Source organism: Panicum hallii, chromosome 8, assembly GCF_002211085.1.
Source record: "Panicum hallii strain FIL2 chromosome 8, PHallii_v3.1, whole genome shotgun sequence".
NCBI lineage: Eukaryota > Viridiplantae > Streptophyta > Magnoliopsida > Poales > Poaceae > Panicum > Panicum hallii.
The window spans coordinates 14,189,202-14,261,290 of record NC_038049.1 but is presented as its reverse complement, the minus strand read 5'-3'; the positions used below and the strand labels follow the sequence as shown (position 1 = coordinate 14,261,290).

Here is a 72,089-nt window from a genome sequence, read left to right as displayed (position 1 = left end):
CACCACCACCACCGCTAGAGAGATGGACTGTGAGGGTTTGCCAGACTCGAGGACTCTGCTACTTCACTAGGGTGCTTCGCATGCTGTTCCACCGCCTTCACATGGTAGTGGAGATTGAGTACGTGGGAGCACACAGGACTCACCCGAGGTACCCAGAGGAGTGGCTGGTGTTGGCACACATCCGTGCACCGGACTATGAGTATGGAGGAATAGTGGAGGTAGCAGTGCACTATGCCTTAGCAGCCAGAGCCACCTTCACCACTGGGATCAGTGATGTAGCTAGCCAGGCTCTTTCAGTGTTGTGCCACTACGGAGGAGCTGACTTGGATGAATCTCTATGGAGGTACTTCCCTCAACGTCTTGAAGGGGAGATGAGGAGCGTCATCATTGGAGTGCAGAACCTTCTAAACACTCGGTTGGTCGCTCAGGTTGGACTCACCACCGTGCTTCACACTTAGATGGAGCGCACTGCAGAGGAGCTACAGCTAGTCCGCAGTCAACTGGCGGCCACCAGAAGGGAGAATGAAGCACTCAAAGCTACACTTCGAGGAGTAGATCCAGCTTCTCATGCGCAAGAAACTGCAGATCATCGGATTGTGTACTCACCACCCCGCAAGAGGATAACTTCGGCCCTCAGCACCCCACCACCACTGTCTTGCCTTAGGAGGAATCCCCATGCTAGTAGTTACACGTTTAGCATCGCTTAGAGTCAGTCGAGTCATTTGAGAGTCGTGTGCGATGAATTTTTGCTTGGAGTGCTTGAGATGCTTGTTATTATGTCATTGGTGTGATTTTGTTCTTTGTAATGACTGTGATGTGTTGTGGGGTGATTGCCACAACGACATCGATTTGGTTATAATATTGATTAGTGTTGAGTCATATATCTTGGTTACCTTCAGCTTATTATCGCTTTTATTATATCTATCATATCATATCATCATTTTCTTAGTGCTCTCTTTTATATACCGCTTATATCTGTCATATTTATGCCATCTATGTCTTGATCATATCTATTTGTCTCTATCTGTTGGATATATTATTGCTCTTGCTCTTTAATTATTAGATTATTTATGTTAGAACTATTTTTAGTTCTTAACCGTTAATAACTCTTATCTTGGTAGGTTGCTGTTCTTCACTATATGCTTGCTATCTTTGCCTCTTGAATTAGCTCTCTATCTTTCTTAAATTCTCTCGTTATCTATCTTTTCCTAAGTAGATGGACGCTGGAGGCAGAGGCAGAGATAGGGGAAGAGGCCGAGGAAATCCGGAAGGTGACCCAATTCCTAATAGCAATCCTCCGCCGCCTCCGCCACCACCGCAGTTTGACTTGGCGTAGCTCATGGCCATGCAGACTCAGATTCTGCAAGGGATTGTAGCCAACTTGGCCAACATCCAGGCTCAGCAGAACCAGGCGCCACCACCACCTCTGCCTCCGCTGAGGGACAAGCATAGGGAATTCATGAGCCATAAGCCCCCTACATACTCCCACTCCGCTGATCCACTTCATGCTGATGACTGGCTCAAGGCAGTGGAGAAGATGCTGCATCTTGCTTAGTGCAATGATAGACAGAAGGTTCTGTACGCTTCAGGCAGGCTTGAAGGGTCTACAGCTGATTGGTGGGATTCATATGGTGGGATTCATACACTGGTGCTCACACTAATTCCGCCACTATCACCTGGTTAGAGTTCAAGAACCACTTTAGGTCTCATCACATTCCAGCTAGAGTGATCAAGCTCAAGAAAAAGGAGTTCCTCAGTTTGAAGCAGGGCAGCATGTCTGTGAGTGAGTATCGTGACAAGTTCATTCAGCTGTTGTAGTATGCTCCTGAGGATGTCGCTGATGATGAAAAGAAGCAGGAGCTGTTCTTGGAAGGTTTGGATGGAGGACCGCAGTATCAGCTGATAGCTCACACCTTCCCTACTTTCCAGTAGATGGTGGATAAGGCACTTATTGTTAAGCACAAGCGTCGTGAGCTGGAGGAGCGGAAGAGGAATTTCAACAGCTCAGGGCAGTCAAGTAGCAACACTCGCCCTCGCCTGCCCATGCCACAAGGACATCAGCAGCATCCTCGAATGCAGCAAGGGCAGAATCAATTCCAGCGCCCCAACAAGAACTAGACTCAGTACCAGAGCCCCAATTAGATGGTTCAATGCCCCAACTTCCCACAGAACCGCCAAAACCCACCTTCTTGTCCTCGGATGAAGACTAGCGCCCCTAGCACCCCGGTTGGGAAGGGATGCTTCCACTGTGGTGAGACAGGCCACTTCGCCAATGCTTGCCCCATGAAATCTGCACTGAACACCTCAGGCCAGTTCAACAACAATGGGCAGAGGCAGAACCAGCAGCAGCAAGTGTGCAACGGGAACTAGAATTAGCAGACCAACAGAGGACAACAGAATTATGCATGTGGAAGAGTGAACCATGTCTCTGCTGAGAGCGCTTAGGAAGCTCAAGATGTGGTGCTTGGTATGTTTCTTGTCAACTCAACCCCACTTCAGTTTTATTTGATTCTGGTGCATCACACTCTTTTATTACTGCTCAGTACGTAGCAACACATAGCATACCCATGAGTTCCATGTGAAACCCTATGATAGTTAGTTCACGTAGTGGAGGAATGCAAGCTGCTTACATATGTCCTAAAGTGAATCTAAAAATATTAGCAGTAATCTTTCTAGCTAACTTAATTGATCTGGACTCAAGTGGGATTTAAAGTGAATCTAAAAATATTAGCAGTAATCTTTCTAGCTAACTTAATTGATCTGGACTCAAGTGGGATTGATGTGATACTGGTATGAATTGGTTGAGCAAATGTGATGGGGTAATTCAGTGTGCCAAGAGATTAGTGCTTCTGATCAGCCCACATGGAGACATAATTGAATTTGTTGCAACATTACCATCAGCAGCAGAATGTGTGGTTGATCAGCTAGAAGGGTCAAGATTGGAGGGTATCAGAAATGTGTGTGAGTTTCGGATGTCTTTCTAGATGATCTGCTAGGTAGGCCACGTGATCGAAAAATTGAATTTGTTATTGAGCTTTTACCTAGAACTGCACCTATATCTAAGAGACCTTGTAGAATAGTTGTTAACGAACTAGAGGAACTTAAGAAACAAAAAATGAATTATTGGACAAGGATTTTATTTGTCCTAGCTCCTCACCCTGGGGTACACCTGTGATATTTGTCGAGAAGAAAGATGGTACTTAGAGGATGTGTGTGGACTATAGGTCACTTAATGAGGTAACAATTAAGAATAAATATCCCTTGCCTTGGATTGAAGATTTATTTGATCAGCTAAGAGGGGCTAGAATATTCTCTAAGATATACTTGAGATCAGGTTATCATTAGTTGAAAATCAGACCTTCTGACATTGAGAAAACAACTTTCACCACCACATATGGGCTATATGAGTATACAGTTATGTCTTTTGGATTGACTAATGCTCTAGCTTACTTTATGTATTTGTTGAACAATATCTTTATGGAATATCTTGATATGTTTGTAGTGGTATTCATTGATAATATTTTGGTATATTCCAAGAATGAGGAAGAACACCACGAGGAACACCTGAGACTAGAGTTGCAGAAGCTGAGGGAAAATAAGTTATATGCTAAGTTGAGCAAGTGTGAGTTCTGGTTAAATGAAATGTCTTTTCTTGGTCATGTTACCACTAATGAAGGCATTGCAGTGGATCTAGGGAAAGTCAGAGATGTGTTGAATTGGGAGCCACCTCAAACTGTGTCATAGATCCGAAGTTTCTTAGCACTTGCTGGATATTACCGCAAGTTCATAGAGAATTTCTCCAAGATTGATAAACCTCTTATAACACTTTTGGAGAAAGGAAAGGAATTCAAGTGGCCAGATGCTCTTCAGGATAGCTTTGAGGAATTAAAGAAGAGACTGACCACTGCACCAGTTCTAGCTATGCCAGATATTCACAAGAATTTTGATATATACTGTGATGCTTCCCGTCAGGGTCTGGGTTGTGTGCTGATGCAAGAAGGTAGAGTTATAGCTTATGCTTCGAGGCAGTTGAGGAAACATGAGCAGTATTATCCAACACATGATCTTGAACTGGCAGCTGTGGTACATGCGCTCAAGATCTGGATGCACTATGTTTTGGGAATCCGATGTGAGATTTACACTGGTCTTCAGAGTCTGAACTATATCTTCACCTAGAATGATCTTAATCTCCAGCAGCGCAGATGGTTGGAGCTGGTCAAAGGTTATGACTTGGGTATTAATTATCATCCAGGGAAGGCAAATATTGTAGCAGATGCTTTAAGCAAGAAGAGTCATGCTAATATGGTGCTAGCATATCCTCTAGAGTTGTGCAGAGAATTTTAATGACTCAATCTTGGGATTGTCTGCCATATTGAAGGGGTAACTCTAGAAATTGGGTCGACACTGGAGTAGGTTACTAAGAAGGGACAACTTGAGGATGAGAAAATTAAGGAGATCAGAGGAGCTCATGAAGGAAGACAAGGCCCCCGACTTTAAAGAAGATGCTCAAGGGACATTCTGGTTCTAGAAGAGGATTTGTGTGCCTGTCATAGAGACAATCAGAAAAACAATCTTGACGGAAGCCCATGATTCAGCTTATTTGACCCACCCAAGGAGTGCCAAGATGTACCAAGACTTGAAATAATTGTTCTGGTGGTATAGCATGAAGAGAGATGTGGCTGTGCACGTGGCTTTCTGTGACATCTATCAGAGAGTCAAGGCAGAACATGAGAGACTAGCCGGTCTACTTCAGCCGTTGCAGATTCATGTATGGAAGTGGGAAGAAATCAGTATGGATTTTATTGTGGGTTTGTCTCGTACTCAGAGTGGTTATGATTCTATATGGGTAATTGTGGATCGTCTGACTAAAGTAGCTCACTTTATTCCTGTGAAGACTACTTACTCCAGTGACAAGCTAGCAGAGTTGTATATGCCCAGAATTGTGTGTTTGCATGGTGTGCCTAAGAAGATAGTCTCAGATAGAGGTACCCAGTTTAGTTCTCGCTTTTCGCAGAAATTACATGAGAATATGGATACATGATTGAACTTCGGTTCAGCTTATCATCCTCAGACTGATGGTCAAACATAAAGAATTAATCAGATTTTGGAGGATATGTTGGGAGCTTGTGCCTTGTAAGTATGGAACTAGTTGGGACAAGAGTCTGCCGTATGTTGAAGCCTCAAGATGTCGCCATTTGAAGCTTTGTATGGTAGAAAATGCCGAACACCGTTGCATTGGCATGAAATGGGTGAAAGTCAAGTATTTGGGCTAGAAATCCTTAGAGATGCAGAGCAGCAAGTCTAGATTATCAGGGATAACTTGAGGACAACACAGTCTAGATAGAAGAGTTACGCAGACACTAGATGCAGAGAACTGGAATTTGAGGTTGGTGACTATGTCTATTTGAAAGTCTCGCCAATTTGAGGTCTTCGCAAGTTCAAAAGTCAAGGGAAAGTTATTTCCCTGGTATAACGGACCGTTTCAGGTGCTAGAAAGAAGAGGTGAAGTAGCATACAAGTTGGAGTTACCTGCTCGTCTCTCAGATGTGCATGATGTGTTCATATCTCTCAGCTGAAGCGGTGTTTGCGAGTGTCGAAAGAACAATTGCCCTTGGATGAACTCAATATGCAGAATGATCTGACTTGTATAGAGTATCCAAACAAAACCATGGAGACAGCAGAAAGAATCGCCAGGAACAAGGTCATCAAGATGTATAAGGTTCAGTGGAGTCATCATTCAGAAGCTGAGGCAACTTGGGAACGGGAGGATGAATTGAAGGCTGAATTTCCCCAACTCTTCTCAAATCCATCCGAATCTCGAAATGAGATTCATTTTAAGAGGGGTAGATTTGTAACACCCTAAAATTCACCTTTAGAAGTGTCTAACTTAGTTCTATAATTTTCAGACTTCAAAAGGTTTAGGTTTGCAATATTTAAAACTCACCATAGGCTCCAATTCGATTTGTTGCATTCATGCTGGTGCATATTTTATTTTTGTTTGCTTGTGTTTGAGTTCTAGAAGCTTTTTAGAATTTATCCTAAATTTTCTAGGATTTATTCTAATTTCTTTGATTTTATTTCATTTTCTGGGCAATTAAATACCTCTTTCTTATTTGTCTTTCTCGTGTTCCTTTCTTTTTCATCTTTTCTTCCCCACCTAGGCCGCCGGCCACCTTCTCCCTATCGGCCCAACTCTTTTCCCCCTTCTCCTCTATTTCCTTCTCCCGAGTCGGACCTCTCCTCTCTCACTCTTTTCCCTTCTCTTTCGGCCCAGTTCTAGCCCAACCCACTTCCTCTCTCCTTCCCTCTCCTTTCCCCTACTGACGGGCAGGCCCCACCCATTAGCTCCTTGCCCCACCTCAAGCCGACCTCGGTTCGGACAAGGCAGCCCCGGGCCCATGGTGTGCATGCCGAGACTAGCCCGGACTCGCCATGCACACGCGCCCCTTTTTCTCCCCTGTGTCTGCCGGCCCTAACCCCTCAAGCGTCGCCCTTTTTCCTCACCCTAGCACCACATGTGAAAGTTCCGCACCGCCGCCAAGCTTTGAGCTCGCCACGCCGCTGTTGATCCACCGTTGTAGGCTGTTTCCTGCCGCACTGTCGTCACCAGAAGCTCCGGGGTAAGCCTTGGATGCTCCTCCAACCTTTTTCCTTTCATTTTTCCACACCCCGTGGTCATCCCAATGCTCACCGGAGCTCCCCGCTATCCCACCTTGTCGTCGGCCTTCACCGGCACCCTCCCGATGCCCACGACCCCCACACCGACTCCCAGTGCTACGCCCTCGCTCCAGCGCCATGAGGTGCAATTTTTGGCGCATCGTAGCCGGTTGGGCGCTACTCCTCTGAGTATCCGCTGCCCGGCCGAGCGGCGCCGCCGCGTTGGCGTTTCCCCACCGTCGAAGCCCCTATCGGATCTCGATCCAATGATGCAGATCCGTTGCCCTTCGGTCAAACCAGTCAGCCACCGGTCAGCTTTGGTGTTTCTGCAGAAACACCACTGAGTTTTGCTGAAATCAATTGCCGTCCATACCTATTCAAAAATAATTCTATGTTAGTCCTGTTTCTTTCTGAAAACCCCTGCACCCTTTTGAAATTTAATCTGCCATCCTTAGTTGGTTTTTAGCATGTTAGTCCTCATGTTTTTTGCAAAATTATGTTTCAGGGCCTAGATTCTTTCTGTTTAGCACCTTTTATTCGTTTTTCTCACGTTTAAGCCCCAGTAGAGCTATTTTTAGTGTGTCTTTGGCGTTTTCATCCTGTTTTAAGCGTTCTTAGTACCGTTTTGATCTTTGTAACGTGCAGAACGAGTTTTTAAGCTTCTTATCTCTATTTTTCCATGATTGGTGTACTGTTTTAATTTGTTTCTATTTGTTTGCTTGTATGTACTTGTGTTGCTATTGTTTGAATATGTCGAGTTGATGAGGAGCCATTCAAGAACTTCCAAGAGCAAGAATTTGAAGAGACTGAGCAGCAGCAAGGGACTGAGGAAGGCAATTATATTTACGCTTATTTATTTTTATGCTTGCATGCATTAACTTGACGGGTTCCTACTTCATCCATACTCATGATCCATGTCCTTGAAGCCGGGTTGTTTTTACTTAAAGAATGGATAGTTTGCTTAGTTGCTAAACTTTGGTTATGGGTGGTTTATGAAAAAAATATTGATACATGTTTCACACCTTTTGGAACCACTAAGGTGAATTGATGTTTAATGAGTAAGTGAAAACCATGGAGCGACCACTCGGGAAAACAGTGCAACCACAAGGACTATATGGTTCTCATCATAGCTAAGTAATTAGATGACTCTAGCTGGTTAGTGGTCGTTTCAATGCAAGAGGAAGGACTGTGATGAGGTGTTCGCTACCTGACAAGGGTGTACGAATGGCTATGGTCACGCCTTGGAGAAGCTTCACTCACGCAGCGGCTGAAACCTTAGCGGGCTACTGACTTGTTGGAGAATCTTTGGAAAGGCTTCGTAGTGAATCCCTACCTCGAAAGTGTTTAAGGGTCTTGCAAACCCGAGCATCAAGGGAGACGCGACTTGTGGGTAAAGTAGAAAACCTCTGCAAAGTGTAAAATTGATGTATCAGCCGTGCTCACAGTCAAGATAGGCTCGGGCCCTCACATGACTTGTAAATGGAATTTGTGTTTTATTTAGTTGTTTAATGATTTCGAGCTTATTTATTACTCAGTTATCTTTGTTTTCCATAAATGTGGGCAATATTCGCTCATGGCTTAGTAAATGGGTTGTTCATGCTTAACTGCTTATTAAAATGCCTACTGCTTTATTCAGCCAACCTTTATCCTTGTTTAAACCTTGCATGTTATTTATTTTCTAATATACTTGCTGAGTACCAACCGTAAGTGTACTCACTCTTGCTAAACAACGCTGCTCAAAATAAGGCCAGTTTGAGGAGTTTCTAGAAAATATTCAGGAGTATTAGGTGTATGTTCCCCCAGTCAGCTGCCTGTGATGTTTGGTCATTCCGCTGCTAGAATAAATGCGACATTGAAGTGCTCATTTATTTATACTCATGAACTCTATTTGGATTATAATAAATGACTACGGTACTATGAGATTGCTTCTGGTATTCACTTTCGTCGTCATATGTGTGTAACTCACATGTAACTTATCACTCGATTTATTACTTCAAATTTGGTGTGACCCAAGTTGAGTGGATCTCAAACTATACGACATGATCTCTAAAGTAAACTTGATCCAATAATGTGGCAGAACCGTCCGAATTATTCCAGCTCAAGTGCGCTAATGATCGCTATACAGCTGGCATTAACTCAACGCACTTCAAACGGAACAACCCATTGGTCTGTCGGGTCTCCACCCGATACAACCACGGTTCAATAGGATCGGAGCAGGTTTACCTCGCACGAAGGCGAGCTTACAATCACAGAATAGCTCATCAACCTTTAATTTATAGATATTCAAGCATTATTTCAAACCAGGTTTAAACTTGGATAAAACTTATACAAACCGTGTTCAAACTGACAAGCAGAACAGCTTGTCCAAACTCACAGCGGAAAGAAAAGTTTACACGACTACACACGTCGCGAAAGCGGACACCATGCTCAGCCCAAGGCCTGGTGTCACTCAGGAGGGTCACTGCCGGCCGGGGACGGGTCCCACTCCACGGACCAGCCAAAAGGAACAGAAGTTGGCCATGCAGGGTTGTCCATGGAGTTCTCGAAATTTATACCTCAAACAGATATTGGCAAGGCTGAGTACTCTAATACTCAGCAAGGTTTACCCGAGTTTGGGTATACTTTAGCCCGTAACTAGACTCATGAAGGCATTGCAAGGGTTCCGGGTTATTTTTAGCTGAAAAGCAACTAAGAGTATAACCTACTTTCAAGTTTTAGCTTCCAGATTCTAGCTTGATTAGCCATCTAGGTGAGCACCTATACTAAACAAGCAAGATAGATATTATCAACCATCAAGATTATTTCATCAACAATTACACTTTTTACTCTCTGTGGTAAAAGGGATAAGCAGTCTCAATCTTCGTGAGAAGCGGACGATTCTGAATCGAATTCAAACCTTGCAAGGTAAACCTAACACATACGCTTGGAACATCCACAAGTTGTTCCGAAGCAACCGTTTGCCTTTCATTCCGGGTCGTGGAGCAGGCCACCACAAGCGACTTGCAGGACCGTACGCACACCAATTGTGCAGGACATACGTCTATAGCGTGACTACAAAACCCGTATTCCTGTCTGCCATGCAGAACATACTCCCACAGATCGGTGCGTGAGAAAAACCAAATTAGTCGAGTGGTGGGAGGTATGCCCACTTGCCGGGCCGATTGGTTACTAGACTTACCGCTTACCATATTTCGCGGCAAGTGGCTAGTACTTTCAAACGCTTAGCCACCACTACCACATGGTTCGACCTTAACCACTTTTAACAAAATAGACAGGGTAAACCTTCAGGTCATGATACAGCACATGACCCTGTCCATCATCCTTATAGTGATTGCAGAATTGTAAACATGCAACTCCTATATCGCGCGAGTGAGAGGAAATCACTCAACTTTTACCGGTCCTATTTAGTAGAGCATTTAAGCGATAAGGACTCGGGTACTATACATTGGATTCCTAAGATCTCATGCAACTAGGGTTTCATCTTATCTTCTAGACTTAATGCAAGATAGGATATATATAAGTATAAAATTGTAGTAAATTGAAATACTGGGTTATGCACCGGGGCTTGCCTTCTTGAGTGGGATTGGGGACATGAGTGTCAGAGACTTCCAAACTTTGGTTCGGGGCTTCAATTAGTTCCTCGACGGCTTGTGTTGGGTCTTCAGAAAACCCTTGGTCTTGTCCTAAGACCAACTCGTAATCTCCGTCGTCAAGCGTCGTTGATTCTATATGAGATGCAATAATTTAAGTAAGACAAGGTTTAAGTTTAAGATCTTATATTACAAGAGTTGCAATTCCCCAAGTCAACACACAAGAGTTTATGAAATAAAAAGGTTTTAGGTTTGAATCACCATTCATAAAGGAGTCATGAGGATATTACTGAATTTACTGCGAACAGGAACTAGAACATTTGAATTTGAATTCCAAATTTAAACTCAAAACTTTAAGTGAAAAGGATCATAAAGTTTTGGAAATTTAATTATACACTAAACATTGACACATTAGAGAATGACAAAAGATTTTAACTAAATAGGTTTACAGAACATGCTTAGCTAACATTTCAAATTTGAAAAGCCCAAATTCAAAAGAGGTTAAGCTACCAAACAAGGCTAGGTTTGAAATTTTAATACAAGGTTACACATAGCTTATAGAAGTTACATGTTAAAATTCATAAGCAACAAAACAAAAATGTAGAAGTTATGTACAAAATACTCTTTAATCTTAGATTTAAAATAGAGGTAAAAGTATTTTGTTTCGAACTAAACTTCATTAGCAAAAGTTGTAGCGTTTAAAATTTAGTTTCCAACAAAACTAATTTTGCAATTTTTGGATTTTTATGTGGTTTTCTACGAATTTTGCAAGACAGCAACATTACTCACATAAAATAACAACACATAGAGGGGGGGGGGATCTCGGTAAGTTTGCGTTGGGGCCCTTGGAAGAGACTTTCTATTTGCACAAAAGCCACTGCCGGGCCCGACGACGGCCGGCCACTCGGCCCCGACGCGTTCTCGCCGGCGGCGAGGTCGCCGGTGGGGGAGAGCGAGTCTGGCATGATCTACAGAGTCCAAGGAACAGTTTGGGAGGGGTGGTGCTCGACGGGCAACAGCGGGACATGGTCGGCGACGGAGAGGCGCGGCGGCCGTGGCGGCGCAAAGCCGTTCCCGGTGAAGGGCCGACGAACATAGGGGTCTAACACGCGCATGAGCATCAGTGGGATGTGGGGAGTCGATCTCCATACTTGGATCGGACGAAGAGGTGGCGGTGCGTGCTGTCGACGATGAGGCCGAGCTCGGGCGGCGCCGATGAGGGGCGGTTCGGGGTGAGGCGATTCCAGCGAGGGGGTTGGCCGGAGCTGGATTGGATCAGGCTAAGGAACAAGGGGAGGAGGTGAGGAAGCTCTGAGCCAGCGGAATCGGGGCGAGGTGGTGCGGTCGGGGAGGATTCCGGTGGAAGATGTGTGGCGGCGCTTTGGTGCTGGTGGTCGCAGGGAGGAGGATAGGGGGAGAAACAGCAGAAGGATGGAGCTCGGTTTGGTCTTATAAGGCAAGCATGATTTCACTGGAAGAAAGGAGAGGGAGAGGAGGAGAGAGTGGTCACGGGTTTGGACGCAAGACGGTGAGCGGCGCCGGCGAACCTCCTCGGTCTCGTGGCGGACGCTCGGCTCTGGTGGCCCTACGTGGCAAAGGGAGGAGAGGATAGCGGGAAAGGCACGGGCGGTGGAAGGGATGGCAAGGCGACGCGTGGACGAGGGAAGCAGGGCTGCAGGCGCTCGGGGGCGGCCGGCGGCAGAAGGCACGCGCGCGCAGTAGGGAAAACAGAGGAGCTCGGGGTCTCGAGGAGGAAGACAGAGGGCCCAAAAGCATAAAGCAGAAAACTCAGGGGCCTTACTGTAAAGCATGGACAACTTTCACACCACTGCTCAAATGAAGATGGACCCAAAAGCAAAAATGTATAGTTTTTCAAAATGCACAACTTTGCTTTAAGGCTCACCCACAGAAGAGCTAAGGTTTTGCAATCAAATTGAAAATTAGCAAGATCTCTAAACTTTGCATAAATCCTATTTTAAAATTACACCACATTTACATCCAAAAGGTAGTTTCACCTATTTTTGCGTTTTAAACATAAGTTTTTAACTTTTACAAAACAACCCTGATACTTTCAAAATCTACCCCCCATGCTCACCCATTTAGCACAAAAGGACCCTGATTTAAATACAATTATACAAACAATCATTTTTGCTTATCATTAACATTTTTAAACACATTTTTGCTACACTTTATGCATAACTACACACTAAAAACCTAGGGTGTGACCATACTATTTACTTGAGTGTCACAGACTTCCCCTCTAAAAAGAATCTCGTCCCGAGATTCCGGATCAGAAGAAATTGAACGATCAGTGTCGGAGATTGGTTCGGAAGAAGTCTGGGAAATTATGCTGAAGATAAGACTCAGTTTCCCATGTTGCTTCCTCTTCGGTATGATGGTTCCACTGAATCTTGTACATCCTAATGGTTTCCCTTCTAGAACTCCTTTCTTTGGTATCTAATACTCTGATGGGATGTTCTGTATAGGTTAGGTCGGTTTCGATTTCAATAGTCTGAGGATCGATAACTTCAGTAGGAACCTTGGCACACTTCCGAAGTTGAGATACATGAAAGATGTTATGGATGGCTGCGAGCTGAGGAGGAAGTTGAAGACGATAAGCTACGGGTCCACAGATTTCAAGGATTTCAAAGGGTCCGATGTATCGAGGAGCAAGTTTCCCTTTTACTCCGAACCTTTGAATGCCTCGGGTAGGAGATACTCGAAGATATACAAAGTCTCCGATGTGAAATCGTATTGGTCTTCTTCGTATATCAGCGTAGCTTTTCTGTCGAGATTGTGCTGTCTTCAGATTCGCTTGTATCATCCTTGCTTGCTCTTCTGCCTCACTGACAAGGTCTGGTCCAAAAATCTTACGCACGCCGATTTGTGACCAACTTAAAGGAGTTCTGCAACGGCGACCGTACAATGCTTCGAAGGGTGCCATTTTGAGACTGGTCTGATAACTATTGTTGTATGAGAATTCTGCTAGCGACAAGCATTTATCCCAATTCTTGTCGTATTGAAGGACACAGGCTCTGAGCTTATCTTCCAAAATTTGATTTACCCTCTCGGTCTGTCCAGCTGTCTGAGGATGATATGCCGAACTTCGAATTAACTTAGTTCCAAGAGCATTATGAAGTTGCTCCCAGAACCGAGCGACGAATTGTGCTCCACGATCAGAAATGATCATCTTAGGTATTCCATGCAGACGAACAATTTGATCCAAATAGATCTCGGCATACTTTTTAGCAACATACGTAGTATGCACATGAATGAAATGCGCAGTTTTGGTTAATCGATCTATGATTACCCAAATAGAGTCATGTCTTAGAGAAGTATGAGGTAGACCAATAATAAAATCCATACTGATATCCTCCCATTTCCATGAGGGAATGGTCAGAGGTTGAAGGATACCAGCAGTCTTCAGATGACTAGCTTTAACTCTTTGACAGATATCACATTCTGAGACATATTTGGCAATTTCTCGCCTCATACGAGTCCACCAAAAATTTTGTTTCAGATCTTGGTACATCTTTGTACTACCAGGGTGTATAGAAACTTTAGATAGGTGGGCTTCGTCCATTATCTGTTTACGGAGTTTATGATCCTTGGGTACAACAAGTCGTTTGTTGAACCACAAAACTCCTTTGGGATCCACTTGGAAACATTTATACTTTTTCTCTCCTTGTATTATCTTTTGCTTAATGATTCCAACTCCCTCACTGCGCTGCTGAGCTAGAACAATGTCATCCCTAAGCGTGGCTTCAACCGAGAGATGGTTTAAGTCACCTTGGGAAACGATTTCTAGATTAAGCTTTCTCATTTCCCAGCAAAGAGTCTCGTTGAAAGCTTTAACTGATAAGCAAGAACAATGTGCTTTGCAACTAAGCGCATCTGCAACGACATTGGCCTTGCCTGGATGATAATGTATCTCTAGATCATAATTCTTGATCAGTTCTAGCCAGCGTCTTTGCCTCATATTCAAGTCTACTTGGGTAAAGATATACTTGAGGCTTTTGTGGTCGGTATATATATGACACTTTGCACCCATTAGATGATGTCTCCAAATTTTTAAGGCATGGATGACAGCTGCGAGCTCAAGGTCATGAGTGGGATAGTTTTGTTCATGAACTCTGAGTGCCCGTGATGCATATGCAATCACTCGGTGGTCTTGCATAAGGACACAACCAAGTCCAGTTCCTGATGCATCACAATAGATGTCAAAAGGTTTTGACACATCTGGCTGCGCCAAGAAGGGAGCAGTAGTGAGATGATCTCTGAGAACGTGGAATGCATCATCGCATTTTCGATCCCAAGAGAATTTGACACCTTTCTTCAGTAGTTCGGTCATAGGTTTGGCTATTCTGGAAAAATCCGGAATGAATCGATGATAATAGCCAGCTAGACTAAGAAAGCTACGGATCTGATGGACTGTTGTGGGAGCTTTCCAATCCATCACTTCTTGTACTTTGCTGGGGTCAATGGATATACCGTCACCAGAGATAGTAAGACCCAGAAATTTTACTGTATCTAGCCAAAATTCACACTTGGAGAATTTGGCATACAGGTGGTGGTCTCTTAATCGCTGAAGGATGACATGAAGATGTTGGGCATGATCTATTGGGTTCTTGGAATAGATCAAGATGTCATCAATGAAGACTACAACAAATTTGTCGAGTTCTTGCATGAAGACAGAATTCATAAGATACATGAAATATGCTGGAGCATTGGTAAGACCAAACGACATGACTAGATATTTGTATAGACCATATCGAGTGGAGAAAGCTGTTTTTTGAATATCACTGGGCTGGATCTTAATTTGATGATAGCCGGAACGAAGATCAATCTTAGAGAATACCTTAGCTCCGGCTAGTTGATCGAAAAGGATGTCAATGCCGGGTAGGGGGTACTTATTTTTGATAGTCACCGCATTGAGAGGACGATAATCAACACACAGCCTTAAGCTATTGTCTTTCTTTTTCACAAACAAGGCTGGACAACCCCAGGGTGATGCACTTGGATGAATGAAACCTTTGTCCAAGAGGTCCTGGAGTTGGATTTTCAATTCAGCCAACTCGTTAGGAGGCATGCGATAGGATTTCTTAGAGATAGGGGCTGTGCCAGGTTGGAGTTCTATGATGAACTCGATATCTCTATCCGGGGGCATCCCAGGTAAATCCTCTGGAAAGACATCTGGATATTCACAGACAACTGGAATATCCTTTAGCTTGATCCCGGTGACAGCATAGGTACAAGAATTGGTGCACCCCTGTTGTGGGAGATACAGGATAGTAGGTTCTTGTTCAGGAAAATTTATTTCCACTATTCGGGAGGAGATATCTAGAGATACATGATTTTGGGTCATCCAATTCACACCTAAGAGAACATCCATTCCCTTTAGGTCCATTGCTAACAGGTCTGTTTTGATCAGGTGACTACCCAGCTGAAGGGGTACCATTCTACAGATTTGATTGGATAAAACCTTACCACCAGGAGTTATAATTCTATAAGCTTCATTTATAGAATAGATATCCAAGCCTACCTTAGTTCCACAATCCTTATTGATAAAACTATGGGTGGCACCAGAATCAAAAAGAATAATAACGGGTGATGATTGATAGAAAATGTACCCGTCATTATCGGTGTTCCTTCGGGAAGCTCGGAGAGTGTGGTGAGGTTCACCCTTCCTTGGCGGACCTGAACCACTTGCCTCTTGCCCTTTCCCTTGTTAATCGGACTGGATGTCTGCCCTTGGAAAGATTTCCAAGGTTGAGGGTAGTCCTTGATGAAATGGGATGGGCTCCCGCAATTGAAACAACGATAGTTGCTGTTTCCTGGAGTGGCTGGCGGAAAACTCGGCCGCGGACCTTGTCGAGGTTGCTGTTGAATTTGTGGTGGTGGTGGTCGGTTGAATTGTGCCTGTTGGGGAGGTCAGGCTACCCATCTGCCAGGCAAATTGCCTCGAGGCGGGGCTCGAGGGGTGCTACTCGGGACCAACCGATATCTTGATGATGGTGGAGTTGCAGGCCCTGTAGGTGCTTTCCGTTTCTTTTCTGCCCTGTGGGCTGAAATACAATCTTCTTGAGTAATGGCCATATTGACCAACTCATTAAAATTGTCGGCCTTTACCAAATTCAGCCATTCTTTAAGTTTGGTGTTTAGGCCTCGGCGAAAGCGATCACGTTTGCGGGCATCAGTGTCTGCATGAGATCCCGCATACTGGCACAGGTGATTGAAGACTTGTGCATACTGCGTAACGGTGCGGGTACCTTGGGTCAAATTCAAAAATTCATTGACCTTTCGCTCAATGAGTCCTTCCGGTATGTGATGTGCTCGAAACACAGTCCAAAACTCGTCCCAGGTGACGACATGATCGGCAGGTTGCATAGCATGAAACTGATCCCACCATAAACGGGCGGTGCCTCGGAGTTGCTGGGCTGCAAAGAGCGCCTGATTCTCCTCTGAACATGGAGCTGATAACAAGGCGAACTTGGACTCGATGGTTCGAAGCCAGGCGTCAGCGTCCAAAGGCTCATCTGCCTTATGGAATAGTGGAGGTTGAGTGCTGAGGAAGTCCTGGTAACTGGCTGATAGGGGTTCATCTCGGCCTCGGGGTTGCTGATGGAAGTGGCCCATTTGAGCTTGTACAAGTTGGTTAAGAAGCTCTGTCTGCCGGGCCATAACCTCGGCCAAATTTGGAGGTGGCGGTGGCGGTTGCTGGGAACCACCGGGCTGACCTGCCCGGAATCCTTCCGGGGTTCCTCGAGTAGCTCCAACCATCTGAAATAAAGGAGATATCCATTATCAACCATAGTCTTACTCCAATTTCAGATAACATGCAATTTCCAAATAGAAATGTAATTTCATATGTTCCATTCAATCCACTCAGAACAGATGCAAGGTCATTGAGCAAGATAACCAAACACACGATTTAGATTGTTATATAAACACTGATAATCCTTACATCTTATATCAACATACTCAAACTACTACAAACCTTTGCCTAAAAGCACCTGCCACATATACAACAAGTGGCTCTACATCTAGATAAACTACCCACTACCTATGTCACATCATTCTACACTAGTTACAACTAGACTACCACTCACTTAATTACAACTAAAAGTCATCAAAGTTGCCTACTGATGACTGACTACCCGAAGAGGAATGATGGGGGCTGATGACAGGGTCTCCATGCTCAGAGTCAATCTCGGAGACTCCCTCTATTTCCTCGGGATCTTCCTCTTCTTCTTCAGGTGCCGGTACTGCAGGAGGTACGGGCTGCTGTTGGAGCTCATTTATGTGCGCATTGGCATCATCCACTTCGAGGATAAGATCATGAATCTGCTCTTGAAGAAATTCAATGATTGTGTTGTGTTGGGTGATCGTCGCATCACTTTCATTGATTTGATCTTCCCTGTGATGAATAGTCTCATTTTGGGTAGCAATAATTCCATCTTTCTCAATTACCAAAGCTCGAAGTTGATCCACTTGGGTGATATGTCTAGTAGCTTCCCTATGGAGACTTCGCGCAGCATTGACCAATTGGCCTATCTCACGACGTAGCAACGATTGGTAATGATACTGCACATTCATGAAGCGCATCATTCCTCGAAGTGCTTCTTCCGGTGAACCTTCCAATCTGTGACTCTCAGGAATTACCCTGAGATTCCATTCTGACTCACTAGGATCTGTTGTAGCAAACAAACCAATGGGTTGTCCTGCGACTTCCCCGGAATGTTGACTACAGAAGACATAGATAGCTTCTAGTGCTGCCCCTTCAATGGTATCCACAATCCAATAACCCATCACTTCAATTTCAATGGGTTGCCATTGGGAATGATGCGGGTGTTGAGGGATAACCATTTTGACTCGGGCTCAATAGATGCCCTCTTCCTGGTACTCCATTGCATCATACTGTGGAGGGTCAGTATAGCCAAACGACCTTAGAGCTCCCCAAAGCAAACGAGGAAAACCCTCCCAGTGCAGGGCATTTGTATGGAGATGCTGGCCGGATCCCAAAAGATGTTAGGAGGGGCTGCCATCTGCAACAGAAATGCAAATGGTGAGACTTTTTATCTTGCTTGAGAAAGTACAAGATAAATAGAACGGGATAATCAATTCTGATAACAGCAGAGACTGAAAATCAGATGGAAGCCTAAGGTACTTTAAGATACCCAACTTAAAACTATCATCAGAATTCTATCAACCTATTCCAAAGACAAACCACACATCATTCATCTTTAGCAACATCAAACATATATTATTTTGATTATTAACAGGTTATGCATGCACGTACTACTCGTCCTCACAACCAAAACAACTGCCGAATATATTCGGACTTACGTGGTTAATTCCGGTGGCATACCCATACGTCTCTCACTATATAGCTGATTGATAAATTCTACTCGTCCTAACCTCGTAATCGTGGTTGGTATACCTGCAGAAGAACACAAATATATATATATATATCATGAACCTTTCATGGCAGCACGACATGAAAGCGTCCCCAAACAGTACTGTTCACTATAGAAATAGCATCTGTACAATTACCGCCGTACAGACAACGTTAGCATACGTTATCGAAACAACATATTCATGGGGGTACTGCAAAATGCGGGGGTATGAACAGCAATCGCCATACCCTGCGCCGAACCATATACTCCCAATATGATCAACCTAAGTTGGTATATTGGTAGCATCTCAAGTAAGCCACTGCTTGAGAAACAGCGTTCGGTTCGCATCACCGATGGGAAGGCTAACTCCCCAGTTAGCTGAGGATCCTTACCTTCTTACCTCACGATCGTAGGTGTCGTTACGAAAAGTAAGGTTAAATTGTGCAGGAATTTAAATTTGACAGAAGTAGTGCTGCAAGTCAGAACTATCTATACATATATAGATACTAATAGCCACCTGATATCCCATAAAACCCCTAGGGCTTTACATTCTAGGCATCAACCCAAACGGATCCAACGTATTTTGTAAACTCATTTGTTGGCAAATTTTTATCCTAAAAACACTTTTTAAGAACTTTTCCAGATGTAAGAGTAAACCTACAGCTCTGATACCAGCTGTGGCAGAACCGTCCGAATTATTCCGGCTCAAGTGCGCTAATGATCGCTATACAGCTGGCATTAACTCAACGCACTTCAAACGGAACAACCCATTGGTCTGTCGGGTCTCCGCCTGATACAACCACGGTTCAACAGGATCGAAGCAGGTTTACCTCGCACGAAGGCGAGTTTACAATCACAGAATAGCTCATCAACCTTTAATTTACAGATATTCAAGCATTATTTCAAACCAGGTTTAAACTTGGATAAAACTTATACAAACCATGTTCAAACTGACAAGCAGAACAGCTTGTCCAAACTCACAGCGGAAAGAAAAGTTTACGCGACTACACACGTCGCGAAAGTGGACACCATGCTCTGCCCAAGGCCTGGTGTCACTCAGGAGGGTCACTGCTGGCCGGGGACGGGTCCCACTCCACGGACCAGCCAAAAGGAACAGAAGTTGGCCATGCAGGGTTGTCCATGGAGTTCTCGAAAGTTATACCTGAAACAGATATTGGCAAGGCTGAGTATTCTAATACTCAGCAAGGCTTACCCGAGTTTGGATATACTTTAGCCCGTAACTAGACTCATGAAGGCATTGCAAGGGTTCCGGGTTATTTTTAGCTGAAAAGCAACTAAGAGTATAACCTACTTTCAAGTTTTAGCTTCCAGATTCTAGCTTGATTAGCCATCTAGGTGAGCACCTATACTAAACAAGCAAGATAGATATTATCAACCATCAAGATTATTTCATCAACAATTACACTTTTTACTCTCTGTGGTAAAAGGGATAAGCAGTCTCAATCTTCGTGAGAAGCGGACGATTCTGAATCGAATTCAAACCTTGCAAGGTAAACCTAACACACACGCTTGGAACATCCACAAGTTGTTCCGAAGCAATCATTTGCCTTTCATTCCAGGTCATGGAGCAGGCCACCACAAGCGACTTGCAGGACCGTACGCACACCAATTGTGCAGGACATACGTCTGTAGCGCGACTACAAAACCCGTATTCCTGTCTGCCATGCAGAACGTACTCCCACAGGTCGGTGCGTGAGAAAAACCAAATTAGTCGAGTGGTGGGAGGTATGCCCACTTGCCGGGCCGATTGGTTACTAGGCTTACCGCTTACCATATTTCGCGGCATATGGCTAGTACTTTCAAACGCTTAGCCACCACTACCACATGGTTTGACCTTAACCACTTTTAACAAAATAGACAGGGTAAACCTTCAGGTCATGATATAGCACATGACCCTGTCCATCATCCTTATAGTGATTGCAGAATTGTAAACATGCAACTCCTATATCGCGCGAGTGACAGGAAATCACTCGACTTTTACCGGTCCTATTTAGCAGAGCATTTAAGCAATAAGGACTCGGGTACCATACATTGGAGTCCTAAGATCTCATGCAACTAGGGTTTCATCTCAGCTTCTAGACTTAATGCAAGATAGGATATATATAAGTATAAAATTGTACTAAATTGAAATACTGGGTTATGAACCGGGGCTTGCCTTCTTGAGTGGGATTGGGGACAGGAGTGTCAGAGACTTCCGAACTTTGGTTCGGGGCTTCAATTAGTTCCTCGACGGCTTGTGTTGGGTCTTCAGAAAACCCTTGGTCTTATCCTAAGACCAATACGTAATCTCCGTCGTCAAGCGTCGTTGATTCTATATGAGATGCAATAATTTAAGTAAGACAAGGTTTAAGTTTAAGATCTTATATTACAAGAGTTCCAATTCCCCAAGTCAACACACAAGAGTTCATGAAATAAAAAGGGTTTAGGTTTGAATCACCATTCATAAAGGAGTCATGAGGATATCACTGGATTTACTGCGAACAGGAACTAGAACATTTGAATTTGAATTCCAAATTTAAACTCAAAACTTTAAGTGAAAAGGATCATAAAGTTTTGGAAATTTAATTATACACTAAACATTGACACATTAGAGAATGACAAAATATTTTAAATAAATAGGTTTACAGAACATGCTTAGCTAACATTTCAAATTTGAAAAGCCCAAATTCAAAAGAGGTTAAGCTACCAAACAAGTCTAGGTTTGAAATTTTAATACAAGGTTACACATAGCTTATAGAAGTTACATGTTAAAATTCATAAGCAACAAAACAAAAATGTAGAAGTTATGTACAAAATACTCTTTAACCTTAGATTTAAAATAGAAGTAAAAGTATTTTGTTTCAAACTAAACTTCATTAGCAAAAGTCGTAGGGTTTGAAATTTACTTTCCAACAAAACTAATTTTGCAATATTTGGATTTTTCTGTGGTTTTCTACGAATTTTGCAAGACAGCAACATTAGTCACATAAAATAACAATAAATAGAGGAGGGGGGATCTCGGTATGTTTGCGCTGGGGCCCTTGGAAGAGACTTTCTATTTGCACAAAAGCCCCTACCGGGCCCGACGACGGCCGGCCACTCGGCCCCGACGCGTTCTCGCCGGCGGCGATGTCGCCGGTGGGGGAGAGCGGGTCTGGCATGATCTATAGAGTCCAAGGAATAGTTTGGGAGGGGTGGTGCTCGACGGGCAACAGCGGGACATGGTCGGTGACGGAGAGGCGCGGCGGTGCGTGCTGTCGACGACGAGGCCGAGCTCGGGCGGCGCCGATGAGGGGCGGTTCGGGGTGAGGCGATTCCAGCGAGGGGGTTGGCCAGAGCTGGACTGGATCAAGCTAAGGAACAAGGGGAGGAGGTGAGGAAGTTCTGAGCCAGCGGAATCGGGGCGAGGTGGTGCGGTCGGGAAGGATTCCGGTGGAAGATGTGCGGCGGCGCTTTGGTGCTGGTGGTCGTAGGGAGGAGGATAGGGGGAGAAACAGCAGAAGGATTGAGCTCGGTTTGGTCTTATAAGGCAAGCACGATTTCACTGGAAGAAAGGAGAGGGAGAGGAGGAGAGAGTGGTCACGGGTTTGGATGCAAGACGGTGAGCGGCGCCGGCGAACCTCCTCGGTCTCGTGGCGGACGCTCGGCTCCGGTGGCCCTACGTGGCAAAGGGAGGAGAGGACAGCGGGAAAGGCACGGGCGGTGGAAGGGATGGCAAGGCGACGCGTGGACGAGGGAAGCAGGGCTGCAGGCGCTTGGGGGCGGCCGGCAGCAGAGGGCACACGCGCGCGGCAGGGAAAACAGAGGAGCTCGGGGTCTCCTGGAGGAAGACAGAGGGCCCAAAAGCAAAAAGCAGAAAACTCAGGGGCCTTACTGTAAAGCATGGACAACTTTCACACCACTGCTCAAATGAAGATGGACCCAAAAGCAAAAATGTGTAGTTTTTCAAAATGCACAACTTTTCTTTAAGGCTCACCCACAGAAGAGCTAAGGTTTTGCAATCAAATTGAAAATTAGCAAGATCTCTAAACTTTGCATAAATCCTATTTTAAAATTACACCACATTTACATCCAAAAGGTAGTTTCACCTATTTTTGCGTTTTAAACATAAGTTTTTAACTTTTACAAAACAACCCTGATACTTTCAAAATCTACCCCCCATGCTCACCCATTTAGCACAAAAGGACCCTGATTTAAATACAATTATACAAACAATCATTTTTGCTTATCATTAACATTTTTAAACACATTTTTGCTACACTTTATGCATAACTACACACTAAAAACCTAGGGTGTGACCATACTATTTACCTGAGTGTCACAAATAATTCCTTTGGAAACATAATTTTGAGAAAAATGGCAAGTAAATATTTTTAAGAATATTTTTCGTGGTGAATCTAGTAATATCTATGTTTCATTATAGTCTACTTTGTTGTTTTATCAATCAATTATTAATATTAGAAAACTTTTGATGAATATTAATCCTAAAACATATATTTGACACTATGTTAAAAATTAACATAGAAGACACCTAAATGAGTGACACGAAAACAAAACACGTCACTGATATGACATTAGTGACGGGTATAAATGTAACGCGTCACTAATATCTTGATCCTGACAAAATATACCCACTTATAGAATATATTAGTGATTAGTCTCAAAAAATCATGTCCCTGATGATAGGTACCAAAGTCATGAGTGACCAATTTTTACAGACCGCGTCACTAATATGTAGACTAATCGCTGATCCGTTCCTTTAACTACGTCTCCATTCACCTCGGCCAGACCCGAAGGTTTCATAAAACCAAATGAATATGTTTGATGTCCACCTCCTCCAATCCGCTTGTTCTCTCCCAGCGCCGCCCCTCCGAGCGCTGAACACTGCGGCCTCACTCCGAGTTCCACCCTTCTCCGCGCGCACTGCCCTTTTCGGCTGTGCGTCCCGCCGAGATGGATCCTCGTCTCTGTTCAGCTTTCCCTGACTCCGTCATGAATCTCTCCCCCAAACCCTAGCTACAGGGGGATGGCGCGCCTTCTGGGGAGGCCACCAGCCTTCGGTGACTCCTCCGAGCCAGATGGATTAGGGAGGACGGATCCATGGAGGCATAGGTGAGCTCATCCTCGCTCTCGCCTTCCCCTCTAGCCTCACCGGAATTGGGCGGCCGCAGCCGCGGGCCACGCTCCGCCTCTGGCCTCCCAGGTGGCCGGCATCGCATGGGGCCACGCTCCGCCTCCGACCTCCCAGGTGGGCGGACTGCCCGGACCTCATCGACGGCATCGCGCGGGGCCACGTGTCACCCCCTCCACGGAACACGTGGCCGGCACCGGCCTCCCAGGCAGGCCGCAAGCGCCGCCCCCGCAGGAGCCTCTCCGGTCGCTGCAAGCTGTGGGAGGGACTCCTATGCCGCCACCACGACAGCGCCCGACTCAAAGGACCTGCATCAGCAGAGCAAGGCGCTCGACAAGCTCACCGACCACGTCGAGGACCTGCAGCTCGACTCCTCCCAAGTGCAATCCATATGTAATCCCCAAAATCACCCAATCTCCCTGTTGATTCATTCTGTTCTCCATATCTTTGAGTAACAGATATTGGTTGTTAATTGGTTTGTTCATTAGTAAGAAATTTATCACACCCTAAAATATTTAATTTTAGGATGTGAATGTCTTTTAGAATGTGTTCATCCATTTTTAGGGTTTTTCGAGAATTTTTCAGATTTCTCCGAAAATTATTCTCTTTTTCCATAGAGCTAAATCCATTTATTGGAAAGCTCTAAAATCTTTTTCTTGGGCTCCGAGTATTTTATTTGGACTCGACGTGTCCTAGGTTTTTCCCTGAAATTTTTGGGATTCTTCAGGATATATTTTTCGTGGTTTAAAAGATTTATCTGTACTTTTCTAGATTTATTTTAAGCTTGAAAAATATCTTTTGGAAAATGAATTCGTTTTCTTTTGATCTCGAGCTGGATTCAACTCATTTTGGGTCTATTCCGCCTTAAACCCTACAAATGTGCCGCGTGCGAGCTTCAGCTCGGTCACCACCACTATCTCGTCGTGTGTCGCGTTTCATCGAGAAAATAGACCAGAAGCTTCTCTTTGAGGAACCCTAGGCGAACCCCCTCGTTTCCCTTTCTCTTTCTATCCCGAAGTTTGGTTGCTGGTTGAAGCTAGCGAACTGCCAGTTTCAATAACCAGAATTGCCGCTGCATGGTCCTGAACTGATCCGCCAATGACCCAGCCTGATCTCTCTCTCCCTTTTCTATTTCACGTTCTCGAATAGCCCGTTTGTGTTCAACTAGCACTGTCAGCATGTTTTCATGTTCAGCCTCCACTTGAACCTGTTTCGGCCCATAACCGAACTCGCTCGCCACTCAAGTCTCGACGCAAGATCGTTTCCTCCTTTCTTTACCTCTTCCTTCCTCTCTTTGCTCGCTAACTTGTGGGGCCCGCTAGTCAGCCCAATCTCATTTCTCCCGTGGGCAATCTGGACTGAAGGATGAGTCCCAGCTTGATGCGCCGCCTCGTCCCTGCTCGCTAAATCCTCAGCCCCTTGCGACCTCCCTTGCATTGTTGGCACTAGCCCCTGCATCGCGCCCTCCCCCGCGCAGCAGAGCGCCGCTGTCGCCCTCCCCTATGTCACCCCCTACGCTCCCCCCGTGGCCCGCCCATAGGCCCCGTGCTGCCGTGCGCCGCCCCCTTTAGCCGTAGTACCCTGCATCCCCTGAAGCACCCTCGGCCTTGCACTTCCTGCTACCGTGCCCGTGCCCGTGCCCGAGCCCTTGTGCGCCGCCACCAGCTGCGCTGTCCCTGCAGTGCGAGATAGCGTCACCGCCCCTGGCCCCCTGCGTACCTTGGCCCTAACCCCTTTGTAGCCACGCCCTCCCCCCTGCAGGCCGCCCCTGCCCAGCACCGCCGCTGGGAACAGAAGCGCTACCGCCCAGAGAAGAACCGCCGCTGCAACTTCTCCGGCGAAATCCGGCCACCACAATGCACCCCGCGGTCAGTAAGGTAAGGAATCGAATCCCCTCATCATCCTCTTTCTTTTGTCATCCTCTTTCTTTTGCCCCACTCCTCACTATCTCCCATGTTCTAGAACGACGGGAATTTAAAAAATAGTAGCCGCCGGCCACCATGGGAGCCTGTTGCCAAGCTTTTGCAATTTAGCCCCTGGAAATCTTGTAATTCCTGCAGCTTTCTCTATGTCTTGCAAACTTCGCAGAAAACCCCCTGGATTTATTGCATCTTTTCAACCCAGCCCCACCTATGGTCTTTTTTAGATCTAACCCTAAACTTTTCCTAATTTGTGAGCACTGTTTCTGTGTCATGCAATTCTTCCTTGCTAACCCCTGAAATCTATAGTTAACGATGTATAGGTCCTTGCAACCTTGTTTCATGCGTAGTTTCCACGTTTTAGATCCGTTTGATCCGTTCTTTTTGTGTTAGTCTTCTAAAATCCTAAACTATCATTTAGTAGTGATGTTGTACCATAATTCCTATTTTTAAAATTAAGAATAGATTTAATTTGATTAATGTCCTCTCATCTAGTTTTTCCAATTAAAATCCAATTAAGCCTTTACTCCGGTTTTCATAATTAATGTTAACTTCAATAATATCAAATTAAATATGTTTATAATTTAATTTTTTTAGTTCAACATGAATCATAAAGTTATACATTTAGATGCTCTCACAAGTTCTTTTCTAATTAATTATTTAATTAGTGTAATTTGTACAAAGACAATTATATATAACATTTGACTAAATTGTACCTCATCTTTATAAATACAAATATAATATAGTTAATTATAAAGGGATATTCTCTTGTGAATACCTTTTATATTATTTTTCTAAATTAAAATAAATGAAGCTTATAGTTTCTTTGTTCTCTTTTATAATATAAATCTTTTGATAATTGTTTCTTTTCAACCGTACCTCCGTTTTCTGCGTTTCTTGTGCTCTCGTGACCGTAGCAACGATGTCAGACCCGGGGCCACCGGGCTGGGCGCGTAGCATAGTTTAAAGAGGTTTAAGAGATTAAGTTTGTCTTATCTCTTATTCATTTTCTTTATCTCTTGTTTATCCCGTTTAAATAGGAGATAGAGCTAACCAACACGGAGAGGATCTACTCGAGATATGCTCTGGTATGATCCCTCGACGGGGGTTGGTTAGCATCTTTGTAACCCTGACCTCTCGGATATATAAGGGAGGTCAGGGACCCCCCTAAAAATAGAAGATCATTAGGTCATTCTACACCCAAGGGAATACAAACCACTATACAGGATGTAGGGTGTTACGCTCCGTGCGGCCCGAACCTGTCTAAAAGTCTTGTGTTCCTTGCACCTTCGAGTTCCTGATCTCGGCGTCTCCTCACCCAAAACTTACCACCTTGGGTATACCCTTCGGTGGGCAGCCGGTTAAACACCGACAGCTGGCGCGCCAGGTAGGGGAGCGCGTCGAAGATCCACCGACGAGCTCGATGGCATCTTTCAACTTCATCAAGTCAGTTCCCTCTCAGGGTACGACGTTCATTTTTGGCTCGTGGGTTTGCATCGCAGATGGTGCGGGCAACTTTCGGCAATTCCTCGTCGACATGACGCCGAAAACTGTCGCTGCGGATCCCCGCAGCGGCCTCGACAAGTTCGTCAATGAACTCGACAACTTGCCGCCCCATACTTCTGCAGCACAGATCGAGGAGAAATCTACTCCAAGCTCGACTTCTTCTGGTGCTGCGACAACTTCCCCTGGTTTGGACTTGTTCCAATCTAGGGATCTGCATGGTCGGCTTCAACTCAATCCATGCGAATTGGCCACTGATCTTCAGGAGGCTGGCGAATTTGGATCCCTCTCCATGTTGGAAAAGGATCTGGACTTGCTACTCCGGGATGGAAATCCTGAAGCCACCGCGTGTCGGGGGGCTTCGGGTTGTTCTGGTCCCAGTAATTCGGTAACCACCTCCTTGCCGAAGGGGCGCATTGTGCATTGGAGGAGCGTGATGCTTTCCAATCTACTCGAGGCAGATAGCCGGCTTGTGGCTCACCTCGAGCCATTGCCCTTCCAAGAGGGCAGGCCATTGGCCACCGCGGCGGAGGGGTCGACTGAGCTAGTCGACGCAAGTTCTCATGAGCTTTCCTCCCGCCAGGTGCTAATGGCCGAAGAAGGCGATGACGGTGGGGACTTTCCCATCGACAACTTTGAAGCGATCTCTGAAGATGAGATCACGGCCAACGCCGATAACGAGAACGACGTTGATCGTGAGGCGCGGAGGGCCAGGAACAGGGCCTGTACAATCCGGCGGAGGAGAGCTAACGAGCGAAGGCGATCTATGCATCGCGAGCTCGACCCCGAGTTCGCCGCCGCCAGCGAGCGGGGTTTCAGGACTCCGGTGGGCAACATCGCCAGGGTCACGGCCATCCTCGAGCGCAGCCATGATCCGGAGGTACGTCAAGCACTCCTCTACGCGCAGAGGGCTTGGATCCAGCTGGATCAACATAATCCGGCGTCCATCATCCGGGAAGAGCGCGTGGACGAGAGTCAAAGCCAGCCTTGCAGTCGAACGGCTGGTGCTCGTCCTCAACACCAGATCAGCAACGACAACGCACGTGGGAGCCAGGCCCCTAGCGGGAGGCAACAGCCACCGCAAGGGGGTCATTTGCGACAGGCCAGTCGACGACCTCCTCCGGAGGATCTGCGCCAGCACATCAATGAAGGCCGCGACGCGCGCACTGTGATTTTCTCCAGGCGCAAGACCCGCGAAGAGGTCGAAGCTGAAGGTACTGACTGTAGCGATCGATTTCCTGCTTTCTCTACTCGTTTCAGCAGCTACAAGTACCCAGAGGGCTTCAAGCCGATCGGCATCACCAAGTACGACGGCAAGCAGGCTCCCCAGCAGTGGCTCCGTTGTTACTCCACGGCCATTGACGTCGCAGGGGGCTTGAATATCACCAAAGTTGTCTACTTCCCGATGGCTTTGGATCCTGCACCGCTCACTTGGCTGGAGAGCCTCGGCAGCAACTCCATCGACTCCTGGGAACGACTTAAGAAGGTCTTCATCGATAATTTCTAGGGGGCGATTACCCGTGCAGGTACTCGACACGATCTTGCCTAGTGCAAGCAAGAACGTAACGAGCTCCTGCGGTCCTACACGCGTCGCTTCTTCGATGTTCGCGCCACCATCGCGAACATCTCGGAGGAGGACATCATCGACTGTTTCTACAACGGCATCACCGACCTGAGCATATACAGAGACTTCAGGCGGAACAGGCCAAAAACTGTTGCGGGCCTTCGTGATATGATGCACGATTGGTCCGAGCAGGAGGAGAAGATGCGGGAGCGGTTCCCGCGGCGCCACGATAGCAATCTGCGGCGCCCAAACGACAACCGCAGCGACAAAGGCCAGCGGGACTTTTCCGGGCCACCCCGGAAACGAAAGCCAGATGATGTCATCGCGGCTATCGATCGTCCTTCGCGGGGCAAGAAGTCGACAACTCAGGAGGAGTTCGAGAAGCTCCTGCAGAAGAAGTGCCCGTGGCACCCGGGCGCCAACCACGCCGCCATCGACTGCTACCACCTTCGGAGGACGTTCAGTAACTCTGGTGGCGGCAAGAAGAACAAGAAGCCTGCTGACAAAGAACCCGAGGACGATGATCAGGAGGATCACGGGCGCAACCCGAAGTTTCAGGATGCGTCGAAGGTGGTCAACGTCATCTTCGGGGGGTGCGAGGATTTCTGTTCTAGGCGGGATCAGAAGCTGCTCCTCCGAGAGATTTTGTCCATCGAGCCGGCGGTACCACGGCCACTCCGTTGGTCGGAGGTCCCCATCTCGTTCTCCCGTGATGACCAGTGGACGAGCTTTTCCGAGCCCGGTAAGTTTCCCTTGGTCCTGGATCCTGTGGTGGTGGAGGTCAAGCTTACCAAGGTCCTGATCGATGGTGGGAGCGGGCTCAATCTCATCTTCGTCAGCACTTTGAAGAAGATGGGTCTGGATTTCGAGGATATGCTGGTTCCCAGCAAGTCCCCTTTCTACGGCATCGTCCCAGGTAATGCGGCGCACCCGCTTGGTACGGTGGTTCTCCCAGTCACCTTCGGCACGCGGGAGAATTATCGTACTGAATTCATCAAGTTTGAAGTGGCTACTTTTGACTCTTCTTACCATGCAATACTGGGTCGACCGGCACTTGCCAAGTTCATGGCAGTGCCGCATTATGTCTATCTGCTTCTTAAGATGCCAGGACTCGATGGAGTGCTCACCCTCCGCGGCGACTTGAAGAAGTCGTACGACTGCAATCAGGAGGCGATCCAGTACGCTTCGACTACTCGCGTGCCAGATGCTTCGGGAGAAGTACTCGCGGCCGCGCAGCAGCTCTCCCAGACCGGGCTGGAGATTCCTTCCAAGAAGGCTAACAAGTCGAGCATCCAGTTGACTGATGATGTGGCCCTCAAGACGATCCAGCTCCAGGAGGGAGATTCATCCAAGACTGCCATCATCGGTGCGGGCTTGGGTGAGAAATAGGAACTCGCGCTCGTCAGCTTTCTTCGGGCTAACCGAGACATATTCGCATGGAAACCAGCGGATATGCCAGGGGTGCCCAGGGAGTTGATCGAGCATGCTTTGAATGTACACCCGAAGGCTACGCCTAAGAAGCAACACCTGCGGAGGTTTGCCCACGACAAGCGTGAGGCCATTAAACGGGAGATCGCTAAACTTCTCGCGGCTGGATTCATTAAAGAAGTAATCCATCCAGAGTGGGTAGCGAATCCCGTCCTTGTAAAGAAAAAGAACAATGAATGGAGAATGTGTGTCGACTACACCGATCTCAACAAGCATTGCCCAAAAGATCATTTTGGGCTGCCCCGCATTGACCAAGTTGTCGATTCGACGGCTGGTTGTGTCCTTCTTTGTTTTCTTGATTGTTACTCAGGATATCATCAGATCGCGCTCAAGGAGGAGGACCAAATAAAGACTGCATTCATCACCCCGTACGGGACTTATGCCTACAAAACAATGTCCTTCGGGTTGAAGAACGCAGGAGCAACATACCAGCGGGCGATCCAGATGTGTTTCGCGGATCAGCTGCATCGGAATGTTGAGGCCTATGTGGATGATGTGGTCGTCAAGACCAGGGATTCCGATAACTTGATCGCAGATTTGGAGGAAACATTCAGTAGTCTGCGCAGATTTCGTTGGAAACTCAATCCCACCAAGTGCGCCTTTGGAGTACCTTCAGGGAAATTGCTCGGGTTCATCGTCAGCAATCGGGGCATTGAAGCCAACCCTGTAAAGATCACGGCCATCACTGATATGGAAGCTCCGGCCACAATCAAGGATGTGCAAAAGTTAACAGGTTGTATGGCGGCTCTGAACAGGTTCATCTCCCGGCTCGGGGAGAGGGGACTACCCTTCTTCAAACTCCTGAAACGCCAGGATAAGTTCCACTGGATGGAGGAGGCTGAGCGGGCTTTGCAGGACCTGAAACATCATCTGCAGTCACCTCCAATCCTCACAGCACCGTTGCCAGGGGAGGATCTACTACTTTACATCGCGGCAACAACTCATGCTGTCAGCAGTGCTATTGTAGTCGAGCGAGGTGAAGAAGGCCATGCGTTTGGAGTGCAGAGGCCTGTCTACTTCGTCAGCGAGGTCCTCTCCGAATCCAAGGTACAGTATCTTGCTGTTCAAAAGCTTTTGTATGCAATCTTAATCACATCAAGAAAGCTGCACCATTACTTCGACGAGTACATGATCATTGTGATCACGGACTTCCCGCTGGCGGATATTCTTCATAATCAAGACGCCACGGGGCGCATATCCAAGTGGGCAGTTGAACTGGGGGCTTTGTCAATCGACTTCAAGCCATGCACTGCAATTAAGTCACAGGCTCTAGTCGACTTCATGGCTGAATGGAGAGAGAATCAAGTCCCAACTCCAGTGGACATGCCAGAGCACTGGACCATGTATTTCGATGGGTCCCTCAAGCTCAACGGCGGCGGTGCTGGGGTTCTGCTTATTTCTCTACGAGGTGAGCAGTTGAAATACGTCCTTCAGATCCTGTGGGCGGTATCCAACAATGAAGCCGAGTATGAAGCTTTGCTTCACGGGCTTCGTTTGGCGATATCACTAGGGATCAAGCGACTACTTGTATATGGCGACTCTCTTCTTGTTGTTCAGCAGGTCAACAAGGAATGGGATTGCAACAAGGAGACAATGGATGCTTATGTGCAGAAGTGCGCAAGTTGGAAAGCAAATTCTCTGGCCTGGAGGTTCATCATGTATTGCGGGAGCACAATGTTGGCGCGGACACCCTGTCCAAACTGGGGTCCACGCGTGCCCAGGTCCCACCGGGAGTCTTCGTCCAGGAGCTCAAACAGCCATCCATCAAGTCTTCTCCGCAGGTAGCCATCGACGCGGGTCCCCAACAACCCGATCGAGAGGTTATGGTGCTGGAAGAGGACAGGCGAGGGGCTTTTATCGACTTCATACGCGATCAACGGTTACCAGCGGGAATCGACGCCAGGAGCGCTGACGCGGCTCGCATCTTGCGAAGAAGCAAGGGTTTCGTCCTGGTCGACGGCAAGCTCTATCGGCGAGGCGCTCGGTCAGGGGTTCTCATGAAGTGCGTCACGAAGGAAGATGGCTACGACATACTGCGGGAGATCCACGATGGCGTCTGCGGCAACCATGCGGCTTCAAGAACACAGGTGGGAAAAGCCTACAGAGCCAGTTTCTTGTGGCCCACCGCCATGACCGACGCGGAGGATCTCGTGCGCAGGTGCCAGAATTGTCAATTCTTCGGCAAACAGACGCGTGTCCCAGCTCACAGCCTCATTACCATACCGCCGTCCTGGCCTTTTGCCTATTGGAGTCTTGACATGATCGGGCCCTTCACGACGGCACCAGGCGGTTTCACCCATGTTCTGGTGGCTATCGACAAGTTTACTAAGTGGATCGAGTACAAGCCGATAGCCCAGCTCACGCCAGATCGGGTCGTCGATTTCATCTCAGATATTATGCATCCCTTCGGCTTCCCCAACTCCATCATCATGGACTTGGGGTCAAACTTCACGGCGAACCAGTTCTGGGAGTTCTGCGAGAATGCTTGCATTGAAGTTAAATATGTCTCGGTTGCACACCCCAGGGCTAACGGACAAGTCGAACGGGCGAACGGCTTGATCATTGACGGCCTCAAGAAGAGACTTTATGATGAGAATAGCAAGAAGGGAGGCAAATGGGTGCATGAGCTACCACATGTCGTCTGGGCACTTCGGACTTAGCCGTCCAAAGCCACAGGACAAACACCTTTCTTCCTCGTGTATGGATCCGAAGCTATCCTACCAGCCGACATCATGTGGAAGTCTCCAAGGGTCGAAATGTACAATGCAGACGAGGCGGACGAGGCACGGCAGTTAGAGCTCGATTCCGCGGAGGAAGCTCGCTGTACCGCCCTTGTTCAGTCAGGCCGGTACCTGCAGGGGATCCGGCGATACCATGATCGCAACGTCAGGGAGCGGTCATTCAGCGTCGGCGATTTGGTCTTGCATCGTATTCAGGACGAGTCTGGCCTACACAAGCTCAATTCAAGGTGGGAAGGCCCGTTCATCGTCAAGCAGGTCACAAGGCCAGGGTCTTATCGACTACAATTCCCCGAGGGTCGCGAGGTCCCGAACTCCTGGAAGTTTCAGAACCTGCGCAAGTTCTACCCTTAAGTCGAGGCCCGGCGATCGCTAATTCCCCGGGGGCTCAGAAGATCTTCTTTCCCCGAATCAATTTGGAGGCCATGAGCCACATAACTCAGGTTGTACATGCCTTCTTACTTCCACGATGGCAAGTGTCACGTGCAAACATATATATATATACAAATCGACTTCTTGTCGTGCATGACGCGGGGGCTACGGCCACGGTCATCTCCCTTCGACTCCCGTTTCTGATGGAGCCCTCGGCTCCGGCTAATTCCTCGGCATATCGAGTTCCGCTGCGACCTTCGATGGTCGCACGCGACAGCAGTCGCACTTTTTCCAACACAGTCGATCCGTTCGACTGGCTTACACCTAGTACGTTGGAACGGCTCGCATAAAGAGCTACATCGACTACATCCTGAGTGGCTGCACTCAGAACAGTCTTGTTTTTGCCAAAAAAAAAAAGAATGGCAAGCCCGCGGCGCTGCCCGCACCTGCTCCTTGCAAGCTTGATCCGTCCGCCTGGGTCTTACCTAGCTTACGGAGCACGCTCACGGAAGGAGCGCTCTTCGACTACACTCCGAGGCATTGTACTCGGGGTAGTCCCTTTTTTGCCCTATGCACGGCAACCCCACGATGATGCTCGCGTTCTTTCCTAACAAGTCTAGACCCGCTCGATCGAATTGTGGCTACTCTGTTAGACGAGTTCTAGCTGCCCTTCGGGTCGTTGCACCCAGGGACGCGTCTACTACTTGAGTCTCGTAAGCCTGGATCCCAATTCAGCTACGACACACACACAAGTAGAGATGTCGAGGGAAGCATTTACATAAGAGAATGATTAATTGTTTCATATACCCTAATCCTGCAGTACATTGTGTACAATTGGTTCTGCTACAGGTTGGGCCTCTTGCAAGTACTCTTCGAACCGCTCGTCTGTGCAGTCCGCCGCCATCCCTTGCGCAAAGATGCTCAGATGCGCGTTCGGCACGAAGGATTTTACATAGGTGAGGGCATTACTCACGCACGCAACTGGAGCTTCGGATAGGAACTTGAGCATCTTCTTCGGGGCTTCGCGGAGTCGCTCCAGCAGGGGCCGCGGGCCTGCGTCGCCTTCTTCTGGCGGATCCACCATGTCCACCAGCCCCTGGGCGGCCCCCCGGAGGTCCTCCAGCTCCTTGCGCTGCTTCTCGTCCTTCTCGCCCAACGCCTTGACTTGCTGAAGGCAGTCGACGAACTGACGTTCAGTGTCGTCGATCACCTTCTGCAGCCTTTCGACATCATCTGTACGTCGATACAGCATATTCTTCACGTCAGTAAGCAGCTCCTCTTTGTATTTCGTTATTTTCCTAAGCTCTGTGGTAAGGGCACTTCAGCATCTAAAGGGAGTAACTGAGGAAAAGTACTCGAGGGAAGCGAGGGCCTACCTTGGTGCGCCTTCTTCTCTGCCTTGAGCTGCTCCTGGTGCTCTGCTTGTTGCTCCTTGAGCCGTTGTTGAAGCTCGGAGTTGGCCTCTTCGAGGTTCTTCAGGTCACTCTTGAGCAGCCAAGTCTCTCGAGTTCTTTCTTGCTTCAGTATATCCAGCTCTCGCTGCAGATAGCAGTTCTTTGTGATTTCCTCGGAGATGCGCTTGTCCAGGGCGGCTAATTCCCGCGCGTCACTCATGACCGCGTGGAGTTTCTCCGACTTCTTTTGGGATTTGGTGATTAAATGCTGCGCAAAAGGGGGAGAATGAGTCCTAAACAACTCACCAATGCGCACATCTGGAACATTACCCGAGTATTACCATGGAGAAGTCGTATAGCTCCTTGAAGGTGCTCTTGAAGGTCTTCAGGTTCTCTGCCGACAGCAGGAGGTCATCCACCAGGTCGATGGTGATGACGTTCTGGTGCCCTGGCCCGGCCCTCAACACCTCACGGGGACTCCCCGAGGGCCCGGCGGCATCCCCGGACGGCAGCGGCTGGACACCTGCAAGCATACGAAGTGGTCACCACATTATGCCCAGACCTCGGCAGCCAGTCGCGGGCGGGTAAGCGCGTACCTGTGCCATCGGTAGGAGCGGCACCAGGGGCCACGACTTGTTCCTCGCCACCGGGTCCGGCTCCCTCTTGTCGGGGCTCAGGAGGCGGCAAGTCGGGGAGCGCCGCATCTGCTTCAGGGGCCACCTCTGCAGGTACTGGCCCCCCAGGCGCCGAGGGCTCGGGGGCTGCAGCAGCCGAGGCAGGCGCCGCAGCCTTGCCTGGTTCCAGCTGGAGTTGCACTGCGCTTGCAGACCTGGTGATATCGACAACATTGTTATCCAAGTGGGCACGAGCAAGATCTTCAAGCGATTGAAGGAAAACTTACAGTGTCGACTTCTTCTTGGCGGCCTTTTTCACCCGCCAGGCCCGTCGAGGAATGCCCGTTGCTGATGGCGAGGCCTGGTCGGCCGATGGAGGGGTCCCCGCCATGGCAATTGTCACCGCCGCGGCGGCGGAGGGGCCTGTCTCCACCCCTTCGGGTTCAGTCCCGGGTGGCAGAGCAGGGAGACTGCAAGGGGGCGCTGTTAGTATTCAGCATCATTGATACTTTGCAACTGGCCAAAACAGCAACTCCGTACCTGGAGGACTCGATTTCTTGGGCCTTGCGTTTGCGCGTCTGTCGCTGGCCCTTCGGCACCGGTGGTAGAGCGCCGGCCAACTCCAAGCTCTGGTCGGAGGAGTTCTCCCAGCGCGGTTCCCCTTCGGTTCCTTCACTCGCCTGCGAGTCCACGCACTCGGTAGACTCGCTGCTGCCTTGAACCGCAGCAAGGCGAGTCGTCTTGGTGGCAACGGCGGTAGCAGGGCGTGGTCCTCCTTCGGCTTCTTCCCCCGCCTGCGAGTCCACGCATTCGGCGGACTCGTTGCGGCTTTGAGCCGCAGCAAGGCAAGCCTTCTTGGCTGCCGTGGCTGCAGAAGGGAGGAGGTGATACGCTCGGGGGAGGTCCGGCTGCGGCGGGTAGCTGCAGTACAGCTTCGAGTGTCCCTGCAGAAAGTTTTTCAGTTCAGTACCGGTGCAGTAGCAGATTTCTTCAGTGAAAGAAGTCGAATACTTACCGGCGGGGGCGGATTTCACGCGGAGAACAAGGTGGGCACGTACGGCACGGCGTTCACGTCCAGCAGCACCCGCTTAACTCGCTGGAGCGCGACTTCATCTGGCACCTCCTCTGTGCACATGCGAGAAGGGTCAGCGGGGCCGGTGTACTCGAAGCCCAGGCAACAGCGCTGTTGGATGGGTTGGACGCGGCGCTTGTAAAATGAGAACATGACGGAGGCGCCGGTCACTCCCTCCTTCTTCTGTGCCTCGATGGCCTCCAGCAGCTCTCTGACCTGTATCATCTCCATGCCTGAGGGTTCAAGGTTCCATTCCCCCCTCACCACTAGCGGTCTGCTCGACTTCGTCGGCAGGTGGGGAGCATGGTTTTCGATGTAAAACCATAGGTTTTTCCATCCAGGAAGGTTTGAGGGGAATTTATATGAAAGGTATTTTTCGCCGGCCTGCTGTCGCAGTTGGATGCCGGCGCCCCCACCACGGCAAGTTTCTTTGTGGTCGGCTGGGGTTTGACGCGGAAGAGGAAGCGGAACAGATCCCAGTGGGGTTCGATTCCGAGAAATGCTTCGCAGAAGTGGATGAAGATGGAAATGTGGCAAATGGAATTAGGGTTGAGGTGATGGAGCTCAAGCCCGTAATAATAAAGAAGGCCACGAAAGAAGGAACAAGTAGGGAGGGCCAATCCCCGTTCGGCAAAATGGAAGAATGTGACGATTTCGTCGACATTCTCCATGGGGAACGGTTCACGGAACGAGGGGCGCTAGTTGACAAGGTTCTTTTCCTGGAGCAACTCCTCGAAAACTAGTTTGTTCAGATTGTTGAGGGAGCACTTACTGTGTGTCCACCCCGTCGTCAATGGCTCCGCATCCTTCTTCATTTCCTCGATCTCTGATTTCTTCGACGCCATCTCTGATGCGCTGGCCACGAGATGCTTGGGGGCTGCGGGGAGAGGGGCAGGGAGGTCGAAGTGGGAGATTTTTCTTGGGAGGAAAGCGGCGGTGATTGGCTCGGATTGGGGAGTTCGGTGGCTTTTGATGGAATGCAGATTGAAAGCGTGGTTTTTTCCTACCGTTATCGCGGGGTTAAATAACCAGCGGGGTGGGGAAAAGTTACTGTTCTGAAGTTTAGGAGTCACGTCCAAGAATATTCCGAATATGAGGGGTCGCTTGATGGGTTACTTGGATTGGATAGTCCTTTAATCATTTTTTCAGGGTTTGTTCGCTTGAAAAAATGTTTTTTTCGACTTACTAATCTAACACCCATCATCTGTACCATCGTTTTGGTAATTTTGTAATGTTCTCATTTATCGCCTGCATGCCACGGTTATTGGATCCTTATCTCCAAATTTTGTGGGATTTGGATTCAAGGCTCGGGGGCTGCGGGATACGTGGCATCGACTACTTATTTTTCAAATCTTTTGAGGGATAAGTAGGGTCACAGACAAATGGGACCCTCAGCCTGATTCTCTGATTCAACCTAAGGCTCGGGGGCTACTCCATATGGAGTGCGATTTTTAAATCGCACGTCATAGCAAAATTCGAGGCATGAGCACCTCATAGCTTCGATGCAGTCAGAAGAGTACTCGAAGAGAAATTTCAAGACGGAGCTTCGAAAGAACGCGAAGATTGTTTCGAAAGTACTCGATAAGCCTGCGGTACTTAGCTACGAAGAGCTCGGGGGCTTGTCCGACCCGGGGCCACCGGGCTGGGCGCGTAGCATAGTTTAAAGAGGTTTAAGAGATTAAGTTCGTCTTATCTCTTATTCATTTTCTTTATCTCTTGTTTATCCCGTTTAAATAGGAGATAGAGCTAACCAACACGGAGAGGATCTACTCGAGATATGCTCTGGTATGATCCCTCGATGGGGGTTGGTTAGCATCTTTGTAACCCTGACCTCTCGGATATATAAGGGAGGTCAGGGACCCCCCTAAAAATAGAAGATCATTAGGTCATTCTACACCAAAGGGAATACAAACCACTATACAGGACGTAGGGTGTTACGCTCCGTGCGGCCCGAACCTGTCTGAAAGTCTTGTCTTCCTTGCACCTTCGAGTTCCTGATCTCGGCGTCTCCTCACCCAAAACTTACCACCTTGGGTATACCCCTCGGTGGGCTGCCGGTTAAACACCGACAAACGAGTCCTATCCTTTCGTACGCTCTTGATTAAGCTTCTCTTTGTTTGGTGTATTTGTTCTTAGTTGTTTTTATTTGTTTATTTGTTTGTATGCTTGGGCCCGATGCTTGTGTGACGTTAGAAGGAGCGCAATCCAAGAGCTTTGAAGATTTAGAGTTTCAAAAACAAGAGTTGAAGACTCTAACCAGCTATTCTCTAAAAGAAAGGCAAGTGTTTCCTTGATCATTCTTTTGTCCTAATAATCACAATAAATATAATTTTTCTATATGCATGCATGTGTTCTAATTTTGATGGATCCAAATTAAGGATATGCCTAGTCCTTACGATCATTCCTTGTCAACCTGGGTTTTATCTTTCTTGTTGGGTAGCTTCTGCTTAGTTGCTATAATTGGTTCTGGTTTGAGAATAATTTATAACCATGATGATAACAATGGTGATGCTACACCTGTTTTATCCATGTTCATGCTCTTAGTGTTGTTAATCACAAGATCATATGTTTAATCAGAATATGGAGAACCACCCATAAAAACAGTGCAACCATAATACTATATGGCTCTGATCTTGGCTAATTAATTAGAAACTCTAGCTTATGATGATCTTACCAAAAGGGCAAGAGGGGAGTGCGTTGATGGGATATAGCCCAGTCCTCTTGAGGCTTAGATATGATCCTGGTTAAGGCGTCTTCCTCATTAGGGAAGCTTATGACCACTGCGGCCTGAAACCTTAGCGGATTTTCATAAATTATGGAATCTTTGTAAGGATCTCGTAGTGAATCCCTTGCCACTCACCTCGGAAGTGTTTAAGAGGCTAGCTACCTCGGGCAAGTTGGGAGACACGAATTGTGGGTAAAGTGCACAACCTCTATAGAGTGAAAACTGATATATCAGCCATGCTCACGGTTAAGAGCGGATTGGACCCTCACATGATAATTGAACTTGAAGATGAATTAAATCGTAGACCATATTTATGGTTGTGGTTATGCTTCTACTGTATCTCTTCTATTTCTTTTAATATGGGTTGGTATGAATTTATACATTAGTAATCAGGTGCTAATAAAATTTGACCAACTAAAATTGCGTATCGCAGTAAGCCAGTCAGCCTTTCCTTACTTTTGGCCTTCATATCATATAATTCCTAACACTTGCTAAGTACCAACCAAAGTGTACTCACGCTTGTTATAATTACTGCTCAGAAGAAAAAGTTGATGTGAAGTCTGTTGAAGATGGTGCTGAGTTCTAGGCCTACGCAACTCCGGTCGATTACCTGTGAAGTTTGGAGTCTTCATTTCTAGGATAAGCTGTATAACTCTAATAAAATTTATAGTCATTTAGTTCTCTTTTCATAATACTGTTTCTGATTATTCACTGATAAAGTCACTATATGTATGAAACTTGATCCTAACATACATATAGTTATGCATTCGGTTTTATCCTTAAAACCGGGTATGACAAAATTTGAGTGACGTGCTGGGGGATTTGGCCTTATTGTGGAATCATCACGAATAAATGGTAGTATAAAATTGCTTACAAGTTTCGCTCGCTATTGATTTGTTTATGTTGTTCCCCGACGACGGCTACTAGGCATAAACAGGAGTTGTATGTTTAAGTTTAGGTGTAATAAATCGCTCATTGGCGATGGCCACATGTAAATTTTGATTTGATGGATCATGCTGTATAAATCATATCAAAGTTCTTGCTATTACATTTCATTCTGTGGGCTTATAGTTATTTTAGATCCTTCAAATTATTAGTTTATGTATCACGTGATAATAAACTCAGCATGCAGCGGCTATTGTGATACTTTCAACATGCTTGTTTAGCAGATATCTAGCTGAGTTGCTTGCAGAGAGGCAAAAATTGGCCCCATTTGTGCAAGTTCTTCCTTTCTGTACTAGGCCCTTAAACCAAGGTTTGTGTCGGTGTTTTACCGCCACGCCCACTGAGGGATACCCTCGAGGTGGTGATTTTGTAGGTAGGGTGTCGCCGAGATCAGAAACTCGAAGGTGGAAGGAACACAAAGTTTAGCCAGGTTCAGGTCTTCGAGAGCGTAATACCCTACATCCTACGTGTGGTTTGTATTGCCTTAGGTGTTGATCGGGGTGATCTTGTGTGATCCTGTTCGGAGGGGGTCTCTGCCCGCCCTTATATAGTTTAGAGGGACAGGGTTACATGGAAATTCTAGCCGGATACGAGCTCAGGAGTCCTACCCGAGTACTTTTCGGGTAGTTTCCTTCTGTTCCGGCTAGTTCTACTATGGTACGAGTAGTTACAACTGGTGTAGGGCGTGAGCCATGTCCCACCCCTTATTCTATAAGATGTACGCCATGTGCACAGTCCCGTAGGTCCGGATCTGACAAGGCCCCGAACTCTTCGTAGTCGAGTACTGTACGCTTCCAAGTACTTCTGAAGGCGTCTTCGAGTTCTCCCGAACTCCATCTTGAAGGTGTCTTCCGAATACTTCCTTGGCTGCATCGAGGCTGTGAGGTGCTCATGCCCCGAGAAGTTGTCAAGTCTTCTTTTATATGGGGTGCGATTGAACTCGCACTCCATATGGAGTAGCCCCCAAGCCTTAGGTTGACTCATAGAATCAGGCTAAGGATCAATTTAGTCTTGAGTCTTCTATCCTTATCTTCCAAAAGATTTGAAAAATAAGTCGCTGATGACACGTGTCCCGTAGCCCTCGAGCCTTGAATCCAAATTTCCAGGATTTGGAATAAAGGATCCAAAGAATCATGGCATGCAATATGTGAAAGTAAACACTTGATGGTTAAGATGGGCAAATTGGTTTAGAAATTCGAAAACCGCTTTTTTTGAAATGAATTTCCTGAAAAAAATGGTTAAACAAATAGCTTCTCCAAAAAGCGCCCTAAATTACCGCTCAAATCAAACCTTGTTCCCTGAGTCAATGGCTAGATAAGACGTCTGGGTTAAAATTTTGAAAAAACCCCTTATTTCAGAATAAAATCCCTAAAATAATGGTTAAACAATTATCTTCCCAAGATAAATCCTTAAAAGCCTCTTAAATCGGGAACTTCCGAATAGTTTTGCAGCGTCCAGCCTCAAAGTGTGAGAGCTTAAACGATCCGGCAAAAGCACACTGAGTGCTCTGTTGGGCCCAGCCCCCGAGCATGGGAGCTAGAGGAGTGCGTCCAAAAAGCACTCGGAATGAATGTCTGAAGACGCGTAATACTAGTCGGGAACTAATAAAGGCAATGTTATGAGAGCGAGTGCCTTTCAGTAAACTACACATAATACCAGTCGAGAACTAATAAACGGAGTATTACTGGCAGTATGGGAACAAGTTCCCTTCAGTAAACTCTATGTAGTACTAGTCGAGAACTAGTAAATGGAGTAGTACTGAAAGTGTGGGAGCGAGTCCCCGTCAATAAACTACACATAGTACTAGTCGTGAACTAGTAAACGGAGTAGTATTGGAAGTATGAGAGTGAGGCCCATGCAGTAAACTACGCGTAGTACTAGTCGTGAACTAGTAAATGGAGTATTACTGGAAGTATGGGAGCAAGGCCCATGCAGTAAACTGCACGTAGTACTAGTCGAGAACTAGTAAACAGAGTGTTACTGGAAGTATGGGAGCGAAGCCCCTTCAGTAACATAGAATACTAGTTGAGAACTAGTAATCTGAGCATTACTGGAAGTATGGGAGCGAGGCCCCTTCAGTAAACTACGCGTAGTACTAGTCGAGAACTAGTAAATGGAGTGTTACTAGAACTATGGGAGTGAAGCCCCTTCAGTAATATAGAATACTAGTCGAGAACTAGTAAGCTGGACGTTACTGAAGTATGGGAGTGAGGCCCCTTCAGTAAACTTGCACATAGTACCAGTCGTGAACTAGTAAATGGAGTAGTACTGGAAGTGTGGGTGCAAGTCCCCTTCAGTAAACTACACGTAGTACTAGTCGTGAACTAGTAAACGGAGTAGTACTGGAAGTATGGGAGCGAAGCCATGCAGTAAACTGCACGTAGTACCAGTCGTGAACTAGTAAACAGAATCTTACTAGAAGTGTTGATCTCCAGTCACCTACTGAAGACAATTCCTTGGGCGGGCCATGAGACTTCACATGTTGCCATGCGAAAACGTCACGGTTGGCCCGAAGGAAGTGACGATGAGGTCCTTCATGTGGGGTTGATCAGTTCCTTGGGTGGGCCAAGGCAGGTTGTATATTGCCATGTGAAGATGTCTTGGTTGGCTAAGGATGAAAACGGCGTAGATGCTCAATATTCCAGGAGTTTGGGACCTCCTGGCCATTAGGGTACTGTAAGCGATGCGACTCTGGTCCTGTAACCTTGTGCACGATGAAGGGTCCCTCCCATCATGAATTAAGCTTGTGCAGCCTGGTCTCATCCTGGATGCGGTGAAGGACCATATCTCCAATGTTGAAAGATTGTTGTTGAACATTCTGGTCGTGGTAACGACGGACGCCTTGTAAGTAGCGGGTTGACTGGAGCAAAACATTGCATGTAACTTCTTCTGCCGAGTCAAGTTCGAGATGTCTTGCGTTATCAGCCTTGCCTTCTTCGTACATCTCCAGTCGAGAAGAGTGCCACATGACATTAGCCGATAGTATAGCTTCGGACCCATAGATGAGAAAGAAAGGTGACCGTCCTGTGGCTTTGCTTGGTTGTGTGCGAAGTCCTCCAGACTATTGATGAGATCTTATTGATCCACTTGCCATCCTTTTTGCTGTTCTCATCGTAATCTTTTCTTTAGACCATCAAGGATCAAGTCGTTGGCGCGCTCAACCTGGCCATTGGCCCGAGGGTGAGCCACTGAAAAATACTTGACCTCATAACACTACATTCACAGAACTCCCAAAACTGATGCGAGTGAAAATTGGATCCCAGGTCCATGATGATAGTGTTGGGGAAGCCGAATCGGTGCAAGATGTCACAGATGAAGCTAACCACTCGATCTGCAAAGAGCTTTGTAATTGGCTTGTACTCGATCCACTTCGCAAACTTGTCGATGGCTACCCACACGTGAGTAAAACCTCCTGGCGCAGTTGTCAAGGGCCCTAACATGTCCAGGCCCCAGCATGCAAACGGCTATAAAGGTGGTATGGTAATAAGGTTGTGGGCCGGGATGTGGGGCTACTTGCTAAAGAACTAGCAGTTTGTGCACCAGGGAATGAGTGCTTAAGCATCTGCCAAAGCAGTCGGCCACTAGAACCCGGATCTGAAAGCTTTCCCGACTAGCGCGCGAGAAGCAGCATGCTTTCCACACATGCCTTCGTGAATCTCCTTGAGTATCTCTTTGCCTTCCTCCGTGCAGACACACTTCATGAGTATACCTAATGCTGATCCACGCTTGTATATGTTATCCCAAACTAGAATGTACCCTTTGCTGCACCTTAGGATGCGTGCGGCGTCAGCGCTTTTTGGGTCAACGCCAGGGGGTTGATTGTGCTCCTTGATGAAGTCGAGAAACGTCACCCACCAGTCGACCTCAATCATCAAGACCTCTTGTTCAGGTTCTATTGGACCCTGAGTGATGGTGCTTTGATCTGGTGTCTTGATGGATGGGTGATGCAACTCGTGGATGAAAACTCCTAGTGGGACATTAGCTCGATCGGATCCCAGTTTTGAGAGCACATCTGCTCCCACATTGTAGTCGCGATTGTTGTCGCGAATGACCTGATGAATTTCAAGCTCCGAGAACTTGTTCTCGAGCTTGCATATTTTCGCAACGTACACATCCATGGTGTCCTTGTTGACGTTCCACTCTTTGTTGAATTGTTGAACCACCAGCAAGGAGTCATCATAGACAAGTAGTCGCTTGATGCCCAGAGAGACTGCTAGGAGTAGCCCGTGCAATAGTGCCTCATACTCGGCTTCGTTGTTTGTGACCCAAATAGTATTTGAAATACATATTTGAGTTGTTCTCCTTTTGAACTGATGAGTACTCCCGCGCTACCGCCTTTGAGCTTGAGTGAGCTGTCGAAGTACATCAATGAATGCTCTGGCTGGTTGGCTTGGGCTTCCACTTGGTTTTCTCACCATTCTACCATAAAGTCGATTAGTTCTAGCGACTTGATGGCCGTTCGGGGCTTGAAGTCGAGAGTAAGAGCTCCCAGTTTCACTGCCCACTTGGAGATGAGCCCGGTGGTGTCCCGATTATGGAGAATATCTGCCAATAGGAAATCAGTGACCATCGAGATGTTGTATGTGTTGAAATAGTGGTGAAGCTTCCTGGAGGTGATGAGTATAGCGTAGAGTAGTTTCTAAATTGTTGGGTAACGAACCTTGGATTCAGAAAGAACTTCGCTGACAAAGTAGACTGGCTGCTGCATACCGAAGGCATGGCCTTCCTCCTACCGTTCCACCACGATTGCCGTGCTGATGAGATGAGTAGTCGCAGTGATGCAGAGTAACAGGTTCTTGCCTAGTTGTGGAGCCGTCAAGATAGGGGGTGACTGCAAATGGTGCTTGAGATTTTCCAAGTGCCTGCCTCGCCTCCTCAGTCCACTAGAACTTGTCATGCCATTTGAGAAATTTCAAGAAGGATAGTCCCCGTTCTCCAAGTCACGAGATAACTCTATTTAGGGCCGCCATAAAGCCTGTGAGCTTCTGGACATCCATGATCGTACGTGGGGCTTCCATGTCTGTAATGGCGGCGATCTTCTCCAGGTTTGCTTCAATCCCTAGGTGACTAACGATGAAACCGAGTAGTTTTCCTTGTGGCACGCCGAAGACGCACTTGGTTGGGTTGAGCTTCCATCAAAACTTGCGTAAGATGTTGAAGGTTTCCTCGAGATTAGGGATGAACTCGTCGTGGGCTCTGGTCTTGATTACCACGTCATCCATGTAGGCTTAAACATTATGATGTAGCTGATCAGCAAGGCATAATTGGATGGCCCGCTGATAGGTGGCTCCTGCATTTTTCAACCCAAGGGACATGGTTGTGTAGGCATACGCTCCAAAGGGGGTGATGAATGTTGTCATGATCTGGTCTTCTTCCTTGAGAGCGATCTGATGGTAACCTGAGTAGCAGTCGAGGAAAGAGAGTAGGACGCAGCCAGCCGTAGAGTCAATGACTTGGTCGACGCGTGGGAGCGCGAAGGGATCCTTCAGGCAGTGTTTGTTGATATCAGTGTAATCTACACACATCCTCCATTCATTATTATTCTTTTTCAGAACTAGTACAGGGTTGGCTATCCACTCGGGGTGGTAGACTTCTTTAATGAAACTAGCCGCGAGTAGTTTTGCTAGCTCCTTCTTGATGGCCTCCCTCTTGTCTGGTGCGAAGCATCGTAGTCGCTGCTTCTTTGGAGAGGCTTTGGGGTCGACTTTTAGGCAATGCTCAATCAACTCCTTGGGCACACCTGATATATCCGCTGGTTTCCATACGAATATGTCATGGTTGGCCCTAAGGAAGCTGATGAGCACGCTTTCCTATTTGTCACTCAAGCCACCTCCGATCAAAGCAGTCTTGGATGAGTCGCCTTCTTGCAGCTAGATGGCTTTGATGCCAACGTCGCTGGGGTTGGGTTTTACCCTCAACTGGCTAGGCCTTTGACTAGAAATCTCCATCTCTAAGTCGGTGAGCTTTTGCGTCCGTGAAGACTTCCGTAGAAGGTTCTGGCACGTGTGATGTCGCGGCGTACTCGATCACCTCTTGGTCATAGTCGTACGACTTCTTCAAGTCATCGCGGAACGTGAGTACACCTGTCTTGCTGGGTATCTTGAGTAGTAAGTAAACATAGTGAGGCACGGCCATAAATTTGGCCAAAGCTGGCCTGCCGAGGATGGCATGGTATGACGACTCAAAGTTAGTCACCTCAAACTTGATGTACTCCATGCGGTAGTTGTCGTTCATCCCAAAGGTGACTGGCAGGACCACTGAACCGAGTTGTGTGGCCGCATTTCCCAGGACGATACTGTAAAATGGAGCTCTACTAGGGGTAAGCATCTTGGAGATGTTCAGCCCCATCTTCTTCAAAGTACTCGCAAAGAGCAGGTTGAGGCCGCTCCCGACGTCGATGAGTACTCGAGTCAACTGTGAGCCCACCACTACAGGATCTAGGATAAGCAGGAATTTTCCCAGATCGGAGAAGCTGGTCCACTGATCATCCCTAGATAAGGAGATCGGGACCTCACTGTATCTCAGAGGATTCTGTATGGCAGGCTCGATAGAGAGGATTTCACGCAGGGCCAGCTTCTGCGTGTGCTTGGAGGGGAAGCCCCTGTCTCCGCCAAAGATGACGTTGACAACATTCTTCAGGTCTTGGAAATTTTGAGCCCCCGACTTGTCACCCTCATTGTCGTCCTCCTGATCCTTCCACTTTCCATCTTGAGGAAGGAGTGGAGCGTTGAGTGACTTGTGGAGGCTGACGCACTCGAAGAGCGTATGCTGTGACTTCAGGTGCATCGGGCATCGTTTGTGCAAGACTTTCTCAAACTGTGTTTGATTGCTCCCTGACTTCTTGCCCCGCGGATTGCGCTCAACAGCCGCGACTTCTTAGTCTGGCTTGCATTTTTGGGGATTCCCCGAGTTGTTGCGTTGGCCCTTGTCGAAGTGGTTGTTGCCATTGCCCTGCTTGTTGTTGTTGCGCTTAGGGAAGCGATCGTTCTCCTCATACTTCTGGTCAGCCCACCATGCCATCATGTCATGCAGTTCCACGGTAGTAGTCGGGCAGTTGCGTCCGAAGTCATGCTAAGTGTGCTTCGAGATGAGATCATTCTGGAAGCAGCGGATGAAGTCCTCTTCGGTAATGTTGGCGATGGTGGCTCGTATCTCGAAAAAAAATGCCAGGTGTAGGACCTCAAGGTCTCATTCAACTCCTACTTGACCTGGGACAAATCATGATGAGTGCCTGCTCGAATCATGGATCCCTAGAAGTTGTGAAGGCCCGCTTGAGGTCCTCCCAGGAGTCGATGGAGTTTGGTTTAAGGCTTTCAAGCCAAGTCAAGGGCGCGGATTCCAACGCTACCGAGAAGTATAGTGCCTTGATGGAGTTGGATCCCCTGAGACCTTGATGGCGACGGAGTAGCAACGAATCCACTGGCATGGGTCTTGCTTTCCATCGTACTTCGGGATGCCAACTGCTTTAAAATCCCTGTGGTAGGATTTCTCGGTGATGTTGGAGGTGAAAGTAGGGAAACGGTCATTATCATCATTGTCATGGTATCTGTCGGGTCGGTCCCTTCTCCTTGCCTCGATGATGCGCCGCGCGTCATGGCTATCATTGATCTTCTACCTTAGATCAGTCATGGGAGCATTCTGGAGGCTAGCCTCAGGTGGAGTTTCGCCCTGAGGCCTTGCATCATGCCAGTTGTGGGGTGGGCGCATCAATAGTTGCACCTCTTGTTCAACGTTGCCACGCGCGGACTGCTGGCCCTGGGGATTGCCGTGGCCTACTGGATTGTCCTGGTTGCGCTGGTGGTTGTCATTCCCTCGATATCCGAGACCTCCTCCAGGGGTGCGACTAATCTGCGTAGAGTCCCCATGGCGCTCTGATCTCGATAGCATGTTTCGAGTTGAAGACATTGGGTGTTGCCCATCAAGTTGCACGAGCGCGCACTGGGTTAGATATTGCAGCCTTTGTATATGGGGGTTTGGTGGCAGTTGTTGAGCTAGGAGTGCTGCTTCTACAATGGTGCCAATCGGTGTGCGATACTCCCGATCTGCAGTTGCTGCGAAAGCGTTGTTGAGGTTCCTTTGGTACATTAGGTTGCGTGTGTGATTTTCTGCGTTCTGCCTGCATTGAGCATGCTTGGCATTCTTCAACCACTGGATCCTTCTGTGCTCCTCGTTCTCGTCCTGGGGGCATCAGCCGTACGCTCGTCGGCGGACACGTCCATGAGTAGTTCTGCATCGTACTCGGGAAGCCATGTAGACTTGACGATCCGGCGAGCTATCAGTCGTATGGTTGTACTCGACTAGCTCTGTGCTCCCCTCTCCCTCCTCAGAGATGCGAGAGAGGGGTTTGCCTTCCGGAAAAGGCAGTTCCTGCGTGAAGGCCACAAGGCGGGAGTTGTATTGGAGTAGTTTGGAGGGCTTTAAGCCCTTCCATTACACGAACCGGCCTTGCAGCGTAGACTTTATGGTCAAACCCAGGTGACTGCACGAAAAGGACTCGAGGTTGTCATCTGAGTACAGAGTAGTTGTCGAAAACAGGGGCCCCCGACAGGCGGTGGCTCCCTCATCCTCGAGCTTGAGCAAGCGATCTAAGTCCTCCTCTAAGTCGAAGAGGGATTCAAACCATGTAGCCTCCTCAGATCGGTTTGAGTCCGATCCGACTAATTCTAGTGCAGCACGAGTTGAAGTTGCATCGAAAACGGACATCCTCTCGATCTCCTTGGCTAGATCGGGGAGCAGCAACTCATCGAGGTTGTTGATGAACTCGTTGAGGTTGCTACGTTGAATTGCTGCAAAGGCCTCCGGCTTCCTGGAGTCGCCTAGGGGGCTATTGAAGCCACCCGAGCTGTTAGCAATGCAGATCCAGGAGCTGAAATCCAATGTTGTGCCCTCATCGGGCACGGTGCTGGTGAAGCTGAAAGATGCCATCGAGTTCTCCGATAGATGCTCGATGAACACCCCTACCTGGCGCGCCAGCTGTCGGTGTTTTACCACCACGCCCACTGAGGGATACCCCCGAGGTGGTGATTTTGTAGCTAGGGTGTCGCCAAGATCAGGAAGTCGAAGGTGCAAGTAACATGAAGTTTAGACAGGTTCGGGCTGCTGAGAGCGTAATACCCTACGTCCTGTGTGTGGTTTTTATTGCCTTAGACGTTGATCGGGGTGATCTTGTGTGATCCTGTTTGGAGGGGGTCCCTACCCGCTCTTATATAGTTTGGGGGGAATTACATGGAAATCCTAGCCGGATACGAGCTCAGAAGTCCTACCCGAGTACTTTTCGGGTAGTTTCCTTCTGTTCCGACTAGTTCTACTACGTTACGAGTAGTTACAACTGGTGTAGGGCGTGGGCCATGTCCCACCGCTTATCCTGTAAGATGTACGCCATGTGCACAGTCCCGCAGGCCCGGGTCTGACAATTTGTTTCCTTCGCCTCTAGGCATTACTAGTGTTGCTAGTTGTATAATTTTTTGTTACTTCAACTATTTTGTTAGTTAATGGCGTGAGACATTCACTATCACTTGTTCTTATGTTTAGTTCACTTCAAGTCTTTTATGTTAGGGCTGGTAATCATGTATGCCTGTGAAGTTTTGATGATTGTCTCTGCACTTTCTTCTTCTTGTGTATAGAATCATCATGTCTGGTAGAGCCGGTATCTTGTTGATCAGAGGAGTTATTTAGAGAATTGTTTTGACTGGATCTTGTTGATTCATTTCTCAAATATCCCAATATCCTATTGCTTATTGTTTTATTTATGGTTATAATATGGTAATATTCCATTGAGTTCTGGGCCTAAACAATATCTTTTGTTCACGTAGTTGACTTCATATGGTAGAAAATGGTTGTTGTTTTGTCAACCACAGATTTTTATCCTAGTAATGGTCACTGTACAGCTTATGCTTCTCTTAAGAATGGTCATTGTGCAGCTTATGCCTATTTTAAGCAAAGTGGAGTCTTTAGTCTTTAGTGTTTACTTCATATGCATCATTGTCTAATTGAGCTAACGTTCTATTTAATGCAGAGATTTTGCGGGCATCTACTATGGCGCCTAACCATAATTTTGTTGATCTTGACAGAATCGAACATGGTAACCCATTAAGGTTACCTGGCCACCCTGTGAATGGCCAGCCAATGGATCTGGAGGGCTGGACAGTGATGCAAACAGAGGTGCATATTCAGGCAACTGTTGATTTTATTCTTTTTGGTATTACATGCTTGTTTGGTCATTTGGTTGAAAATTGAAAAATGCAAATAGGTGGTGGACGTTGCATATTTTATTTGAGCATACTCTGCATCTTACTTTGGAGCTGCCACTAATTATGAGTAATCTAATATACCAATAAAAGTTTTTTTTCAAGACACTTGGACATGGATTTAAATAACATGACTTGTAAATAAATAAGGAGAGCATTAAAAAAATGAAGATTATTTTGTCATGTCAGGTAGTTTGGACACTTGGACCATGGGATTAAATAACATGACTTGTAAACTTTAATGAGAGCATTTAAAAATGAAGATTATTTTTCGATGTCAGATATATTGCTGACAAACACGAAACATTCTGTTGCTGTTTATGGAGAGAATGATTGTTTGAAATGTTCTCATTGGGACCTAAATTCTTTATTTTCTTTCTTCCTTAGCTTATATTGTTAGTTTCTCTTAATATGGGGAATTGTTCAATTCTCTCAGCAAATGGGAGTTCTACAAGCATCATCAATGGGCTGGAATGGTGCTCCTGCACTTGTGGGCACTCCTGTTGTCAAGAAAGTTGTGAGACTGGATGTTCCAGTGGACAACTATCCTAATGTATGTTTAGCTTTTGTAAATTCATTCCTTTTAACTTTATTGAATGTGATATACCATATCTTGAATGTTTTACTCTTTGGATGTTATTAGTACAACTTTGTTGGTCGCTTGTTGGGCCCCCAAGGTAACTCCCAGAAAAGAGTTGAAGCTTCAACACAATGTAGAGTTTATATTCGAGGACGTGGTTCAGTGAAGGGTTCTGTTAAGGTAACTTCATGTCTGTTCTAACTTCTTTTTTATATTTCTCTATCTTAATATATCGCTGCTATTAATTAGAATCGTTTGGCATTTTTTACTGTAACATGTAGTTGTCGTACTCTTTATGTGGATTTTGAAAAATTAAGTATATTTTCACATGGTTAGATAGCAGATATATTTTACTGATATGCCATTATTTCTTAGTTAATTTCACTCAGATGCATTACATAATGCTTATATTGCATGTTTGTTGCCCCCTTAATATTGATGCCATAATATTCATCGGCCTGCCGACGAAATTAGACCGACGGAATAAAATAGACGAAAATAGGCGCTTTTTCGTCGGTTGCTGATGAAAATAACATTATTTTCATCGGCCAAAAAGGCCGACGAAAATATGAGCATATTTTCGTCGGCCCAAGTCACCGACGAAAAAATTAGAAGTATTTTCGCCGGCTCGAATGGCCGACGAAAATACGTGATCATATTTTTCGTCGGCTATTAGGGCCGACGAAAATAAAACAATTATTTTCGTCAGCCAATTGTGACCAGTATTTTCGGTGGCCGACGAAAATACTGGGCCTCCTGCAAAAAAAACAGCATATATAAGTAGTTACGAAACGCACCCATCATCCATAAGCAGTTACTTAACATATATATCCATAAGCAGAATTATAAAATACATCATCACACAATCACATAATACATCCAATAAGTACAATCATAAAATCCATAGTCCAAATGATATATATATGTCAACGAAATGCGAAAACACAAATCAAGGAGGGGTAATATTATGTCCGCTGCCGCAGTCACCTCCAGAAATGTTACGCGCTGTCGATGGTGGCATGGACGGGCTGGCAGAAACTCCTCGAGGATGAGTACTCGTTGAACCCTGATTATAAAAAAAGCTAAATATATTTAGTATGCATATATAAGACAATTTGAGTATTGCTAGTTATATGATATAATTACCACTTGTGGAGATGGTAGACGCACATATGGTACAAAAGTCGGCGGTGGAGGAGGAGGCGAAGGAAGAGGTGGCAAATTAAATTGTGAGCCAAGGGTAGCCGCTAGCATTTCCTAAAAACAGATAGTATATCAAATATCTTATAGCAATGAAAAGTGCACAAGAACTTAAAATAATATCAAACTTGCATAGTACCTGAATTTGTCGTTGTTGAGCGAAAAAACCTTGTATGTACTCGTGTTGTTGCCTTGCCCACTCCTCTTGTCTCTGCATCGCCTCTCTATGCTGTCTTATCTCCTCCTGCAGTCAACTTTCCCTTTCACTTTCCCGTTGGTAGCCCCGAGAATTCTGAGAGGACTGGGAACACCTTGCCTCACTCAAAGCACCACTTCTATCAATAACGCCATTCAACATGCTGAACCTGCCATGTTTCTTCCCTCCCCCGCTTGAGTACAAGGCACCGACATCCACATCACTCCTCCTCCAATAGTACTCCTCCCCCTGACGTGCTACCATTTCATCACCATATCTCGCCTACCATTCAGGCAACCAATAATAAGATTATATTCGAATAATTGCTGAATTGTAATCAAATTATTTTACTAACCAGAGTCTGTGTGGCATTCTCATTGCAAAGCAACTCTAGCTGTGTAGGATCTGCGCCGTGGTGACCTCGAATGTATGTCTCAATATAGCTTGGGGCCACCCCACTTTGTGCCTCCTGGCAAAGAAGAAATTGTGATATTACAAGTAAGTACATAATAATCAAATTGAAATAATGAACACCTACCGTTCGACGAGCCAAACGAAGGTGTCCATCAGCCCCATATCTTTGTGTAACCCGTGGTCCTGCTTGACGATTAGCTCTCTTCATCCTAGATTTTTCCACAAAGCTAGGTGAAGCCCAATAAGCACAAAGTGCTCGCCAAGCATCCGGACACTTTCTCAACCAAGGCAAATTGCTAATATCAACTTCAAGGTACTCATCCTCTTGGAGATATATCTCAGAAGCACCCAGTTTCTTGTTCATATCTTGCAGCTTTATTTTCTTATAGTATAAACAAACGCACTATAAACGAGCATTGGACATCATGTCTCTTACCACCTTCGTCGCTGCCTTGTCGAACACAGAACGAGCCCTATCTTGTAGGCACTACTCCTCCCCCTCTGGCAAACGATACCTCTCCTAAAAAGGAAAATAAATTTGTTAGATAACTTATAAATGAATCAAAGAGATAGTAGTTATACAAGTTAGACAAGTTACGATAAAAAAGTACCCAGAACTCATTCCAAACTCTCGCTGCCGTCGTGACGCCCTGATTATCCTATTGCAGTTCATAATGCTCCCACTTCAATGCAGGCTGAAGCACACCTCCAACTGCGACCATTCCTGGGTAGTGAAACCGACAAAGTGTTCCCAATGTTGCATTCACAGGTCTTAACCTATTTCTTCCCTCCCAACAAATATCGTCCCACTGCCTGCAATTAGAACATAATATCTATCATGTTTCTTACTTGAACTATATAATACATTAAATACAACAATTACAACAATAAAATATATTACTTACCAATCCCCATGTGGCCTAATCTGTCGACGATTTGCCGGATTGGTTGCTGCAGGAGTCATCACATTGTTGCCTCTAAATCTAAATGTATTGTATTAGTTAGCTAGCTCATATAAAATTTTTCATGAAATGATCATAAGTACCTGAACACAGGTTGTGCAGCAGTATCCTCCTCTTCATCCTCCTCTTCCTCCTCCTCTGCATCTCCATCTCCATCCTCGCACTCTTCTCTGTCCTCGCACCCATCTCCCTCTCCACTACCTCCATCTCCATCGCCATCCACATTCGCGACATATTCTTCCTCATCCGCACCCCTACCTTCCTCTTCTTACTGTTCAAAGACAAGTATATATTTATTGTTATTAAAAAATTAAATTACACATGCAAACTACATATGACTTACTTGCACAGCCTCGTCTAGACATCGCTGAAGTGCACTTCTTCGGCTCAGATGAGAACTGCTGCCTCTAAAGAGAGAAGGCCTATCCGAAGATGCGGAGCCATCATTCTTCTTTCCCGACTCCTTGAAGACGAGGATACATCCTTCTTTCCCTTCCCCTTCAGAGAGTGCACAAATAATCTCATCCTAAAAAAATAAAATATGGTTAATTAATATCATATAAAGCAATGGTAAATAAAAGATAACAAGTTTCATAACAACAATTACCAAATAAAACACTATTAAGAAAAACTACATATGACATCACATTACAGGTTAAAATTCCTCGGGGTCATCTTCTTCAGCTACGGAGCCACCATGCCTAGTACCATGCCGCGTTTCATATGTTGTGGACATTACTTTACTTGCACGACATGGCCGTTTTTCTTTCGGACCTCAGAAACTATTAGATCACCGGTATCACCATCTAATCTGTCAAGTGCCATCCCAATATCAACTTCAAAGGTTCCATTACACTCATCTTCGTGAAATGCTTCAGGAACAGTACGATCAAGCTCACATTCATCGTAACCTTCATCTCCAGGAATAGGCAATCGACCTGGAGGACATACTCTCTGAACAATCCACCATGGTTCTAAACTTTCCGAACGGCATGGATACGACATATAATAGACCATCTCAACTTGATGTGCGAGGACAAATGGATTGTAACCAGAAAGTCGCAATTTGTGGTTCACCTCCACTAAACCAAGTTTTTTGTTATGCTTTACCCTAGAACCTAATTTACTATTGAACCAATCACAATAAAATAACACAACTCTTAAATCTTTTGAACCTTCAAACTTCAGCTCCACTATATTCTGAATGACACCGAAATACTCCGTGATAGAACCATCTGAGGCACTCGCGGTGGTCACAACTCCACTATTTGTTGTGGTGGCATGTGGATTTTTTACTTCAAACTTGGTTGAACGGAACCGAAATCCGTTTATATCATAACAACCATAACTCCTTGCAGTCGTGCTTCCATGTGAAACTGTCTTAGATCATCATGGACACTGCTATCCTTCATGCACTACAAGTTTTAAAATTTTGTTAACTCATAACGAGTTATATAAATAAGGTAGTTAGAGTAAGGATGCTTACATGTCTTCTAAACCATGTGACAAAATTGGGACCACCACGTAAACCCTCATGCCGTAAGGTTTCGAGCTGTTTATCAGTTGGTTATCGTGCATATCTCCATTGTTCTTGATCAAACAACCTACATATTCTTTATTTAGCACAAGTACATCGCTAAACATGATTCACATATGAGATATATATCATGGTACTTACACGAAATATTTTTCCATCTCCTCCATATTTGTGTACATATACAACAATGCAGTATTCCATTCTTGTATGCACATTTCATAGACCAAACTAGCACCGACGGCCTTGCCAGTCCACTGAAACAGCTTGAGATTGCTCGTCGGTGTCTCATTTGAGGTGTGGTAGCGCGGTATATGAGCATTAATGTTATTTTCTTCTGCAAAATATGTGCTCGTGTAGTGTGAGATCTCCTTAAGATAGAATGCCTCGGCAATGCATCCCTCCACTCATGTTTTATTTTCGATGGTTGCTTTGAGCTTCTTTAAGTCTCGTTCAACAAAGTACATCCACCTGTATTGTATGGGGCCACCCACCTCAACTTCATAAGGCAAATGCACTAACAAATGTTGCATTACATTCATGAAACCCGGGGGAACACCTTCTCCATCATACATATAAGACAGGTATTTCCTTACTCAGTTTTCTCATTGTATTCTTGTTAATTTCGTTTGCACATAATTGCCTGTAGAAAAAACTTAACTCGGCCAACATTATCCAAATTTCTTCAGGGAGGTACCCACGTAGCATCACAGGCAACAACCTTTCCATGATGATATGGTAATCGTGACTCTTCAAACCATTCATTTTTCCACTTACAATGTTCACCGCCCGTTTCAGATTAGCTGCATATCCATCAGGAAATTTAAGGCTCTTCAGCCACAAAAGAACCTCTTTCCTCTCCGCAAGCTTAAGATAGTACTTAGCACGTGGCTTCCCCATATGGCCAGCTTGATTGGGTCTCAGAGTAAGGGTTGGCCGAACACATATTTCAGCTAAGTCTTGCCGAGCTTTGAAATTATCTTTAGTCTTATCTTTCAAATCAAAAACCATACTAATTATACTTTCTGCAACATTGCGCTCTTGATGCATTACATCTAAATTATGTGGAAGGATCAGAGCAGTAGCATAAGGAAGGCTCCAAATAACAGCTATATGAGTCCAATTATGCTCCTCTTTGACCCCTTCAAACCCATCATCTGTGGCAATTAACCAACAATGGCTTGCTGCAATCTCTTGAACGGTCAAACGCTTGGGTGGACCCTTAGTAATGATTGTGTCCTTGCGAAAGACATCTCGTTGACTCCTGAACAGGTGATCATGAGACAAGAACCGACAATGACAGTCAAAAAAGCAGAATTTGTGACCATATTTCAAACAAAAAGCATCTGTATCACCCATGCATATCAGACAACATAGACGATCGTGCGTGCTCCATCCTGAGAACATTCCATATGCAGGGAAATCATGAATAGACCAAAGAAATGCTACTCGCATATTGAAGTATTCCTTCCGACTGCTATCATATGTCCTAACTCCATTCTACAAGTCATGCAGCTCATCAATCAATGGTTCCATGAACATGTTCAAATGCTTACCGGGATTGTCAGGGCCAGGTATAATGAGCGTCAAGAACACATACTCATCTTTCATGCATAATGATGGTGGAAGATTGTATGAAATTGTTATCACTGGCCAACATGAGTAGGGGGCAGCATTTGAGTTAAAGGGAGTGAAGCCATCAGTGGCCAACCCAACACGCACATTCCGGGCGTCACTTGCAAAACTTGGATCATAATGGTCGAGGGCCTTCCAAGCCATACCATCAGATGGATGGCTCATGCATCCTGTGTTATTACGAATTCCCTCTTTGTGCCATCTCATATGTTTTGCAGTCTTCTGAGATAGGTACAACTGTTGAAGCCTTGGTTTCAATGGTAGGTACCGTAACACCTTAACGGGCACACTTGTTATCTGCACACTTCCATTTTTTTCACCACCTTCTTGTATCTGCACTTCTTACAAAACGAACAGTACTTGAGATTTTCATTGTTCTTTCAAAATAACATGCAATTATTCTCTCACACATGGATTTTTTGATACGGCATCCCTAAACCAGCTAACAACTTCTTTGAGTAGTAAAAGTCTTTCGAGAACTTGTGAGGTTTCGGAAGCATGTCCGAAATTAAGTCAACAAGATCATTATAACAACTTACTAAAAAGTTGTACTTCGACTTTATAGCCATTAACCGTGTCACAGCAGCAAGCTGTGACAAAGTAGTGGCCCCATGTAATGGTTCTTTCGATGACGCAAGCAGACCAAAATATTCCGGTACCTCAGCAGCATTCTCAACCTGTTGGACAAAATCATCCATCATTGCATCCATCCTATCTTCATTTTCCTCAAAGCTATCAACTAGATTGTATGGCTCTTGCTCCTGTGACTTCCCATGCTCATACCATCTCTCATAATTCGGCATGAAACCCCACTTGCATAGGTGATGCTCCATATCAATCTTGACTTGATGAGAATAATTCTGACACTTGTTACATGGACACTTTGCCAAACCACCGCCAGGAGACAAGGAAAATACATGATCAACAAAAGCTTGTGTGTTGACCATCCACTCTCGCGTAGGCATTCTGTTACTTGTCCAACCATCATACATCCAACTTCGATCATCTCTCATTTTCTCAAACTAGCTACTTCATAACGAAAGTGAGAAATAATACTTCATTAACGATACTAAGCAAACAATAATTATCAAGGAAATGTAACACAAATATTTTAAGAGTAATACAGTTTCTGGCCTTAGAGTAATGGACAACAATGCATCACTAAGTTTAATAGTTATTCGGTCAGTTCAAAACTAGCAGGAAAGAGAACGGGCAAGCATACCTGTGGGGGGCACGGCGTGGGGCCTCGGGGGCGGCGGCGGTTGCCTGCGGGGCGGCAGCGGGCCGCGGGGTCACGGCGTGGGGCCTCGGGGATGGTGGCGGGCCGTGAGGGCATGACGTGGAGCCTCGGGGGGGTGGCGGGGGCCTGCAGGGCAGCACGGCGTGATTAACTCTGAACAATTACAGTAGAAACAATGAAAATAATCTTTTTATTTCCACATCATGTGTTGTGATCGACTCCCCATTGTTCTCAACTTTAACAGGAGATAGTGCTAATCAAGTTCCTTAGTGATAAACATTGTTCCAAGAAGCATTTTGTTGTTCCTGACTCCTAACTAATTAGAAAGTGTATAGCTACTTGTTAACATATGCATATCAGGATAGAATTGACTCTAAATTCCCTGTAAGTAAGGCAACACAAAGAAACACATGCATATCAGATCATTTTCTTATAATGAGCAGAGCAGTTGCTTGCACAAGAACTATTTGTTAAATTTTAAAACTAAAACATGCTACATCAGAAATTCTTTGTGTTAGAACATGCTACATTCTTTGTGTTAAAACATGCTACTATTTCTTATACCGGGGGCATGGGGCAGAGGCGTGGGGCAGCGACAGAGGGGCGCGGGGCGGCGGTAGCCGCGGGGGCCGCGCGCCGTGATGCGGCGACAGTGGCAACAGGATCTGCAAATGGAATTTCAACTAACAGCCTATGCTTCAATTTGTGATGAAAGGTCGACTAGTTTTCACCGAATCTTCAATTACGCACCGGTAACTTTATTCCATTTTGACCCATTAGGTTCAGTTCTGAAAGGTAAAAAGTTGACTTTCCGAAGGCCTAAAAACAATTATTTGCTAACTAAAGTGGAGAAAGCGGAACCTTTCTTTTCCCCGGCCGCGGGGGCCGCGCAGCGCGAGACGGTGGTGGCCGCGCGGGGGCCCGCGGGGTAGAGGGGCGCGGGGTAGCGGCGGCGGCCGCGGGGGCCAAGCAGGTGGGGGCGGCGGCGGCGAGGGCCGCGGTGGTGACGGCGGGGCCGCGGTGGGGGCGGTGGCAGCGGGGACGGGGGACCGGGGGGCTCGGGCGTGGGGGAGAGAAGAGAGTAGTGTGCGTGTGGGGGCCTAGAACGAGATCCAAACGGCGTTATTAGGGTACCCGTATTTTCGTCGGCCCATGGGCCGACGAAATTATATCTATTTTCGTCGGCCTAGGGCAGGCCGACGAAATTATATCTATTTTCATCGGCCTAGGGCTGGCCGACAAAAATGGACTCTTTTTTTCGTCGGCCCGGTCTTGGCCGACGGAAATATGTACCCATTTTCGTCGGCCCGGCGTTGGCCGATGAAATAAAGGATTTATTTTTGTCGGCTTGGTTTTGGCCGATGAAATTATATCTGGCCGACGAAATTGAGCGGCTTTGGTATAGTGATAGAACCTATTTGTGATGTATATAAGATCTATTTCATGTCCTGTTTTTCTTTTTTTCTTTTTTAATTCATCATCACAGATGCATTTTCTGCAGCCGCGTCTCTGACGTTCATCATTACAGATGCGTCTTAGTTAGCCGCATCTCTTATTTTGAACATCACAAACATATTTTTCCACATCTGTGATGTGCTGATGCGAACTCATAGACACGTGATTTCCGCGTATGTGATGAGGCTTTAGACGCATCCGTAATGATGTGTTCTGACATAGTGTGAATTGGAGAGTATTAGGGAGGAAGCCTAGCTTCAATCCCTGGATGAGGATAAAACTCATGAATTGTCGAGCTGTTGGTCTATTTTTTGGTTATCAAAATGTAAATTTGTCTAGCTGATATGGAACATTCATGGAATATGGTGGAATGGGATCATTCTATCTTATTTTTGCACGTGTTTGGTTGGTAGATGGAGGTGGAATAAGTGGGTCATAAAGAAGAATATTTTTCCTGTTAGACGAAGTGAACCTAGAAAATTGATGGAACGCGGCAATACCACTTGGGAAGTGCGGATGACAGGCAGTCCAAGGTTTTAAAGTGGGATTGGAGCCATCCTATCCTTAAAATTGGGATCTAATAATCGCATCCCAACCACTCCTCTGTCCCATGAAATGTGCAATCTCTAGGTTTGAAAAAAAAAATCCCACAAAGAGTGCAATCCTGGAAATTGGATCTCCACTACCAACCTAATTAAGTGGTTAGATTTGATTTGCATACCAAAACTAACTGCTTATGGCCAATAAATGAGGATATGAGAGTCTTTTCATGCAACCACTAATCTGTATAAAAGAACTAGAATTACACTCTTCATGGGATGGATGGAGTACTCTCCAACCAAGCATAGATTGTAGTTTTGGTCCTTATGAATATGAATTAGTAGGTTTTGCCTTGTGCACACTGCATTTCTAGAGTATATTGTAGTGTCCAAGGGCCAAAATCATATTTTGCAAATTTTGTTTCTGCTAGGATACTGCACGCTGTCTTTTTAGACAAAACCATACGTTCCCGATGTCCTCCACACAAATTAATGATTATGACATCCTTAAATCTAAATCACATTCTTTTAGGGATGATGCTCAAAGGTGATATGTGCGATTGGGTCCACGGCAACCAAATCTATTCTTGATTTTACCTGTTGAATAGAATATAGGAATATATTTCTCAAATGTGAACATCGGTTGCAGAATAAGTAAATTACAGTACGGTGTATTTAGGAATGAGTAAATTAGGATGCATGCATGTGATGGTGTATTTAGGAATGAGTAAATTACAGTTACCATACTAAAACTTGGCAGGTGGTTGTGGATTAGTCCAACAACTTGTAAACAACGCAATATGGTGCAACTGCTTCTCATATTAGTGCATCTATAGTCCAAATGTTACCACGGCGATGTATTTGGCTACGCTGGATCAGAAATGGGAGAGGGGTATACCCGCAAAAAAAAGGCGGGGAGAAGGTAGGGGTATATGGCTTGTATTTTGCCACACTTATTTTTTTATTTTCTCACCTCACCATTAGGAATTAATTTCTTGTTGAAAATTAAGAAAGAGCCAAAATAGCTTCAAATAAATAATAATTTTTCTGATGGAACATCAACTATGATCATTGATACACGGTATAAAGATAGCCTTAATAAATTATCTAATTTCTTTTACTTATAAAACTACGAATTGTAAAATACAAAATCTGAAATCGGACATGTTAGCATTCTTGGGGCGGACCATAGCATGGATTTAAACTAAATTTTAAAATTGCTTTATGTATATTTAGAACGTATAAATAGAGGAAAATAGGAATTCTTATGTTCCATAGGAATTGTTTATTATGTTAGAATCAAAAGAAACTAATTCTGTATAGAGAAACAAAATATATATCATTTCTGGCGTGGATATTTTATTTAATTTGAAATAAAAACTCTTCTCTTGGCCAAATGCATCATCGTTGCAACATGGATATCAACGGCCAAATAATGCTCAATTATTTGTTTTGGTGTGGATGTATCCTCCCCTGTGATCCGGCATGATCAAATACCTCGCCGTTATAACGTTTGGACTGTAGATGCACCAATTTAATAAGTTGTTGCACTAAATTCAGCATTTTATAAGTTATTGGATTAATATGCACCCACCTGCTAAGTTGTTGTATTGTGGGTGCAATTTACTCTTTAGGAAAGGTGTATTTGACTAGATCTATGTTTTCCGGTATTAGCTATGTTGTGTAGGCGAATGGTGCCTCGTGCCAATGGTAAGTTACATCTTGATTTGCAATTTAGTAGGTTGACAATTTGCTTTGCAATTTTGTACTTCTCTAAAGAGGTAGAAGTAAAAAATTTTGTATAGTTTTTGGAATCTTGAACTACCTTCCAGAATTGTATGGTGTGGTCTCTAAGACTACTAAACTTTGACTCTTAATATCACTTGTATTATTTTATCAATATCCATAATTTATTTCGTATAAGAGTACTTTTAAATAGGAATTAAATGCTGGTACTAATTTGTATGGTATAATATTAAAATTCTAAGCTAATTCTTAGCTAAAGGTTGACAATCCGTGTTTTACATTAAAAAGGAAAGGAGGGAGGACTATTTTTTCATGCTTATTTCCAACGTGCAGTTCTTCAGAGCTAACGTGCGTGGAAATCATTCAGAAAGAGCATTGTAATTTGAAAGTCGGCGCTACTACAGGCCAACGCCTTCCATTTCTCACAACAGGGTTAACGCCATCTGCTTTTCTAGAGGTAGCAAGAAAAGACGTTGTTGGTGAGATTTTACATGTTTAGGAGATAATATCTTCAATGCCTTTTTTCCGCGTCCACCTTAGCTAGCTTTTTATCTCCTTCCTAAGGACTAAGGAGGATATAAAGGCTTCAGGAAAGCCACAAGCAACATTTATCTTTAGAAGAAGACGTCTGCGAGAAACATTTCACGTTGGATGCACGTGATGTCCAAATAAAGTTCTTTCTATCTGTGAATATATTGGGCTCTCTTCAATTCCGATTCGTTCCACAAATCTATGTGTGGGTAACAATACCATCATTTTCATTTGTCCACTACTAGTGGAGATGCACGTGCCACAGGCACGTATTTTAAAAAAACTAATGAGTAAGAATTTATATTTATAGAATATAACATAAACAATAATTTTATATTTATACTAACGATATACATGAGGCAAGGATATATTTTTTAAGAAACAGTAAACAAGTAACCAACAATTTAGTAATTAAAATGATTCACTTACAAAAAAGTTAAGCCATACGTCAATTATTTATACTCAACTATTTATGATATAATTACAATGCTAATTAAGTTTTTCATAGTTGTTGGTTCATTCTGATATACACGGATCCTCTTTCTAATCAGGGTGCTCATGTGATTGTGGCATCAACCCCACAAGGCCACAATTGCTTTATGGATAGTTATGGTCCGTTTGGTGCGGCTCCCCCAGCAGCTCCACCGAGCAGCTTCTGCGCCGGAGCTGAGAAGCCGCACCAATCGCGCCGGCGCGGTGAAGCAGCTCCGCCTGGAGCTTGGGAGAGCCGCGGGTGCGGCTTTGCTTGCAAGAAGGTGGAGTAGGCGAAGCTAAGAAAAACTAGCTCCGCCAGCTCCAGCTCCGACTCCGTCCTCGGAGCAGGCAGCCGGAGCCCTCCTAAAGGGGCTCTATATCTTGTGCCGCATGTAGCATAGTGCATGCGTTTTCAAATATAAAATTAAAAAATAATAAGAAATCAAGACACAAATATTTCATACATCCTTGGAGAATTGATAACATATTTTTTAACCACAAATAGTTATACGCAACACAACCTATACTACAACATCCATCTAGTTGACTTTAACAAGCCTATACTACAACATCCATCTAGTTGACTTTAACAAGCAATGTGCATTAACAACCTGCACGAAACACATGGAAACCTAGTGGCAACGTTACCATGTTTAGCAATAACATCCATCTGTCTCTCAGCATGTCTTAAGAACTTTATACTATTATCTAATAATAACAATTTGTTTAGCAATCCATCCAGTCAAGTTTAATGGATAGGATATACACTCTAGGAGATTTCAACATGTTTTGATAGAGCTATTCATGTGCTCATCTCTCTCTCCCTCCCCCATATCCACCTCCTCACTACCACATCTTTCTTTCCACGTGGCTCTTGATCCCTCCCTCATTCTCTTGCTTCCTTTCTCATGGATTCTAAATTCTACTTTTACAATAGCATAATACATGCCTTGAACACACAACAACCCTTTATCTCTACTACTAAAAAGACTAATTGGAGGGGGGGGTGGAGGGGGAAATTTGGTGCAACCCTAACCTCCATCTCCTTCATCATTCTGTTGGTTTCAACCATCAGTCGTCCGTCCACATCCAATCAACGATGCCCATCACCGCAGAAATCCCACCACCTGCGCTCAAGCATGGTCATACTGTCGGTTTCAACGCAAGGCATCCCTTCTTTTCCTCCCTCCCGATCAGCCCCATCTCGTGGAGTCCCCACAGTGGTGCGCGTAGGATTCCCCGCCGAGGATCCCCACGCACGACACGCGTAGCCGCTGTCCACATCACCGCGCCCGACCCGCCCCCCACTGTGGATTGCCCACCGCATACACTACCTCACGTGTGGAGTGCGTCGCCACTGTCGCTGTCGCCGTCCCTACAACGGCTGACTCCCTATTCCCCGCGTGCAGCCATCATCCCCGTTGCTATCCTTGCTGCACCACCTCCCTCCCCCCCCCCCCCACCGCAGATTCACCACCGCGAATCCCCCACGTGCGGCCATCATCCACGCCGCAGATCCCCACCGCTCGCTTGCAATGCCGATGCGCCGCCCGACGCCATGCAGCCATCCTCGTCGCGCCATCCCCAATCCCCGCCGCGGATCCCCCACGCTCACTCGCAATACCTCTAGCATCTAGACATCTACTCGCCATCTCTATTGTGATAATATGGCACCACCACCATTGTGGGCGTGCATTCGTTCATTCAGTGCTCCTTGAGCATGCGCTCCACCCACGATCTAGCCTGTTGGCAAACCAAAATGTTGCAAAATTATGAGTGCAACCATATTATAGATATACTATGAAGGCAACATAAGTGAGCAATCCTGCATGTTAATCAATATGTAACATTTAATCTCATAACAAGTACAAATGCCTTTTCATTGACAGTATAATAGTGCTAATAAGAGCAGTTAAATGGTTCTGGCGGGGTAGTGGGCGTGGGACTGTAAATCCTCTTTCGTTCGTTGGGCCTTGGTGAAGGGATATGAGGTGGGCTACGCTAGCGATAAACAAAAATTTCCGCAGCACAAACCAGGAAAACTGCTGTTATAGATTACGGAATTACCACTAGATGCGCGGGTGCAGAACTTCTGTAGCGCGTCGGGGAAGTGCAGTCGGTCACCGGCAGTGCAGTTGTGAGACCTCCTCACGTGCGGCTCGTCCTCATGCAGTAGATGCAGCACCTCCAAGGTATCCACACGTATAAGGAAGATGCATCGCACTCCGGACTGCTAGGTCCGCAAGGGCGGGCAACCGTGGGCACAGGCGTGGGAACAGGCGGCTGCCAGCAGGCGTGGAATTAGGGTTCCCCACTCCATGCGCCCTCACCCCTTCTTTTATAGGCACCCACTAATAACCGAGGCCCATTAGTGCACCTAAGCCTAGTCTAATTCGGATCATATCCTCATTAGGCACCCAGCCCCCTTAAGTGTGTGACCCTATGGGCTCATGCGCGAACAGACATGGCCCGAGTACACATACTCGACCAATAGTTGACAGCAGCCTCTAGCAAGATGTGTCAACTCCTATGCACGCGCAAAGATCATATCAGATGAGCCGTCACAATCTCATATACATGCTATTCCCTTTGCCTCACGATATTTGGTCTAGTTCCAAGCCGTGATGCAGAATCCTTGGTTAACACTTAACCCTAGCACGGCCATGCATTTCTTGATCCAATCATTCGAGGGGCCCAGAGATATCTCTCTCAAGCAGAGAGGGGCAAATCCCATCTTGACTGACCATGTCTCACAGCATGCTTCTTGAAAACCCGAGAACCACCTTTATGACTACCCAGTTACGGTGTAGCGTCTCATGGCTCCTAAGTAGGTCGGTTCACATCTTGACTATATGCGACAATCTCAGGTCTAAGGACACAGCGTATATATTGTGTAATGAGAAATCACTATTTCTCGAGTTGGGTCGGTCCAGCCTCATATCATACATGCGCCCACATTATTAGTTTGATATCTCCATATCATATGACTTGTGAAACACAGTCATCAACTAATACATGTGCTAGTCTAATATTCATGTGTGTCCATACATAAACTCCGACTAGGAACAACTTTAGAATAACCATACAAGTAAAGAGTCTCACAAACAATTCACATAATTGCCTCAATACAAGTTGCATTTCATGGATATTCAATGAACACATAATACATTATGGATACAACGAAATATGATCATCTCTATGATTACTCTAGGGCATATTTCTAATAGTCTCCCACTTGCACTAGAGTCTAATCTAGAAGATATCTAATACCCATAGCTCTTGTGTGCGCTTCATGCTTAGGCTGTGGAAGAGTCTTTATCAAAGGATCAGCAACATTCAAATCCGTGTGTATCTTGCATATCTTGATCTCACCCCGTCTAACGAACTCTTGTATGAGGTGAAACTTCCGCAGTACATGTTTGCTCTTCTGGTGATTCCTTGGCTCCTTAGCCTGCGCTATCGCCCCATTGTTGTCACAGTAGAGGTTCGATGGGCATGACGCATTCGGAAACACACCAAGCTCTATGAGGAACTTCCTCATCAAAACCCCTTCCTTTGCAGCTTCCGAAGCTGCAATGTACTCGGCTTCTGTTGTACAATCAGCTACCGTATCCTGCTTTAAACTTTTTCAACTTATAGCACCACCATTCAATGTGAATACAAATCCTGATTGCGATTTTGAATCATCTTTGTCGGTTTGGAAGCTAGCACCAGTGTAACCCATTACAGTGAGCTCCTCCTCACCTCCATAGACTAGGAACACATCTTTAGTCCTTCTGAAGTACTTAAGAATGTTTTTCACCGCTGTCCAGTGACTCTCACCTGGATCAGACTGGTACCTGCTCGTAGCACTTAGAGTATATAAGACATCTGGGCGTGTACTTATCATCGCGTACATGATAGATCCAATTGTTGAAGCGTATGGAACCTTGCTCATGCGATCCAGCTCATCAGTTGTCGAAGGACACTGAGTCTTACTGAGATGTATACCGTGTGACATAGGCAAGAACCCTTTCTTTGATTCTTCCATGCTGAAACGTTTCAACACCTTGTCAATGTAAGTATCTTGGCTTAATCCAATAAGCCTTCTCGATCTATCTTTGTAGATTCTTATGCCCAGAATGTATATGGCTTCCCCTAAGTCCTTCATAGAAAAAACTATTTTTCAGTGAAGTCTTTATGGATTCCAGCATAGGAATATCATTCACAATCAGCAATATCTCATCTACATACAGGATCAGAAATACAATAGAGCTCCCACTTTCCTTCTTGTAAACACAAGCTTCTTCTTCGTTCTGAAGAAAACCAAACCCTTTGACTACTTGATCAAAACGAATATTCCAACTCCGAGATGCTTGCTTCAACCCATAAATGGATTTCTGAAGTTTGCATACCTTTCCAGCATTGGTCGGATCGACAAAACTTTCGGGCTATTTCATATACACATCTTCATCCAGGTTTCCGTTCAGGAAAGCTGTTTTGACATCCATCTGCCATATCTCATAATCGAAATACGCGGCTATTGCTAGGATAATCCGAATAGATTTAAGCATCGATACGGGAGAGAATATCTGGTCGTAGTCAACTCCTTGAACTTTTCTAAACCCTTTTGCGACAAGTCGAGCCTTATAGATGTGAACATTTCCATTCATATCTTTCTTCTTCTTATAGATCATTTGCACTCTATGGCTTTAACACCATCAGGTGGGTCAACCAAGTTCCAAACTTGATTGTCTCCCATGGAATCTATCTCGGATCTCATGGCACTCTGCCATTTCTCGGAATCTGGGTCCATATCACTTCTGCATATGTCGCAGGCTCATCACTGTCCAACAATAAAATCTCGCGCGCCGCGCGGAGCCTTGCTGACCTTCGTGGCTGCGGTGGTGCTTCTCTTGCCGCAGGTATCTCAACTTGTTCCGCTACATTAGCATCACTTGTGGAATCTTTCCCGATTGGCTCATCTTGAACCTCTTCAAGATACACCTTCTATCCACTTTTCTACTTCTTGAGAAACTCTTTCTCTAAGACAACACCGTTCCAAGCAACAAACACTTTGCCCTCTGATCGGTTGTAGAAGTAATACCCTAAAGTTTCCTTTAGATATCCCACGAATATGCACTTATCTGATTTATGAGTTAGCTTGTCCGACTGAAGTCGCTTGACCAAAACTTCACATCCCCAAATTTTCAAAAAAGACAAGCTGGGAGTCTTGCCGGTCCATATCTCGTATGGTGTCTTAACTATGGATTTAGATGTCTTAAATATGATCATCTCTATGATTACCTCTAGAGCATATTTCTAACACCACGCCCTTTGGACCGTAAATCCAAACAGAGATAGTGGTTCGATTCCACTCATGAACGAGAGCGAGACTAAACGAAAGAATATGCAAGTGAAACGAGACGAGAATCCAAGATTGGGAACATGCATTTGAACCTTCCGAAACCTGTATTGTCAAGTGTTTAGTGATCCAAGATTTTGTACTAAAGTGTTATCCCTTTCGTCTAGTGGTCAAGATCTCATCTTTTCATTTTATGAAAGAAAATCACAGTCGGAAGAATCTTGCTTGATGCATGAAAAATAAGAAGAGCCATCCGTTGATGGTTTTATAGATCCACCATAGCAATAGCAGAATACCACACAGAAAAAAGGCTTCATAAAATTTCCTAAAACTCCTCTAATCCCTTGACCCGTCAACGAAACTATGCATTCCTTCTCCCCACAGAATCCAAACATAGAAAAGGAAATGATCTCACCTCAAAATTAAGCCTGTGCGCGGATATATGTAGTGCTGAATAAAACTCAGTAACTTATCTCAAAACAGTTTGAAGCTCTAGTGGTAATAAATTAGAAGAACTACTAAATGAGCCACATTGTGCAAAAAGAAAAAAAAAATCAGAAACATGGACGTAGTGTGACAAACGATGCTTACTCGAACCTGGAATATAGACATACAATATGATGACCACGCACGTCACACAAATCAATGTGAATCCAGTGGAGAGTTTAATTCATATGAATTGATCGCACAAGCCAATAGGGACGGCGGCATCAATGGACCTAACCAGCGTGAATATCTCATGGAGCAAAAGCAGATTGATCGAACGAAAAATGACCAAACTGGGCAGGAGCAAACGAACCTAAGGAGAGGATCATTTCGCAGGTTCGTTGGTCGCGATACATTCCGAGAAGCCGAAGAGCCAGCATGAGCACCGTCCGGGATATTGGGTCTTGTCAACTGGATCACAGGATTTGGCACCTCCTGTTGGAGTAATGGGCTTGGCGCATTCATTCTAATGCATTAAAAGAATTTAAAGCCCACTATTAATGCTAGGGAATCAATGCTTAATTCCGTACCGGGAATTGAGGAGGATCTCAACCGACTTAAAAGGTGAACTTCGTGTACACCGCTTGTGAAGCCAGTAAGAGGAGGACGGTGAACCACACGCGCGCGCGCGCTCGCTCGCCTCGCCGTGGCCGTGGCGAGGCGCGGCCGGACGTGACGTGCGTCTTGACGCGACTGCTCGCTCCCTGAACGACTCCTTCGTCTACTTCCCGGCGTGACCGTTCGTGGGACTGCACTGCGAACATCTTCCTGCATCGACATAGTTTGGCTACTTCGAGCAAGGCCAGTCGAATAGAATTAAACCTACTCTGGTTTAATTCTTTGTTCATGCTTATTAGTGAGAATAACATGAACACATGCACATATCTTGTACACACATTATCACTCATCTATATCATGAAATTGCTAGTAATATTTGGAATTAAAATATACCGAAAATTGCCTAGATGTCTAACAATCCAAAAACCTGATTGTGTTAATAGGCTTTCGGTATCTAGCTTTGCTGCATCAATCAAACCACCACCTTTTGATGGTTCAAATTACAAACGTTGGCAAGAGCGGCTTATACTATGGTTAACACTGTCGAGAGTGATCCATGTGAAAGAGGGTAAGCCTGAACAATTCTCTCCAGAGGAAGAGAGTGCGTTCGATGAGGCTAATATCCTCTTTCGAGGCTTGATCATTAGTGTTCTCGGTGATAACCTGGTGGATTCTTATATCCGGCTGCCAACTGGCAAAGCATTGTGGGATGCTCTTGAGGCTCAATATGGAGTATCTGACGCCGGGAGTGAGTTGTATATCATGGAGCAGTTCCTTGAGTACAAGATGGTCGAAGACCGTTCTATAGTGGAACAGGCTCATGAAATATATACTCTGGTAAAAGATCTCAAAAATTGCAGCAAAGAGTCCCCATGTGTGTTACCCAATAAGTTTGTGGCCGGAGGTATAATCTCTAAGCTGCCACCTTCTTGGAGGGACTTTGCTACTTCTCTAAAACACAAGAGACAGGAGTTCACAATAGATGGACTCATAGGGACTCTTGATATTGAGGAGAAGGCAAGAGCAAAGGACATACGTGGGAAAGGAGTTATTGGTGCTTCAAGTGCCAATCTTGTTCAGAAGAACAACTCCCACAAGAACAAGAAAAAGCCACCGCAGAACCAACCAAAGACTAAGAAGACAACCACTTTTAAGAAGAAGAAGAAGACGGGAGCTTGCTATGTGCGCGCTAGTACGGATCACTTTGTTGCAAAGTATCCGAACCACAAAGGCAACGACTCCGCCAACATGGTTATTAGCGAGCCTGGAGGAACATCGGGGTACGGTAATTTATTACCTACTGTTCTTTCAGTCTTTGGTTCACCCGAGTGGTGGGTAGACACTGGCGCTAATATTCATGTTTGTGCTGATGCTTCTTTGTTCTCTTCTTACCAGACCGGCGGGACTTCCTCCTTGCTGATGGGGAACGGATCACATGCGCGTGTTCTTGGTGTTGGTACGGTAAATCTGAAGTTTACTTCGGGGAAGACCGTGCAGCTAAAGAACGTGCAGCATGTCCCCACCATCAAGAAGAATTTAGTCAGCGGTTGTCTACTGTGTAGAGATGGTTTTAAATTAGTCTTTGAGTCCAATAAATGTATCTTGTCTAAGTTAGGTACTTTTGTTGGAAAAGGTTATGAAAGCGGAGGCTTGTTCCGTCTTTCTTTGTCAGATGTTTGTAATAAAGTTGCATACAATGTTATTAACGTTGATGAAACAAATGTTTGGCATTCGAGGCTTTGTCACGTTAATTTTGGTTGTATGATGCGCTTAGCTAATTTGAGCTTGATTCCAAAGTTCACTTTTGTCAAAAATTCTAAGTGTCATGTATGTGTTGAATCAAAACAAACTCGTAAGCCTCATAAGACCGCGGAGGCAAGGAGCTTGGCACCTTTAGAATTAATTCATTCCGATTTGTGCGAAATGAATGGAGTGTTGACAAAATGTGGTAAAAAATATTTCATGACTTTGATTGATGATAGTACTAGATTTTGTTACATCTATTTGTTAAAGTCAAAAGATGAAGCTTTACACTACTTTAAAATCTATAAAGCTGAAGTAGAAAACCAACTTGAGAGAAAGATCAAAAGAGTTAGGTCAGATCGTGGTGGCGAGTATTTCTCAAATTTATTTACTTTATTCTGCGAGGAACATGGTATTATTCATGAGAGGACGCCTCCCTATTCACCTCAGTCAAATGGGGCTGCCGAAAGAAAGAACCGCACTCTAACGGATTTGGTTAACGCCATGTTAGATACAGCGGGACTTTCCAAGGAATGGTGGGGTGAGGCTATATTGACTGCATGTCATGTCCTAAAACGTGTTCCTACAAAGAATAAAGAGATAACTCCATTCGAGGAATGGGAGAAGAAAAGGCTAACACTGTCATACTTACGTACATGGGGTTGTTTGGCAAAAGTGAGTGTGCCAATAACCAAGAAACGTAAGCTTGGACCTAAAACTGTGGATTGTATCTTTCTAGGTTATGCTATTCACAGCGTTGGATATAGATTTTTAATAGTGAAATCTGGAGTACCTGACATGCATGTTGGTACTATAATGGAATCCAGAGAAGCTACATTTTTTGAAAACATTTTTCCCATGAGAGATGAAACAAGTTCATCTAGACAAGAGTTCATCGAGGATGATGGCTCTGCTGAGCCGATAAAACACAATGAACATACACTTGTAGAAAATCCTGAGGAGGATAACAATGATGCTCCGAGAAAGAGCAAGAGACAAAGGACTGTAAAGTCTTTTGGTGATGATTTCATTGTATACCTCATAGATGATACACCCAGAACCATTGAAGAGGCATATTCATCTCCTGATGCTGACTA

General features: G+C 45.7%; 2 protein-coding genes across 2 annotated transcripts; one reads left to right on the top strand and one right to left on the bottom strand.

Moving 5' to 3' along the window:
• Positions 1-23,669: 23,669 nt before the first annotated feature.
• Positions 23,670-51,183, top strand: LOC112903621 (KH domain-containing protein At1g09660/At1g09670-like). Its single transcript, XM_025972864.1, has 5 exons — positions 23,670-23,755; positions 40,333-40,418; positions 50,124-50,269; positions 50,792-50,908; positions 50,999-51,183. Exons 1-5 carry the CDS (start codon positions 23,670-23,672, stop codon positions 51,134-51,136), a joined length of 573 nt encoding a protein of 190 aa, XP_025828649.1. The 3' UTR covers positions 51,137-51,183.
• A 2,597-nt stretch (positions 51,184-53,780) lies between these two features.
• Positions 53,781-57,679, bottom strand: LOC112903620 (sodium/potassium/calcium exchanger 1-like). Its single transcript, XM_025972863.1, has 4 exons — positions 57,536-57,679; positions 54,482-54,661; positions 54,051-54,233; positions 53,781-53,969 (listed from the first exon to the last, which is right to left on the bottom strand). The coding sequence occupies exons 1-4, from the start codon at positions 57,677-57,679 to the stop codon at positions 53,781-53,783; spliced, it is 696 nt and encodes a 231-aa protein (XP_025828648.1).
• Positions 57,680-72,089: the final 14,410 nt, after the last annotated feature.

What these genes read in the sequence shown, in the direction of transcription:
- LOC112903620 (XM_025972863.1), bottom strand. Translation starts at nt 57,679, where the DNA reads ATGCCGAATTATGAGAGATGGTATGAGCATGGGAAGTCACAGGAGCAA. An exon ending in AGGTTGAGAATGCTGCTGAG is followed by an intron (nt 54,662 to 57,535) that starts GTACCGGAATAT and finishes TGGATTGTTCAG; the next exon opens with AGAGTATGTCCTCCAGGTCG. An exon ending in GTGATCTAATAGTTTCTGAG is followed by an intron (nt 54,234 to 54,481) that starts GTCCGAAAGAAA and finishes TTATTTTTTTAG; the next exon opens with GATGAGATTATTTGTGCACT.
- LOC112903621 (XM_025972864.1), top strand. Translation starts at nt 23,670, where the DNA reads ATGGCGCGCCTTCTGGGGAGGCCACCAGCCTTCGGTGACTCCTCCGAG. An exon ending in ACGGATCCATGGAGGCATAG is followed by an intron (nt 23,756 to 40,332) that starts GTGAGCTCATCC and finishes CTTGTTTAGCAG; the next exon opens with ATATCTAGCTGAGTTGCTTG. An exon ending in CAGTGGACAACTATCCTAAT is followed by an intron (nt 50,909 to 50,998) that starts GTATGTTTAGCT and finishes GGATGTTATTAG; the next exon opens with TACAACTTTGTTGGTCGCTT.